Genomic DNA, 70744 nt, shown 5'->3' on the forward strand with positions numbered 1-70744 from the left:
TGCACATGCACAAGCGCCAAAACCCAGAAGTAACCCGTTCCGGTACTTCCAGGTTTGGCGCCGTGCGCAACCCAAAATTGCGCAACCCAAAGTGTCTGTAAGTTGGAGCTTGCCTTAATTCCAAGGAGTGAGTGTTCCACGTGGCTTCCGTTTAACAGCTTTTTCTGTTTTGCAGTTTATATCATTTTAACTGCCCCAAGACAGGTAGCACAAAGTCAGTCCCGTCTCCATCCCATTCCGTGTGTCAAGCCCACAGCAGGACATTAAAATGTGGGTGAAATTGGGGGGGGGGATTCTTCTGGGTGGAATGTTGTCCCCCAGAACTCTCACCTTAGAGCCAGCCTCAACCTCTTTGAAAGGCAGTGACCACTGAACCTGACGTCTGGTGGCACACACATGCTGCGCAGGGCTTTCGCTCTCCTCTCCCAGGGCTGCCCAGCCAACCAACCGCAGAATATTTTACCGCCTCACTTGGAAGCGCCCAGAGTGTAAATAAACTGCAAAGTGCAAAGTAACAAAGACCTCTGAGTCCCGGCCGAGTTCGTTCTTGAGGCTTGGGCTGGTCGAACTCTTCCTTCCTTTTCTGTCTGCTCCAGGAACCTCGGCAGACATCCCCGGGGCTCTGCACCCATTTGGTTCCACTGTCTGCACCGCAGAACTCATGGGTCTGCCACCCAGATGGCCTTCCCTCCCTGCAAACAAAACACTCAGCTGTAACTCCCAGGACTCCGAGGCCAACCTTTGCTGCCTGCCTAGAAAGGGATGGAAATATTCCAAAGTTTGAAACCCCTGCAGAAACCAGAGGACTCCCCCTTGCTTCTCCTCCTACAGCTCCTAACCCATCCCAGTTGTCCTTTCTAGGCTGTCCACCTCCATCAATGTTTCCTAAATGTTACTTCCAGTCAACTTGCCCAGCACCTATCTTTTCAAGATCAGTGGAAAGCACTTTGCAACTCGGCTCCACCCTCATGCAAGTGGCTTTGAGCCTTCAAGGGAGCTAAGCTCTGTTGCAAATTGGTTCATTTTACTCCAACAAAGGTCTGTATAGCTCTGGTTTTCCCAGGAGTGATGTACGGAAGTGAGAGCTGGACCATCAAGAAGGCTGATCGCCGAAGAACTGATGCTTTTGAATTCTGGTGCTAGAGGAGACTTGAGAGTCCCATGGACTGCAAGAAGATCCAACCTCTCCATTCTGAAGGAAATCAACCCTGAGTGCTCACTGGAAGGACAGATCCTGAAGCTGAGGCTCCAAGACTTTGGCCACCTCATGAGAAGAGAAGACTCCCTGGAAAAGACCCTGATGTTGGGAAAGATGGAGGGCCCAAGGAGAAGGGGACGACAGAGGACGAGATGGTGGGACAGTGTTCTTGAAGCTACCAGCATGAGTTTGACCAAACTGCGGGAGGCAGTGGAAGACAGGGGTGCCTGGCGTGTTCTGGTCCAGGGGGTCACGAAGAGTCGGACATGACTAAACGACTAAGCAACAACAACTCCGGCGTGGTGAGTATCAAGCTTCTACTCTGAGGGAGGAGAAGGAAGAAGAAGAAGAAGAAGAAGAAGAAGAGGAGGAGGAGGAGGAGGAGGAGGAGGAGGAGTCCCTCCTCCTCCTCCTCCTCCTCCTTCTTGAATTTGATATCCCGCTTTATCACTACCCTAAGGAGTCTCAAAGCAGCTAACATTCTCCTTTCCCTTCCTCCCCCACAACAAACACTCTTTGAGGTGAATGGGGCTGAGAGACTTCAAAGAAATGTGACTAGCCGAAGGTCACCCAGCAGCTGCATGTGGAGGAGCGGAGAATCGAACCCGGTTCACCAGATTACAAGACCACCGCTCTTAACCATTATACCACACTGTCTTCTCCCGGGTCAACATCTTTGAGAAAGAGCTCCTTGCAGCTAATTCTGGGGAATATTCTCTGAGGGGATGTCTTTGTGCACCTGTAGTGTTTGTACAGACATAGAAAGACCTCAGTGGTTTGGGACCGAAGTATCTCTAAGAGTGTCTCCTCCAATATCAGCCATCTCAGACCCTGTGCTGAGGCCTTGTTGACAGAGCCTTCTCAGGTTGACAGAGCCTTCTCAGTGGTGGTTCTCTGCTTGTGGAATTGCTCTCCCTAGCGAGGTGCACCATCTTGGCTGTGAGTCCTGGAAGACCTGCTCCATCCCTTGCAGGCCTTTTCCCACATGATCCTGGTGGGCAGGGCCCTGACGGACTCCAGCTACAAAAGCTGAGGCTGCTGAACAGACTCTTGGGCAGGGTTACTGTTTACTGGGGTTGGTTGGAGAGGTGTTTTGTTTTTTTTTGCTGTTTTTCACTTTTTATATCTTTATTTTTAGATCTTATGATTTATGCAGAAATTGTTCAATTTGCTTGTGTACTTTTATTTATTGCTTGTGATTACTATTGCAATTATCCAAATCACATTGCATTGTGCCTTGAGCATGGTTTTAATTAAGGGAAGGTGGCATGCATATAAAATTATGGTGATGATATACCTGCTTCCATCATCACATGCCCTCCAACGTTTCTCCAATGAAAATAGGGAATCAATTATTATTATTATTATTATTATTATTATTATTATTATAGATTTTACTTTCTTGGGCTCCATGCTCCATGATCACTGCAGATGGCGACAGCAGTCACAAAATTAAAAGACGCCTGCTTCTTGGGAGAAAAGCAATGCTAAACCTAGATAGCATCTTAAAAAGCAGAGACATCACCTTGGCAACAAAGGTCCGTATAGTTAAAGCTGTGGTTTTCCCAGTAGTGATGTATGGAAGTGAGATCTGGACCATAAAGAAGGCTGAACCCTGATTCGAACCCTGCTCTCCCAGATCCTAGTCCAACACTCTAACCATTATGCCACATGGGTCTCCGCCTCCTCATTCATGTGCGGTCCCTGATGCACCCAGCAGGTGAAACTTGCTTACAACACGAGGCACAGAGGTGGCGTAACAGAGGATGTACCTGTGCCCTGATGCAGTGGGGGGGGGGGTTGGGGGTGGAGCACAATGTTCCAAGACTTCTGGGTTTTAGTCAATGGCAGAAACCAATTACTCAATGCGTGAGTGAGTGAGTGGGCGATGAGTGTAATTGGAGCGTAATTGTTCCCATTGAGCATAATTGGAGTTAGTCATTGGAAGATATTGCGTTCCTGCTCTGTGCCCAAAAATGCTGCTTCCGTACGTCCCATGAATGTAGTTGTTTCCAGCAGAAAAGGTTAATAAGGACAATAAAGCTCCTGGATTTAGTTTTGGATGCACAAATATGCAACAGAAGATTGGCTTTGTTAAGCCATAGTTGTAAAAGCAAGGCAAGGTCCCGCGGGCGACTTAAAAGCTAATGCATTTGTTATGGCGTGTGCTGGCCTGTGTTATAACCTACAAATATTTTGGGTTTTCCCAAAGAAAAGCAGGCCAAATAAATGCGAACATTTATGTGAAGAACTCAGGAGGCCCACATTCATCTACCCCATCAACTTATCACTTCTATATTATCCCTATATAATGCTGATATTTTGACATTTAGCACCTGCAAGTAAAGAACAAACTTACCGCTCTGATCCAGAGCTCGCTGTCTTCTCCAATGAGCACAGAAAGCATTTATAAGGCATTTGCAGGCACTTAATGGATAATAATGATAATAAATCACACCCAATATTGTATTGGTTTTTATGCAAGAATTCCTAGCAGCTAAGATAAAAAAAAGCACTTAAAACCCATTGGACTTGTGGAAAGCCATCCAGAAAAATAGAAGAATAGCAAATAACAAAAGCAGTCAGTGGAAAGCAGGGAGGGTTACTCCCCGTAACAGATGCACCCCACCCCCTGCAAACAACAACAACAACAACAACAGCCCCTCAACCTCCTCAAAGGTGTGCCAAATCTTAGCTAGGTTAAGGGTGGAGTCAGGGAGGATTCTCTGGAGATAGCATTTCACAAATTTGGTACCACCACTGAAAATGCCCTTCCTTACTAGTTCCCTGCCATAATTAGTTGAGACTCCTGCACTGCAGCGGGTTGGACCAGATGACCCTCAGGGTCGTTCCTAACTCTACAATTCTATGATCCTATGATCTTAAAGCTCTGGTTTTCCCAGTCGTGATGTATGGAAGTGAGAGCTGGACCATCAAGAAGGCTGACCGCCGAAGAATGGATGCTTTTGTTGTTGTTTTTTAAAAAAATAATATTTATTAAAGTTTAAAATGTTACAAAAAGAGAAAGAGATAATTCCAAGTTAAACAAAAACTTAACAACACATCACAATAAAGAAAGAAGAGAATAGAGAGGGGGGGAATTATAAAAAACAGAAAAGCAGAAAAATAGAAACAATTAAAAAACACAACAAACCTTCCCAAAACTTAACTTTCATTTACTTGTTTCCTTGACCTCCTCGCACCTCCCTTTTTTGTATTCTAGTTCGGTTAGCTATTTCAGCAAATCCTTTCCATCTTTCCCAATTTTTATCCTATAATTTATCTTAATATAATGTAACTTTACCTTTCCTCCTTTCAACCATTAACAATCTATTTTTACTTAATCCTTTATAATATTTCTGCTAAAGCCACATAACTTCATTCCAGCCTCCTTCTAACATTCCTTAATTTTACAATGTTTCTGTAAATAAACTTTAAATTTCTTCCAATCTTCTTCCACCGACTCTTCTCCCTGGTCTCGGATTCTGCCAGTCATTTCTGCCAGTTCCATATAGTCCATCACCTTCATCTGCCATTCTTCCCGGGTGGGTAGATCTTGTGTCTTCCAGTACTTTGCAATAAGTATTCTTGCTGCTGCTGTAGCATACATAAAGAAAGTTCTATCCTTCTTTGATACCAATTGGCCGACCATGCCCAGGAGAAAGGCCTCTGGTTTCTTCAGAAAAGTATATTTAAATACCTTTTTCATTTCATTGTAGATCATTTCCCAGAAAGTCTTAATCCTTGGGCATGTCCACCAAAGGTGAAATAATGTGCCTTCAGTCTCTTTACATTTCCAACATTTATTATCGGGCAAATGGTAAATTTTTGCAAGCTTGACTGGTGTCATGTACCACCTGTAAATCATTTTCATTATATTCTCTCTTAAGGCATTACATGCCGTAAATTTCATACCTGTGGTCCATAACTGTTCCCAGTCAGCCATCATAATATTATGTCCAACATCTTGTGCCCATTTAATCATAGCTGATTTCACCGTTTCATCCTGAGTGTTCCATTTCAACAGCAAGTTATACATTCTTGACAAGTTCTTACTTTTGGGATCTAACAGCTCTATTTCCAATTATGATTTTTCCACCTGGAAGCCAATTTTTTTGTCCAGATTATATGCCTCCATTATTTGATAATAATGGAGCCAATCCCGCACTCTATTTTTTAGTTTTTCAAAACTCTTTAGTTTTAATCTATCTCCCTCTTGTTCCAGAATTTCCCAATATTTCGGCCATTTGGCCTCCATATTGAGCTTTTTCTGAGCCTTTGCTTCCATTGGTGACAACCACCTTGGGGTTTTATTTTTGAGCAAGTCCTTATATCTTATCCAGACATTAAACAGTGCTTTTCTGACAATATGATTTTTAAACGCTTTATGTGCTTTGACCTTATCATACCACAAATATGCATGCCACCCAAATACATTGTTAAAACCTTCTAGATCCAGCATGTCAGTGTTTTCAAGAAGCAACCATTCTCTCAGCTACCAAAAAGCGGCTGATTCATAATAAAGTTTAAGGTCTGGCAGGGCAAATCCACCTTTTTCTTTAGCATCAGTTAGTATCTTAAATTTTATTTGAGGTTTCTTGCCCTGCCAGACAAAAGAATGGATGCTTTTGAATTCTGGTGCTGGAGGAGACTCTTGAGAGTCCCATGGACTGCAAGAAGATCAAACCTCTCCATTCTGAAGGAAATCAGCCCTGAGTGCTCACTGGAAGGACGGATCCTGAAGCTGAGGCTCCAATACTTTGGCCACCTCATGAGAAGAGAAAACTCCCTGGAAAAGACCCTGGTGTTGGGAAAGATGGAGGGCACAAGGAGAAGGGGAGGACAGAGGACGAGATGGCTGGACAGTGTTCTCAAAGCTATGAACATGAGTTTGACCAAACTGCGGGAGGCAGTGGAAGACAGGAGGGCCTCTCATGCTCTGGTTCAGGGGGTCACGGAGAGGTGGACATGACTGAACAACAACAACAACAACATGATTTTATATTTCAATGAGTTTTAGGACAGGCGGATGGGGCCCAGAGCAGAATCTTTGATGCTGAACATACAGGAAAAGGCGGCAGTCCAATAATATGGGATTAACCTGCTTCTGCATCCAGATGAAGCCTAAGTCAATCTAACTATGTATTTTCATTCCTGATGACCTTTCCCCCTTCTGTGGCCATGTTACTCTTTCCCAGCCTTCCTCAACCTGCTGCTGTCCAGATGATTGTGCTGAGAACAAAAGCCCCTGGACCTATTTGTCTGCAATTTGGCAAGTTTCTTAGCATGGGGCTTCTCCACAGTGCCTGCAATTTCCAGGTAAATTGCCTACAAAACACATGGGGGGATTAAGTTAACCCCCACCTTTTTTTTACCCGCCCTAAAACTATAATCGTCGCCCTTGCCAGACGCTAGCCTTCTGAAATTTGGCAGGATCCGTTCTCTCAGATTCATGCCACTCCCCCTGCCCCCCCCCCCCAAAGTTACAGACGTCCCTTTTCTTCTCTTTTTAAGCAAAATTTAAAGGTACCCAGCGCACAAGTTCCTGGACCTATTTGCTTGAAATTTGGCAGGCTTTATCCACTCTGAAGGGCTGGTGTGCCTGCAAATTTCATCCACTTCTGTCAAAGGGGACAACCGGGTGGAGCTGAGGGGTATTTTCCAATAAGGGGTAGTGGAGTTTGCGTGTGCAGGGATGGGTAGCCAAGGGCTGATTGCTCCCATTGCTTTGGAGAGAACAACTGCAGCCACATGCCTAGGAATTAGACCTGATTTTCCTGATGTCACGGTCCGGTTCATGGGTGATCAAAGTCCCAGCTGGGGACGTCGGGACTGGGGGCAAGATGGCAGGGTGGGAGCAGGAACGGGAGTCCAGAAGCCAGGAGTCAAAGTCAAGAGTCCAAGGGTCAGAGACCCAGGAGTCAAGAAGTCAAGGGTCTAGGGTCAAGAAGCAAGGAGTCAAATGCAGCAAGGCAGGGGATGTGTTGCTGTGGCAAAGAGCCGAAGGGAAAATGCTGAACTTATATCCCTTCCCGGCTCTTGCCACCAGGTGCTGTGAGTTACCAATTGGCCTCACCTGTGCAGCTGCACCTTGCCTCTGCAGAACAAACTCAGGAAGGCCCCAGTCCAGGTCACAGGGCCTGGCTCCTGCACACACACCTGACACCTGACTTCTTGATACTGAACATTCAGTGTATCTCTGCAGAGGTTGCATTGGCCCCTTCTGGAACCAGGATGATGTGGGGACAGTGGCAAAGAAGAAGAAGAGTTTGGATTTGATATCCCACCTTTCACTCCCTTTTTAAGGAGTCTCCAAGCGGCTCACATTCTCCTTTCCCTTCCTCCCCCACAACAAACACTCTGTGAGGTGAGTGGGGCTGAGAGACTTCAAAGAAGTGTGACTGGCCCAAGGTCACCCAGCAGCTGCATGTGGAGGAGCAGGGAAGCGAACCCGGTTCACCAGATTACAAGTCCACTGCTCCTAACCACTACACCACACTGGCTCTCTGCTGCATGCTCCGCTACCAGGGGCAGAAAGCAGGCGGGGGTGGGGCTGGTGCACATCCTGGGGGCATGGTACGCTGTCGGCAAGGGCATGGCACGTCTTCTGGGGGCGGGACGCATCAACTGTGGGGGCGTGGTGTGCGGCGCATGTCGGGGGGGGCCGCCACAATGGCACCCTACCAGAATAGTGGTGGCGGGGGTGGTCCGCTCCCTCCGCACCCCCGTTCCTCCACCAGTGTGTGGGGAAGCTGGCTTAATTAGTAAAGTCCAATGTCCACATCCCAGGTTGGTTACATGAAATTTCAGCATGAGTGCAGCCAGCAATGCAGGCTAAAAACCCTCTCTCCTGGAGTGCTCCTTTTAAAATCTGATTTAATAGAATCATCCCGTCGGAAGGGACCCTGAGGATCATCTAGTCCAACCCCCTGAAAGGCAGGAATATGCATCTGTCCCATATGGAGATTGAACCTGTAGCCTTGGCAGTATCCGCACCAGGCTCTAACCAACTGATTTGATTTGATTTATTGTATTTCATTCAAACAAATCCCAGAGCAGCTTATCCCAGAGCCAGTGTGGTGTAGTGGTTAAGAGTGGTAGTCTCGTAATCTGGGGAACCGGGTTCGAGTCTCTGCTCCTCCACCTGCAGCTGCTGGGTGACCTTGGGCCAGTCACACTTCTCTGAAGTCTCGCAGCCCCACTCACCTCACAGAGTGTTTGTTGTGGGGGAGGAAGGGAAAGGAGAATGTTAGCCGCTTTGAGACTCCTGAAGGGGAGTGAAAGGCGGGATATCAAATCCAAAACCTTCTTGTTCTTCTTCTTCTACAAACAATAAATAACTGTAACACGATAAATTGTAAGAGAACATCACAAACACAGCATGTAGAAAAATTAGCAAAGCGTCAATAAAGCAATTACAGTCTGCAAAACACTATTAACAAAACAGCAGCTAAAAAGCAAGCCAAATATCACCATTACAGTGAAAGTCATATTATATTATTGAAAAATCAATAATTTACAATCCATTAATAATTATTATAATAATAATTTGCAATCCATAAAACAGCACCAACAACATTAACAGAAAAGCAACTTTTTAAAAATGAGCTAAGCATTGCAATGTTCAGCCACACAGCTGGTATGAGGCATTCTGGCATAGTATTAGAGACCGCAAACACCAGCTCACTGGAGGGCATAAATCAGTGGTGCAGATTAGAAGGGATGTGTGTTTTTGGACACTGCGAACAGAAGGCTGGCTCTTGGACCTCACTTTGCAAAACTCAAGCCACTCTGCAAAGCCACAATGAGCCCAAATGCCTGTAAAAATTACCTGTTGCCCCTGAAGAGGAGGCGGTGCGCATTAATCTCAAGAGCAGCATCGCTCTCCCCCAAATCCTCACAAATGAAAGGGACCTCGCAGTGACTTCATCGTGTAAGCAGCACAGTGGGAAAATGGCAGTCTTTGTCTATACCTAAATATCCAAAAGACGGCAGCCGGTTTTGGTTCAAAGCCGCTTGTCATAAGTGGGTGTAATCATGTGTGTTGGTGAGCTGCAAATTAAATCCAGAGCACCGAAACAGCAAACTTGCTCCCTCATCCAGCACAGTTTCATTTCAGGGGTCTCTCCAGAGGCTGGGCTTTACCTCCATCAAGGCTTTTCTCTCTTTTTTGGGGTGGGGAGGTGCATTAAAGACAGAAACGTTCCAGGAGTTCAGCAAAAGTTAAAACAAACCTGCGTAATGTGAAACTCGGGGCTGGAGCAGAGTGGAAAGTCTGCTTCCCCGCCTGCCCGCCTGCCCTGCCCCCACCAGATGGAAGCAAGCCCCCCCACCCCAAGACCATCCTGTATAGCAGCGAGCTTCTGTTGGAGTGAGGCTGGCTACACCAGCCCTCTCCAGGGGCCTGCTATGGCTTTCCAATAAAGCTGTAAATTAGAGACAATATAAATAAAATTCGGGGCGAGGAGGATGAAAATGGCGGGGGTGGGGAGCAGAGGCCAGAAGGAAGTGACCTTCCCTTTGGTTAAGTAGGTGTGAGATGGGTCTTAGCAAGGAGCTGCAGAAGAGGCCCCTGGATTTGGGGAGCTCCTGGGAGCAGGAGGAAGCCCATCTCAAAGCGCTGGCCTCGGCTGCAGCTACAAGGCGCCCCTTCGACGTCAGCCCTGGCAAATCGTATCCAAGGAAGGCAGTCCTTTGCTCCAAGAAAAAGGAGCGAGCCTTCAAGGCAAAGGAGACCTGTTTCTGCTGAAGGGGCAGCCCTGCAGGGCCAGGGCATGCTCAGATTTCCCACTTCATTCATGCCTCCCAAGTTTTCTTTGACTTTGGGAAGGTTTGCAGTGAGAAGCAGAGTTCCCAAAGCAGAGCCTTCAGAAGCCATCGATGGAGAGTTGGAGATGCGCCTCACAAGCAAGCCATTGACCAACCGCATTATTTCTGGTGCTGTGGGCAGAATAAGCCCTCTCTTCTTGAGAACCATCCTCTTCCGCACGGCTTTCCCTCTCCCAAAAAACGCAAGCAGAGGACTATACATGGCTATTAGCCATGATGGCTCGGCTCTGCCTCTCCGGTCAGGGACAGCAATGCTTCCCAATGCCACTTGGTGGAAACTCAGGGCCGGCCAACCCATGAGACAGGCTGACACAGCTGCCTCAGGCGACAGAACCCCATGAGGTGGTGCCCCACCTACACTGATGCCTCCATCACTGGCGGAGAAGCAGCAGTGGTTTCTGGCAAGATCTCGTCAAAATCTCGTGCAATCTCGTGCGCTCCATGATTCTGGAGCCTATTCTGCCTATTCTGCCTCCCTATTCTGCCTCAGATGCCCAAACATCTGGGAAATCCCAGAGAGTGGTATTGCGCTCAAATCCAACTTGTAGGGTTCCCATTATGGCCTCTGGTTGGCCCCTGGTGAGAACAGGATGCTGGACTAGATGGGCCACTGGCCTGATCCTGCAACCTCTTCTGATCTTATATAATAGGTGCTAGAAAGGACTTCCCTACTTGCAGAAGAGGGATGCATGCGGTTTTTGAAGGTGGAGCTCTGCTTGAGATTCCGTAGTGTTACCAGGTTTAGACTTCACTTAAGCCTTTGTCAGAAGTTAGGGCCGGTGAATCGGCCCAATCCAACTCTCCCACTTTAGCAAATTCATTTTCTATTATTATTTCTGAGTCATGAAAATTCATATTTTCCTAATGCACACATTGCTGTATGCAACGTTGCCTTAGGTGCACGTTTTGAGGAAGGAAATTGTCCCTGTTACATTATGCATTTTTATGTAATATTTTCACTAACATGCTAAGTGTTTGCATATTTGCACATGTTGCACTAAGTGTTTGCATATTTACACACATTGCTTGGCTGCAGAACGGCACTGCAAAATTCAGAGATGTGTGAATTTTGAAGGATGAGTTATGTTTCAATTCACATGTTGTTTGGGGAAATGTGGATGAGGTTGGTTCTCTTTTAAATGCAAACTGAATTGGGTTTCTCCAAGGGTTACCCAGCCTCACCTCCTTATTTCTCCCAGATGAGAACTGTTTCCCTCCGGCTCTCCTGGGAACTCCCCATCCTCCCATCTCCCTCTTTCCAGTGCTTGTTCTCTCTCCAGTTTCCTCCCTCCCTCTTGCACCCCTCATTCTCTCCTGTGGCCAGGCTGGCTTTCTGCTTTCCCAACAGAAGCAGGAGAGCTGTAGAACCGGCTGCCCCATGTCTCCAGTATGATGTCTTAGGACAGCTGTGGCCTATCTGAAGAACGATCCACACAAACAGATGTTACGGGCATGTACTCCTGGTCTTTAGAAGCTTCATCAAGGAGCTTGGGGTGCATGGGGGCGGCCTCAGTTGCACTGTCTGTAACAGGGCTTTTCTGTGCATGAAAGATGAGAAGCAGGGTGGGAGGATTAAATCTCTCTCCCCCTACCATCTCCCACAAAACCAGATTATTTGGGACTCATTTTGGGACCCTGAACTGGCTTCTGGGTGGAGCCTTTCAGCCCAGAGAAATGTACAGTGGTACCTCGCAAGACGAAATTAATTCATTCTGCGAGTTTTTTCATCTTGAGAATTTTTCGTCTTGCAAAGCACGGATTTTGGAAAAGCTTCAAAAATCACCAAAGTTTTCAAAAACCTCAAAAAAGGCTACCACACCATGTGCTATGAGTTGCTCCTCAAAGTCAAGTCGCAACTGCACCCCCTGAATGCACCCTGGGTATTAACGGTTTTACAAAAAAGGAAACAAACTCGCAAGACATTTTCGTCTTGCAAAGCAAGCCCATAGGGAAATTCGTCTTGCGAAGCAACTCAAAAAATGAAAAACTCTTTCGTCTTGCAAGTTTTTCGTCTTACGAGGCATTCGTCTTGCGAGGTACCACTGTACATATCAGCAACCAATTCAGCAGTGCTGAAGACAGACTGTTTGTGGATATGCCTTTGGGTTTTCATGGGTCGTTATGGACCAGCCTCTGAAGAGACTCTGTATATGACCCAAGGTGGTCATCCTTGAACATGGAAACTTCAAAAGGGAAGTGGCTGTGTGGTTAAGTTACAAAGGCATCACTTGTGGATTGAACCAGCGCAATGGATTTTCATCCCACCCGTGTGTCTGTGTTTGTGTGTGTGTGTGTGTGTGTTTGTGTGTGTGTGTGTGTGTGTGTGTGTGTGTGTGTGTGTGTGTATGAATATCTACTGCTAATAAGGTAATTATCACTGTCTGGACTTGTCTGCATTTCATTACCTTCCAACATCACTGTTTACAGTTCCCATTCCCTACCTTCCATATATTTCTGCAACCTAGGAAAACACTTGATGCATCTGATGAGGTTGGACTGCAACCCACAGATACATTTGTGAGTCTTTAAGGTGCCACAAGACGACACAAGCACACTTCCTACCCCTCTGGGGATTCATTTCTGCTGTTTGTTCTTGTATCAGCCCATTCACTTCAGTTTTCATGGCTCTATTTAGCAGTATTGAATTTTACTGGCTTTTATTATGTATCAATGTTTTTTTTTTAAAAAAAAGTATAGCCAAATGTGGAAGCAGAGTAAAATCACCATGACTGGTAGCCACTGGCAGGCCTCTCCTCCATAAATCGGTCTAATTGTCTTTTAAAGCCCTCCAAGTTACTACTCATCGTTGCTTCTTGTGGGTGGGAGTTCCACAGTTTAACTCTGCTCTGCATAAAGAAGGCCTTTCCCTCATCTGACCTGAATCTTCCAGAATTCAGCTACATTGGGCACCCACAAGCTTCTAGCGTTGTGAGAGAGGAAGAACAACTGATTCAAGTTTGAAACAAAGGACAATAGTAAGGTCTGGAGATTCAACATTTTTTTATTATTACGGAAGTCTATAAAATAGCCACATTGATATTTTTTCCCCCTTATAAGATCACGAAATACACAACATCCATTTATTCAACACGTCACAGGGGCGGGTTTGCTGGGACGCCCCCAGTGAAATCGACGGGAGGCCCCACTCCAAGCAAAGCAGCAGGGCTCCCGGTTCTTTCAGCCGAGCGTTTGCAAGAGAAATGGAGATTCCAGGTAGACCAATCTCAATATTATATACACATGAAGAAACCACATGACACAAAGCACGTCTTCACACGTCACCGTGAAATACCCCTACCCAACAGGTGCTTATTTCTTTCAATATTAAGAAACGACAGACACAATATGAGCAATGGCAAGGGGGGAGTATCTCCTGCATATCCCTTAGGGAAAGGGCACTCCAACCATTCAGGACCATGGGGGTGGCACAGGAAAAGCCCACCCCCCTGCAACTCCTTCCATATTGGGCCACATGCAAATAAAACCATATTAATTGCTTTCTTTTCCCTTGCAGACAAGTTTTTTCTTTGTTGTTGTTTTACAATAAAGAAGGAGGCAGAGCAGGGGTGAGATATTCCATACTTTACTAAATAACAAATATTTTCTTTCTTACAAAAAAAGAAACAGGCGAACTTTTTTTATACTAAATATCTATTTTGAATTATAACAAAAATAGTACTTATAATAACAATAACAATAACAATAACAATAATAAGTTTATAAACTCAGACCAAAAAACAAAAACACCACGCCACCTTTGTGTATAAAATAATATAGCAAATTGGAACTGTGCCAGCAAATTAAAAAAAGACACACAAGACAAGACACATATTCTGAGACTCAAAAGTGCTTCATCCTGCAAACTGCAGTAACAATTTTAATATCTTTTCTTTTTTTTAGTCAAGTTATATTAGTTAGGAATGGTAAATCAAACAGGAGCTATCCTTGCCTAGATACAACGCACACGTATGCATATATATATAAAGTTTATAAATGTATGCCTCTTATATTTCTCCCCTCCCCCCCCATTATTTGTCCATCTTCTGGTGGGCTGTTCAACTTGCAGTGAGCATGTATTTTCCTCTGCTTCCCATCAGCGCATGTATTTTCATGCTCCACTTTCCTTGCCATGCCTGGGTCGACCACTGCCCCATCGCTGGCCCGCGCACCCTCTGCAAAGGATTGTGGGATTGTGGGATGCGCCCCTCAAAAGGGCAAGCGGCTTCACTGACTGCCCCCCCCAACAATGTTCCTGCTGCCAGCCCAGCAACCAGCCTCACAAGTTGCCCATCCAACACAAACCTCAGCACTTTTATATATCTGTGGATAGCATAGATCTGCTGTGTTGCGGGAGCAAACAGGTTGGGAAATCTTAGGGAGGGGGAAAGGGAAGCCAGAGCTGATCTGGTTAACGGAAACAAAGGGCTAAGGTGGATTTATCTTTAGAATCATAGAACGGTAGAGTTGGAAGGGACCAGAGGGTCATCTGGTCCAACCCCCTGCAATGCAGAAAGAAGAGTTTGGATTTGATATCCCGCCTTTCACTCCCTTTAAGGAGTCTCAAAGCGGCTAACATTCTCCTTTCCCTTCCTCCCCCACAACAAACACTCTGTGAGGTGAGTGGGGCTGCGAGATTTCAGAGAAGTGTGACTGGCCCAAGGTCACCCAGCAGCTGCAGGTGGAGGAGCAGAGACGCGAACCCGGTTCCCCAGATTACAAGTATACTGCTTTTAACCACTACACCACACTGGAATCTCAGCTAAAGCAGGGTTTGCAATCCTATTCCGTGACTTATGCCTCACCAGGAGTGAAAAAGAGGATGGAAGCAGAGCAGACCAGCCTTGTGCCCCCAAAATGCTTTGCCCCAAACTTCTGAAGGGCAGCGACAGCTCAAGTCAGGCCCTGAGCATGCAGTGGTTAATTTTTGGGTGGGGAAAGTGCCAGGGCTCAAGCCCGTCAAGGAAGTTATTTATTTGCCTATTTTTTCATTTATTTCTTACATTTATATACCACTTTTTCCTCCGTGGAGTTCCAGGCAGCCTGCATGGTTTGCCCCCTCCCACCATTTTGTCCCCAAAACAACCCTCTGAGGTGTGTTAGTCCAACCCACTAGATGGCAGCTAATGATTTGGCATTTGAATTGGCTTTGATAAAGGAATAATATTCCTTGCTTGCTTGCTTCCTGCAATCCACAAGTCCCGGGGGCTTTGAGAGTTTCCCTGCAAACTGGGCATGGCCTGAACTCCCTTGACTGGCCACAGCTAACCAGGGAGGACTGCTCAAAAGTATTTCAGCTGCACAGAAAGCGCCGCCAGAATTTACCCTGTTTCTCCACGGTTTGGAACTTTGCTTTCAGACATGACTGGTTCTGAACTCCCGCAACTGATGAGGAGCTTATGGGATCTGAGAGCCTGCAACACGTCAGAGCAACTACTTGGGTCAATAATAATATTATTATTTTTTCAAAAGCAAATACAACAACCTGGTGGTAAACATGGCTATCAATGTGGGCAACCATTGTTCTGAATTCAAAGGATGGCCCCAGAAATGTGGCTAATTGATTGGAAACCCATTTCCTTAAATAGAAATTTCCTTAAATAGATGGGGGGAACGAGGGATGGGGGCTTTCCCCATGGCAGGGTGTGTGAGAGTGTGTGGGTTCTCTCTCTTGCAAAGTAACGACAGTTTGGCTTAAGGGCGCAAGAGCACATTAAACACTCAACTGTGCCTAAGGGAAGTCTATGCAATGATCACCATGGCTTTGGGTTGGATGGTGGATGGCAGGATAGGACCAACAGAGGATTTCAACATGGGCGGCAGAGAATCAGCTCCAGAAAACCGTATTTTGCTCCTGAACCCCATTCTCAACATTTGTCACTGACCCTCGTCTTCATAGTTAGGAGGTGGCCACAGGCTTTGAAATTTGGCTGGTGATCAGAGAGTTTTGGTGCTCCCCAGACACAGAAAAGCTTCTTCTCAGGGGAGTCCACAGGTCAGTTCTTCAATATTACACTTCCACAGCAGTGATTTTAAAACAGGTGTCTTAAAATCAGCTGGAAGAACAGGCCAAGGAGTCTCAAATGCATGGACTCCAAAGTCCCCCCAAGCTCTGCTGAAGATGGGCTCCTAACTTATGCCTAAACCTCTGGATATTTTTTTTTAATCCATGTTCTTCCTCAGCCGTTTTTCTGACAACATCCCCACATGCGTCTTCAGCACACAAGGAGCTGAGCATCAATGTGGTATTGAGGCCCTGCGAGCATGAATACTAATGGTATAGCAGTTCCAACACCAGGCCCTGTTTAAGCTGACATCCTTGTACCTCCTGGAGCCATGGGGTGCAGCAAAGCCACCACTATGGCAACGCAAACAGGTATTCCTCCCACCAACACACAATACTGATTTTAGCCAGACCCCACGGAGGGCGTCCTCTTGGCCGCTCTCTCTAAAGAAAGCAAAAATAAAAAAAGATATTCCCCAAATGCTGTCGCAGGTCACTGACCAGTTTAACACTGATGCTTCAAAGGTCAGGATCCGCCAGAGGTCACTCGCTACCCCGACCCCGGCCAGGTAAGGCTTCTGACAGAAGGGCAGGACACCCAGACCTCAGGGGGCCAGCAAAAAGCAGGGGGTCCTGAACCCCGAGAAAGAGCAGCAGACAGCAGCAGCAGGAGCAGCGAGGAACATCTCCTTGCAACAGAAATGCTTCTGTTTCGGATTATATTTATATATTTATATATATTTATATATATGTGCATATATTAACATTTACGTACTGTTTATAGCCAAGACAATCCCCTTCTGCTTAGTCTTAAAACAAAACAAAACAAAACAAAACAGAATCCATCCAGCTGGTCTCCGCAACCTGTTCCCCGCCTGCCCTCCCCTCGCGCTAAGGCGCCACCGTCGTTTTGGCATATTCGTCAGAGAAGGCTTTGTCCAAGAGGTGTCAGGCGGCAGGTCTCCATCGTCCATGGCAAGCTGGGCTTTTCCCTTTCCATTCCTCCATTCTGGGGGCCCTCAACCTCCCCAACCAAGAGAAAGCAAACCGAGGGTCCGGTTTACACAGTGGCGCCCAGCATGGCTTCTGTCTCTGTCAAGATTTCGTTCTGGTTCGAGTCGAGTCCGAAAAACTTGACCTTGAGCCCGTCCACCGGGTGGACGACAGGCACCAGCGTGATGCGGGGGAAAGTTCTGGTGGCCAGCTCAAAGCGGCTGGTGCTGGCCAGCTCGATGGCCAGAGCCTTGAGGAACAGCTTGGCCAGGTGCTTGCCCAGACAGGTCCTTACGCCTCCGCCAAAAGGAAGGTAGTGGAACCTGCCGTCTTTGTCTTCCGTGCGGCCCTGGGCAAAGCGGTCGGGGTCAAACACGTCCACATCCTTGAAGACGGGAGCCGTGTCGTGAGTGTCCCGGATGCTGTACATGACGCTCCAGCCTTTGGGGATTTGGAAGCCCTGTGGAGAAGGAGGAGGAGGAGGAGGACAATTTAAATTCGGTTTGAATCTGTTTTCAGTTTACTGCAGAATAATAATAATAATAATAATAATAATAATAATAATAATAATAATAATAATACTTTATAGCCCTCCCATCTGGCTGGGTTTCCCCAGCCTCTCTGGGCAGCTCCCAGCAGAATATTAAAAGCACAATAAAACATCAAACATTAAAATCTTCCCTAAACAGGGCTGCCTTCAGATGTCTTCTAAAAGTCAGATAGTTGCTTATTTCCTTGACATCTGATAGGAGGGCGTTCCACGGGGTGGGTGCCACTACCGAGAAGGCCCTCTGCCTGGTTCTTTTGAATGATTTAGCATTTGTTCTTTTTTTTCCCACAAGACTTTTTTTTAGTTTTGCAAAGAAAGGGTACAAATAAACTAAAAGTTTATAATAATAATAATTTATTATTTATACCCTGCCCATCTGGCAGGGCTTCCCCAGCCACTCTGGGCAGCTTCCAAAGAAATATGAAAATACAATGATGAGATAAGAGACTTATTAACAGACTGGTTACAGTTTCACCAATTAAATGTCATATTTAAGATACATCAGGTGCCCCTTATGAAAAACCTCCAAGCAGGATCTGAGCCCATGAGCCCTCTCCCCCCCCCCCCCGGCTGTGGTCTCCAGCAATGGACATTTTAATATTGTATTTTAATCTTGTCTTTAACTTGTATTTTAATCATTTTTTTTTATACCTGGTGTTAGCCGCCCTGAGCCTGGTCTTGGCTGGGGAGGGCGGGATATATATACATATATATATATATATGTATATATATGAATGAGTTTGTTCATATATTTTCCCGGTAGTGATGTATGGAAGTGAGAGCTGGACCATAAAGAAGGCTGATTGCTGAAGAATTGATGCTTTTGAATTCTGGTGCTGGAGGAGACTCTGGAGAGTCCCATGGACTGCAAGAAGATCAAACCTCTCCATTCTTAAGGAAATCAGCCCTGAATGCTCACTGGAAGGACAGATCCTGAAGCTGAGGCTCCAAGACTTTGGCCACCTCATGAGAAGAGAAGACTCCCTGGATAAGACCCTGATGTTGGGAAAGATGGAGGGCACAAGGAGAAGGGGACGACAGAGGACGAGATGGTGGGACAGTGTTCTCAAAGCTACCAGCATGAGTTTGACCAAACTGCGGGAGGCAGTGGAAGACAGAAGTGCCTGGCGTGCTCTGGTCCAGGGGGTCACGAAGAGGCGGACATGACTAAACGACTAAACAACAACAACAACGAAATTATTCAGAAGCATCGCTGCCTCTGACGATGGAGGCAGAGCACAGCCCTCATGGCTGGGAACCAGATCACTTTATAGGGATCCCTTTAAGCTGCTGTGCATTTGGTGAATTTCCATTTCGGTAGGCGTGTCGCCTAGGGAGACCTTTGTGGAAAAGCAACAAGGGAAGCAAATCAATGCAGGCACCGTGTGCAAGGCGCTCTGCTCCATACAGAACTGAACTCCACGCCCCGTGCAGCAGATCTCCTGCCAGGCCCCTTCCTCACGCAGCGAGCCAGAGATGGGTTCTAAGGCAGGTCTCCATACTCACATCCAGCTCAAAGGTCTGCAGCACCGTCCGGTACCCTCCAGAGATGGGGGTGAAGAGCCGCAGGACCTCCTTGATGACGCAGTCCAGGTAGAGGAGGCTGCCGATGGTGTCGAGCTGGAGGGAGCCCTCGCAGAGGCACCCATTGTGAAGGATGCCTTTGCTCCTCAGCTCCTCCCGGAGCTTTTCCAGCACCCTGGGGTGCTTCAGGAGCTGCATGATCAGGGAGGTGCTGGCGCTGGCCGTAGTGGCATAGGCGGCAAAGATCAGCTCGAGGGTGCCGTCCTGAAAGGCAAAGAGAGACGTGTGTTATGGGTGAGAGAGTGAGAGAGAGCCAGCATGGTGTGGTCAGACCCATGGAGTCGTGGGTTCAAATCCCCATTCTGGCATTCTGGCGCCCCTGCATTATAGGAATGCTTTTGCACCAGGGAAGCAGCATGCTTGCCCTCTGGGGGGCTGGAGGGATTTTCATTCCCCTTATCAAAGTTTGCCTTGCCCCTTGGACCACTTTAGCCTGTGAAACTGGCACTCTTGAAGGCCCACATAATACCCGACCCACATTTGGGAAGCACTCAGTCTTGCAGTGTGGCAGCACCTAAACCCTGGAACTCCCTGCCTATTGAGACCAAGCAGGCAATTCATGTACTCTTTCTGCTGCCTGCTTAGACAAGGCTCCCCAGACATGTAAAATGTGGGTGCACATTTTTAGGTGAACGTTTCAATGAGTTGTTTTTACTGATTTTGTTCTCTTTGTAAACTGCTTTAAGGTGCCTTCCTTCCTTCCTTCCTTCCTTCCTTCCTTCCTTTCTTTCTTTCTTTCTTTCTTTCTTTCTTTTTACAGCCAAGCGGTGTATACATTTTTTAAAAAATAAATGAATCCTTTTAACTTCCCTTAAAGTTCCAACAGATTTTACACATTTTGATTGAGTGAGTGATTGACTGAATTTATTACTTGCCCTCCCTCCCAAAGGAACCCGGAGCAGGAAACACATCAGAAACAAAACAATGCGATAAAACCAATCACCAGATTGCCAGAAACAATCACCTAAATAAAAACGATTAAAAGCACGTGAGCCATTGTGGCTGATGCTGTTCAGCAGAGCAGCCATGAGACCACCAGCATCAAAAGCCCCTGAACTGAGCAGGGCTGAGATGAGCTCCACCCCACCCACCCACCCACTCAGGGCCTGTGACCCCCAACCTCCCCAGCCCCCCTGGAGGTGAGAAGCAGCAATGACAGCGACAGACAGCAGGGCATATCAAGAGCTGAACTGATGCGCAAAGCCAGACAAGGCGCAGGGCTTCCTCTCCTAAAGAAACCATTTCTCACGGTGGTAGTATAGGAGAGGGAAGCCCAGCCTGCTGCCTCCAGGTTCTTCAGATGAGAGCATGGCTGGTGTTGACTGGAGGCTGTTGTGACTTAGCATCCAAATGACCTAGAGGTCCCCAGTCTGGAGAAGGTTGGCCAAGTTGCTATGGGAAGGCAGAGGACCCTCGTACCTACAGGACCGCCTCTCCCGGTCTGCCCCATGGCGGACCTTAAGGTCCATAAAGAGCAACACCCTAGTGGCCCTGGGCCCTAAGGAAGTCAGATTAGCCTCAACCAGAGCCAGGGCCTTTTCAACACTGGCCCCAACTTGGTGGAACGCTCTGCCTCATGAGACCAGGGCCCTGCGGGATCTGATTTCTTTCCGCAGGGCCTGTAAGACAGAGTTGTTCTGCCTGGCCTTTGGCTTGGAATCAACTTGATCCCCTCCCCTCTTTTTCCTTTCTCTTTCTGTGATGGAACTCCTATTTGGGGACTTCCCTGGCTTTTTTCTGGCCCACGTAGGACCAGTCTGGATAGTTGACCTTGGTGAAGATTTGACGTTTTCATCCCCAAAAAAGTTTTTGATTTGAGTTCCTACTGAAATGAGGCTGTATTTTAATGTTACATTTTAATCTTGTTTCTATGTTGTATTTCAATCAATTGTTTTTATTTTTGGTGTTAGCCACCCTGAGCCCGGTCTTGGCTGGGGAGGGCGGGGTATAAATAAAAATTATTATTATTATTAGAGCAACATAGGCAGCTGCTTTATGCAGAGTCAGACCATTGCAACGCATCTACCTCAATATTGTCTACACTGACCGGCAGAAGCTCTCCAGGGTTCAAGGCAAGGTTCTCTCCCAACCTACCTAGAGCTACTTTTGAGGACTGAACCTGAATGCAGAGTTGATGCTCTGGCACTGAACTACAGCCCTTCCCCCCAACCATGTTGTTTCATTGCAAGAGAGGTCATGTTTATCCTGTGCAAGAACAAGAGCCCAGGGCTCCTTGCGGCCACCTCGGCTGCCTCTTCCCGGCCTCCCAGTCTCGACCCACCTTCAGTTCCTGCATGGTGAGCTCCTTGCCGTGTTCCTTGCCGCTTTCGATCAGGAGGTCCAGGGCGTCGGAGTAGTCCTTGCCCTGCGTATTCTGCAGCTTTTCCCGGATAGCTTTCTCCAAGCTCTTCTGCAACAGCTCTCGAGCACGGATTCCCTGGAGGAAAAAGGAGGAGGTTGGAACCCAGGCAGAGCTGCTGCCACAGAGCAAAGCCCACCTCCTGCACTCTTCTCACTCTCAACTCCAGCCTCTCCTGGAGCATCACAGAAGTATAGCAACCAGAGCTGTCTTTCCCATTGGTGTTAGTGGTTCGTTGCGCCAGGGCACCGGCCTCTCAGGGGCGCCCTAGTGAGTAGGGGAGCTGTGTGGCTTTGCCAGCAGCCTCCCCTTTCCCTGCATGCCTGCCAGTTGCGCCCCACCAACTATATGGCTGGTGAGCATGGAGCTTCCTTCCCAAGCCTCCTGAGGAAGCGAAGCGCCCTCCCAAGCCTCTGCAACTGCTAGAGATGGCCCTGCTCCTGGTCGTTGTCCTCCTCTTGCTTCCTGGCGAAAGGTGGTGAGCAGCCTTCTCAGGCTGCCTTCTTGGGCGCCCCGACGCCAGACAACATGTCTGCCAGCACATTTTCCTGCTTGATCACCGCCGCCATGCCGTGGATCAGGGTGGTGGGGGAAGCAGAGGACATTTTCCACCACCACCTCTCTTGTTTTGGAGTTGCCAGGGGGGCGCCGGGGGGATCTTTGCACCACAGCCCCGGATATGCTTAAGATGGCCCTGATAGCAACCCCAAAATCATCTGCTCCAGCCCCCTGCAATGCAGGAATCACAGCATCAGCAGGTGAAGCACTCAACACCTGCAGGGAGAGGGAGAGCAAACAGCCCAGCCGACCCTCCAAAATCAGAGCCATTTGGACATGCTCCAAGATGCTCTGAACACTACCTAATAGTGAGGTCAGTATATTCCCATGCTATGTACTCTGCCTGGTGACAGCTCTCCGGGGTCTTGGGCACAGAGACAGCTCCCCTTCCCATCGCCTGCTTAACTGGTCACTTTCATCCCAAGGATCGAACCCAGTGCCTTCTGTAGGCCATGGTGTTCTTCTTCCAAGCCACTTCTCCTGACCAAGACATCTCTTACCTTCCGGTAACCGCTAAAAGGCAGGTCCACAGGCAAGGAGAAGACATTCTCCATGAACTGCTGGTAGACCTCAAAGAGCTGGCTGAGGTCTTCGTCCGGGATCCGGAAGCCCAGCAAGACCCGGATGGCCATGCGGAAGGTGAGCTGCTGGGCTTCGTAGTAGACATTGATGGGATCCGGGTTGCTGCTCCATGCCCTCAAGGTGTCCTGGATCACCAGCTGGATCTTGGGCAGGTAGCTCTCCAGGGCTTCATGGCTGAAGATTTTGGAGAAGACCTGAAATGGAAGGGACAGGTATATCAGGAAAACACCAGGGAAAACTTTCTCATAGTTCGACAGTGGAACAGACATTGTTCCTTGGCTGCCATTGGGCACAGGCAGGAATCACTGGCCCAGTTACACAGCTCCCCTACAAAGGAAGGTTGCAGGGTTTGGGCAAAGGCAAGTAGGAGGCAACGTTGGAGAAGTTCGCAAAATTATGCGCAGCATGGGAAATGTGGATAGAGAAAAAATGCTTTCTCCCTCTCTCCTAACTCTTGGACTCATGGATGGCCAATGAAGTTGACAGATTCAGGAGGGACAAAAGAAAGTCCTTCTTCACTCAGTGCCAAGTTAATCTATGGAACTCTCTCCCACAGGATGCCTTTGAAAAAGAATTAGAGAAATTCATGGAGGAGAGGTCTATGGATGGTCACTAGCCACAATGGCGATGTTCTGCCTTCACAGTTGGCAGCAGCAATAATGCTTCTGAATACCAGAGCCCTGGCACAGCGAAATGTCTTGGTCCAGCCTGGCCACCCCTGGCCGAGGGTTTCATTGGGAAGGAGTGGAGGGAATGGCATTGATGACCCAGATATCTGAACACCAAGAAAGGATGGATAAGATACTTCTTCACATAGCACAAACTATGGAACTTGCATGAAGACATCAGAAGAGCATCTGCTGGGCCAGCTCAAGGCCCATGGAGCCCAGGATCCTGTTCTCAGAGCAGCCAAATAAATGCCAGTGGGAAGCCAGGGAGCAGAACATAAGCCCAAGAGCAGGATTCTCTCCTCGCATGGATCCAGCAAATGATACTCAGAAGCCTTGCTGCCTCCAACTGTGGAGGGCAGAGCACAGCCATCTTGGCTAGGAGCCATCAACAGACATCTCCTTCTAAAGATGGCTTTAAAAGAGGATTTGACAAGCTCATGGAGGCCATCAGTGGTTCCTAGGCATGATAGTTATGCTCTGTCTCCACAGCAATGCTTCTGAAGACCAGTCGCTGGAAGCCACAGGAGGCGAGTATGTTGTGTGTTCCTCTTGTGCGTGGATACTGCTTGTGGGTTTCCGCTTGGGTCATCTGGTTGGCCTTTGTGAGAAGAGGATGCTGGACTCAATAATAATAATAATAATTTTATTTATACCCCGCCCTCCCCAGCCAAGACCGTTTCAGGGCGGCTAACACCAAATATAAAAATAATTGATTGAAATACAACTTAAAAACAAGATTAAAATGCAACATTAAAATGCAGCCTCATTTCAGTAGAAACTCAAATCAAAAACTTTTTTGGGGATGAAAACGTCAAATCTTCACCAAGGCCAACTATCCAGACTGGTCCTACGTGGGCCAGAAAAAAGCCAGGGAAGTCCCCAAATAGGAGTTCCATCATAGAAGGAGAAAGGAAAAAGGAAAGAGGGGGAGGGGATCAAGTTGATTCCAAGCCAAAGGCCAGGCAGAACAACTCTGTCTTACAGGCCCTGCAGAAAGAAATCAGATCCTGCAGGGCCCTGGTCTCATGAGGCAGAGCGTTCCACCAGGCCGGGGCCAGTGTTGAAAAGGTCCTGGCTCTGGTTGAGGCTCATCTGACTTCCTCAGGGCCCGGGACCTCTAGGGTGTTGCTATTTATGGACCTTAAGGGCCATTGGCCTGATCCTGCAGGCTCCTCTGATCTCCTTCAAGGCTCCCATGGCCTCTCTCTTGCAGCCAGCAGCCTCTCCTGATATTTATGTTCTGCCCTGCGTTGCCTCTCTCGCCCTCCCTCCTCCCTGAATCCTGGGCGGAAGGGGAATGTTTGCTTACTTTTTATTAACTGACATGTGCGACGCTGCTGCCGCCACCACCGTGATCTGGGCCCCCCAGCTCCAGTAGCAGCGGGGAGCACGCGCCAAGGTAAAGCTCAGGCGGTCCTGTGCGATGCAGCCGTCTCCAGGAATCTGGCTCGTGTCAAGGAGGACTTGCGAGGTGGGGGGTTGGAGATTTGGGAAGGCAGAGAAAGCAAGGACCTCTCCGCTTGCAGGGCTGGAGAGATCCTTGCTCCAAGAGCCTCGCTTTGCAAGCTGTGCGGGAGAGAGAACTCCCTCCCCGAGCCAGGCACACAGATCTGTTCAGCCACTGGGATCTGCCCAGGAAAAGGAACTGTTTCTTGGACGCAGCTCTGCCCTGCCACGGCACGGGGCGCCTTCTCTTCTGGTTTTGTTTAGTCAAATAACAGCCCCCGTTTTTTAATGGCCTTTGCCTCAGCGCCAACAATGCCTGCTTCATAAGGAGGGCTAAGCCTGACTCGCTACGCATTCCTAGGTGGGATGGGCGCAACACCAGATTTAGGGCAGTCTGGGGACGCCAAGCCCAGGGGGCAGTAAATAATAATATATTTATACAGGTACCTACTGTGAAGATCCTTACACTCGGGTTGCAAACGTGATCCATGCGGGATGCACATTCGCAACCTGCAGCGGCGCATCTGTGCACACACAGGTTGCAATTCAGTGCTTCTGCACATGCGCGGCCGTTGAAACCCAGAAGTAACCCGTTCTGGTAACTTCCAGATTTCGGTGGTCCATAACCCAAAAAAACACAACCTGAAGCATCTGTAACCTGAGGTATGACTATATTGTGAATGTGAACATAAATATTTGGGGGGCGTCAAATTCTGTCCTCACTTAGGGGTCTATAATACCCAAGTCCTGGTGGGAGGCATAAGCTTCCCTGCATTAGAAATGAACAAACAGTGAAATGGAGTCTGTTCTGGGATCTGAGGCCAGAGTTTGACCTTCTCCAAAAGGGACACCCAATGTCCCACCAGCAGGATCAGAGCTCAGGAGCCCTCTCTCCTCCTGCTGAGCTTTCCAGCAACAGCTTTTCAGAAACATCGCTGCCTTTGGCTGTGGAGAGGGGACAGGAACAGATGGTGGCCTAGGTGGGCCTGATCCAGCAGCCTCTTACGGTCTCCCTGTAGGAAAGGAAGCCTGCCAAGAGGGAAGGCAAAGAGGTGCAGGTGGTCAGCCACATTTCTGCTTCCTCTTTTTATTTACTTCCAATATTTATATACCACCTAATGGCAGAAGTCCTCTGGGTAGCTCAGCAGGGAAATGGAACCCCGTGAGAGGTCTGGGCTGCACTGCATACAGAGTCAGACCATTGGGTCCACCTGCTCAGGATCACGGGCTCTGACTGGGATTTCAGGCAGGGAGGGTCTCCCAGACCTATGTGGAGAGGCAGGCAGGGATTGTACCTGCGGTATCCTGCTTTCCAGGCAGATGCTGACTACTGAGCCTGTCCCCTAACAGGGTCCTTCCCCTCTCAGCAGATCGGGGTAAAAATGGCGGCGGTGCCAGAGTCCCCCCTCTCCCTCTGTCTGCCTCCAACCCCCTTGCAGGGCTCTGAAAAACCATCCCACTGTGGAAATCCCAACATGCTCTTTGCGTTCCCCTCTCACCTGTGTAGATTAATACCCCTGCGCCCTCTAGTGAGCAATTGCAGAATAGCTCTTCCTATCCCCCCCCCACTGCACCCCCACCCCAACAGGCCATCCGCTGCCTTCTAGACTGCACAGGTGTCCTGGGAATCGCAGAGGCAGAGACCTGACCAGTGGAGCGGAGATGAAAGAACGGGGAGACATGTCCAAACCGTGCCCTCTGCTTCTGCAAGGCCACCCAGTGACACCTGAAGACAGATATTGGCAGAGGGGGAACGACGCTATTGCTAAGTGGTCGGGGGGGCAGTGTTCAAAAAATGGAGCCTTTATTTAGCAAAAATAATCAAGGATCCGGATTGTATGCACCATGTAGCAATCAAGTCTTTAATCTATCACGCAAAGCGGCCACAAAGGTGATCATTGGCTGGGTCTCTCCACAATCGAAAGGGAGTCTTCTGCAAATGCTAAGAAGAACCTAAGAAGAGATTGCAGGATCAGGCCAGTGGCCCATCTAGGCCAGCATCCTGCACTCCCAGGGGCCAGCCAGATGCCTGCAGAAAACCAGCAAGCAAGATTTGAGCACAAGAGCGACACTCTCCCATCTGGTGGTTTCCAGACCTGGGATTCAGAAGCATCTCTGCCTCCAGTTGCGGAGGCCAAGCAGAGCTAGGAGCCCATCAAGAGTCCTGTTCTCCTCCATAAATTTGTCTAATCCTCTTTTGAAGCCAACAAAGTCAGTGGCCATCACTGTCTCCTGCACAGGCGAGTTCCACAGATTAACTATGCCCTGCACAATAAATGACTTTATCCGCCCTGAGCCTTGCAACCAATAATTAAACACGCATCGACTTGGCAGGGAAGCTGGTCACTTAAATCCACCCAGAGGTTCTCCTCTGCCACCCACCCACCCCACCTTGCCCCCCATGACCTTGTGAGACTGTGCTTCATTCCCTCCCCACATTTCCCTGCTACCTGGGAGACGGCGACAGAGGTGGTCTTGCCCCAGACTCGCTCAGGGGAAGCTAAGTAACATCACACACGTTGTGGTAGGGCTGGGATCCATTTCACATGGAACGCTGCGCTGAACTCTATAACCAAACCAACCCTGGAGCCACTCGGCAGGAATGTCTGAAATCCGGGAGCTTTTGAAGTTGTGGAATCAGTTGTTAATTATTATGTCTCCGAGTGCAGAAATTGAACAGAGACGGTGATATTTTTATACGCCCGCTGGAGACACTCTATCCGAGTTTTCTGGAGTGGCGTTAGGCAAAGGTCTCTTGACATTGGAGGAGTTTCAGTCCCCTTGGACGCTCCTGACAACGTCTTTTACACGTCAGCCAGGGCAGCAGGGACAACTTATGGAGGTGATCCTTTGAGAGGCAGGACGTAATGGTTTCCCCAAGACATTTTACTGCCTAAGCAGCTAGACCACACGATCCCAGGGCAGCACGGAAGGAAAAGATGCTGTGATGTGGCCCTTCCTCATAAACAGCCACCCGCTTTCTGAAATTCTCATCCCAAAGATGCCTCTGGGATCATACTGGGGAGGCGCTTGGGGGTGACAAAATGTTTTCGCTCAGCCCTGCAGCCCAATCCTTGCACTCACACATCCAGCTATGCAAAGGGTGTGGCTTATTGTAATGCATAATTTTAATCATCTGACAGCTAAGATGCTTTTTTTTTATGGGTGTGTGTTCAAAACCCTTTGGAATAGATCCACATGTTTTCAGAATTCATTTCATAAGTGTGGGAAGCATCATAAAATCATGGAATTGTAGAGATGGAAGGAATTCTCGGGGTCATCCAGTCCGCCGCCCGCAATGCAGGAGGAGGAACTCAATGCACTAAACCTATGAAACATATAACATTTATTCAAAGTTGTGGTCATTTGTATTGGCAATTTTTTTGGTGGAGGGTTGTAATTTGAGTGGTGGTCTTTGTGGGGGGGAGGGCAAATCCTGGGTCTTAATTGTTTTCATGTTTTTGCTGTGCTGTGGAGCTCCTGCCACTCCCTTTATCAAAACTTTTTTAAAAACAAAGATTAGAAAAGGATGTTTACAGGGTACCTTGCAAAGTGCATGTTTCCCACAAGGCACCTACCACCTTCCTTTGTCCAGAGACATCTATGGGTCGGCACCAGCATCTCCAAATCTGATGCAAATTTGTGCGATAGGTCTGTGCCCCAAATCCCCCCCCCACTGGAAAGGGAGAAGGCCAACAGTAAAGGGGGGGGCGTGGAAGATAAATTAATGGTGCAATCCTGCTAAGTATGTTTAATCAGACATTGATCCCTTTGAACTCAATTGTATTTTACACCCTGGGAAGTGAGCTTAGATCTGTAACCCAAAAACCCTTTCCTGGTATCATCGGTGTGAAGCCGTCCAGACTGGAACATTCTGGAGGCTGTAACAATGGAGTAGCCCTGCAGGATCAGGCCCAAGGGGTCCACCAAGTCCAGCATCCTGTTGTCACACCAGCCAACCAGATGCAAACAGGATTCAAACTCCACAAATTGGTCCAATCCTCTTTTGATGCCCTAATGTGCTTTTTGCGGGGCAGTGATGTTCAGTGCAAAAGGGGGCAGCCCTTTAAAGAGCAGAGATGCCTTTGCCAGTCTCCTGAGGCCCCTTGCGGCTGCCAACACCAAAAGCCACTTGCTCCACAGAGGAGCTGAATGATCTCGACTCTGAACGTCCAACCGAGCCACCGAGTGGAATGAAAACAGGATATTTCAAGCTTTATGGTTTTCCTTAGGCAGAACATTCTTGCACCGGTGTCTCGGCGGCAGGATGTACAGTGCGCTCCAGGTATGTGCGACACAAGAGTCTTTGCTGGGAACCTCAGAGCCTCCCTCTTGTTTGGCTGTTTTTTTTCTGGGTCGGGGTGGCAGGGGGGGTGGAGAAAGGGGAGACCTCCGGGTGACCTTTGGGTGGAGAGTAAATTTCAGATCGAGACTGGCACCACACAAATCCCCGGCTGCAGTTGCCAGATACAATCTTCCTGCAAATATTCAGCCCCCTTCTATACAATTGCAGCAGAGGGAAGCTTTCTTAAGTGGAAACATCAAACGAAAGTCAACACCAGGCCTGTTTACGTGATCAGCTGCCCTCGGACAACAACTGAACTCGCTTCAACCTCCAAGTTGTTTGCATGCTGAAGAGGTGAATCCAGGTTTCGGGGGAGCCAAGAGGAAATCAGCTGCCCATGGCAAGGCCGAGCACTCTTGACTCGCCTCTCTTTCATCCTGGGATGTGAGATCCAAGGGATGAACAGCAGCAGGGCTGCAAGCACTAGTGGGTAGAGCTTACAGGTCCCAAGGGAGCCCCAAGGGTGCCTGGATATGCTTCCAGCATCCTCAGAGCCCACAATGGACAACACACTGAAATTGAGCCAGGGATGTACTGCTGCAGCACAAAAGACTAATGCGCATCTGAGACTTATTTGCACATGCTTCCTGTCCACAGCTCATGAGATCACAGCAGTGATCTCACTCTTACCAGTATGGTGGTGCCAAGCTGCCTGACTACTGTTTTGCGGACCAGGTTTCCAAAAATATGTTGACAAATTGGAGAATTAAGAGGATGATGAGGCCCCAGTCTCCACAGTGGCCTTCTTGTGTGGGCTGGCTTATTGCTTTCTGTGCACATCTGAGCCACGCGGCACATAGTGCACCACAGTTCAGTTGCACACCAGTGACGCCCTGGTGGAAAAGCCACACAGGAGGACCCACACGGCCTGGGCACCATCTCAGCCCTGAAGGCTCAATTCTAGATTCAACTCCAGGCCATGCTGCACCAATTCTCAAAGTAAAGAGTGCCAGTGCACTGTAGTGGTTCATGTGTTGTACTAGGACGTGGGAGAGACCTGGCTTTAAATTCCCACTCAGCCATGAAGCTCAGTGGGTGACCTTTGGCCAGCCGCAGCCTCTCAGTCTAATCTGCCTCACAGGGCTGTTGTGGGTATGGCGAGAGCCATGCATACACCATCTTGAGTTCCTCAGAGGGAAAAGGTGTCTACATGGCAAAAGATAAAATAAACCCCAGGGCCTTTGATTCAAGGTTGTTTTCTGCTGCTCCAGAGAAGCAGACACGGAGCAATGGCTCCAAACTACAAGAAAGAAGATTCCACCTAAACATTAGGAAGAACTTCCTGACAGTAAGAGCTGTTTGACAGTGGAATTTGCTGCCAAGGAGTGTGGTGGAGTCTCCTTCTTTGGAGGTCTTTAAGCAGAGGCTTGACAACCATATGTCAGGAGTGCTCTGATGGTGTTTCCTGCTTGGCAGGGGGTTGGACTCGATGGCCCTTGTGGTCTCTCCCAACTCTATGATTCTATGATTCTATGATTCTAATTCCCTCCCACTTTGTAGCAGCAGCAGCAGAAATCAGCCCCATCATTTCTACTTTATGAGCGTGGAAGTTTCAGTGCGCAAACCCTGGCCTTTTATTCTCATCATGCTGTTTTAAATGTGTCTTCTACATTTCACCACCTTTAGGAATGTTTTATTTCAAAATGTTTAAGATAAAAAGATCATCACTCTTGCTACATTAAATGTATGTTCTATACTTGACCTTGGCTTAAAAAAAAACCATATTTAAGATAACGTTTTAGTTTCCTGTTATTTTATACTGCTTTGAATGAATATTTTGCATTTGATTCTTCTTCTGCAATTTTTATTATTATTTTGGAACGACTTATTTGATATTTTGATGCGGCTTGGAGATCGCTTTGAGATCTGTTTCCTTAAAAATATGAAGCGGTATGGAAATGGAAGGAATAATAATAACAGCACCCATATTTGTTTTTTCCCATGGAGGGAGCAGGTCCAGGGGCGCACAGCCTGGCATGCCCAAATGTGCTCCTCCGTTAAAACGAGTAAAACAAATCTAACAAGCACAATTCCCGGGAGCTGCTTGGAGAGTTCCCAGGCACTCCAAATTGGGCAACCCTCTGCAGTAAATTTACAGGGAAAGGGGGACTGTGCTAAGCTTTTGGATATGTCCAAAGGAACAGACAGGACGAGTGCTCAAAACTTAAGCCCCCAAACAATGTGCTTCGATCAGAGCGGGCAGATTCAGGCTCCCCCCGGTAGCAGCGAGGAACCCAGACTCTGAAAGCGCTTTCTCAACCTCCTCCTCCTCCTCCTCCTCCTCACACACAGGCGAGCTCCAAAGCCGCATCCACACAGCGCTTGCGCCGAGGCCTCCAGCCCTGGCCGCTGCTCAAGACAGGATACCCGAATTGATGGTTCAGTGGCCTTGCAAATCTTACATGCCGGTATTTTTGGCTGCTGGGGCCGCGATCGCAAGCAGGAGAGCATGTCTCGGGAGTCTGCCAGCTCTAGCGGAACAGAAAACAAAGAGAGGGCTCCCTGGCCTTGCACTTGGCCCAGGAGATGGGGCGGGGAGTGGGGAGAAAGGAGAGAGGAGGAGGAGGAGGGGAAAAACACACTCCAAAAACAGCTTTTTCAGCTGCCGCTTGGCACCCTGCGAGTCAGGCAAGAGAGGTGGAATCGCTGGTTTTTCTTTCTTTCCAAAGCCATGCACAGGAGCGCAGTTTGAGCCCCAGCCTTGAATGGGATGCCCAAAACATGGAATTGTGGAGCTGGGACCCCCCAAAGGTCATCTAGTCCGACCCCCTGGCATGCAGGGTTCACAGCTAAATGGGTGGGGCCAGAGCATTAGATGCTCTTAAGGCCAGCAGAAGACGTTGCACAGAAGAGGGGTGCTACACTTCGGAGAACATTGGCAAACTCCAGGTGCAGGGGAGGGGGAGCAAAGACAGCCTGAGGGCCATATTGCCCTCCTGAAGAACTGTTCAAGGGCCGCATGCTCAAGGTGGATGGTTCAGGATGCAAGGAGCAAAAGCAAGAGGGGCCGAGAGAGAAGTGTTTGTTGTTGCCTTAGCACCCACCCATAGGATACCCACATTCCAGCCAGGCAGACCCTTCTGTGCTCACACCCCTCTCTGTCTTATCATAGAATTGGAGAGTTGGAGGGGACCTCAGGGGTCATCCAGTCCAACCCGCTGCAATGCAGGAATCTCAGCTAAATCACACATGACAGATGGGACATCACAGCTGTGCTTACAAGGAAGGAAAGTCCGCAAGGCATCATTAGGGTTCAAGGGCTGATCCCAGCCAGTCAAAAGGGCTGGAGGAGGCCATGGGGGGGGGCAAGAGTCCAGACAGAGAGATTTGGGCAGGCACATTTGGCCCCTGGAAAAGAGCCGAGACTAGAAAGTCAGTGTGGCATTGCAGTTAAGAGTCTTGGACTACGGCTGTGGTGACCCGAGTTCAAATCGCACAGCTAATTCTCCCTTGGTCTCCTCGCTGGCCCAAGTAGGACCAATTCAGCCAGCTAGCCCTGGGGATTATCTAATGCTTATTTCCCCTAAATTGATTTTTGAATTTTATTATTATTCATGTTTTTACACTGTATTTTATGCTGCTTTTATAATCAAGTATTTTAAACTTGTTGTTAGCAGCCCTGAGCCCAGTTTTTGAAGAAGAGTTTGGATTTGATATCCCGCTTTATCACTACCCTAAGGAGTCTCAAAACAGCTAATATTCTCCTTTCCCTTCCTCCCCCACAACAAACACTCTGTGAGGTGAGTGGGGCTGAGAGACTTCAGAGAAGTGTGACTAGCCCAAGGTCACCCAGCAGCTGCATGGGGAGGAGCGGGGAAGCGAACCCGGTTCACCAGAGTACGAGTCCACCGCTCTTAACCACTACACCACACTGGCTCTCACACTAGCTTTGCACCGGGAAGGGCAGGGCATAAATAAATAAATTATTATTATTATTATTATTATTATTATTATTATTATTATTAATCCCCAGTCAGCCAGCAAGCTGAATGGGTGACTTTGGGCCAGCCATGCTCTCTCAGCCTAGCCTACCTCACAGGGTTGTTGTGTGGAAGAAGGCAGAGGACAGAGAAGGGTGGGGGGAAAGGAAGGGTGTCGCCTGAGGAGATGACAACGCTCTGTGCAAAAAGGAAATGACTAAGGCTGCAGTGCAGGGGGAAGGACTAGATGACGCCCCCAACTCTTCAAAATCCTATAATGCAAATAAAGTGCTGCAATGCATTGCTTTTGCCTAAAAAAACCCTTACTTCCTGGGGGGGGGGGAGGGTTAGGCAAAAGCGATGCATTGCAGCAGAAGGAATACCAAGAATGAATGAAATTTAAAGACTATTTAGCTAAATATGTTAAGATAATTTAATAGGAAAAGCTTGCAAATATTAGATATGCTTAGGATATAAATATGTAAGGATAAGATTCAAGATGTTTAAAGTTAAATTAGAGAGAATGAAAGATGTTAAGTGATCGAGTTAATTTTTTTAAATAATCGATTTTGGAAAACTGTTAAAATGAAATATAATGAAATTCAACCAAGGGGATTTGAGGAAGTCACTTAATAATGTTACCAAGATTTACACAGGATGTATGTATGTTTGTTTGTTTGTTTGTTTGTTTTGAATTTTTGAAAATCAATTTTTAAAAATGGGGAAAAAATAAAAAACCCTTGCTTTGCATACAGCATTCTGGTCAAGAAGCTACGCGGGACAGGAAAGAACGTACACCCTGAGCTCCCCGCCCCTTATTTCAGAGGGACTCCTGCAGGATCGGGGCCATCGCCTGCTTGGCCTTTGGAATGTTCAGGGAGGGGAGAGAGTTTCCTTCAGTCACCAGCCTGATCAGCCCTGGGGCAGGGAAGGAGATGCTTGAGAAGGGCAGGGGGGGGGGGCTGCTGCATAGCAGGGAGCACAGCCTTCAAAGGCCAGGCAGGCAGGCGTAGCAGGAGCACCACTGCACAGCGGAAGGCCCCCAACACCTGGAAACGTCAGGCTCACCTGACCCTGGCAATCTGGAAATGCCATAATTAAAGGGCAGCCCCGGAGAGGCAGAACCCATTCTCTCCTCTCAAGGAAACGGTTCCAGCTGGAGGGTGAGGCCCCTGGCACCAAGGCTGCCTCTGGCCGAAAGGGACCCCTCTGCTGAAATCACACAGAAGCAATCTCCGGAAAGAGGCATTGCAGAAAGAACCTTTTGGCTGAGCCCCCTGACGGGCTGCATCCTTCTGCCATTTATTTCCCCCTTTTCTGCAGCAAAGAACGAAGCTGGACTTGGGGCAGAGAAAAGTGCTTCTGCATAATCTGCGGAACTCCCTCCCACAGGAGGCAGTTAATGAGCACCGACTTTAAAAGACGATTAGGCAAATTCCTGGAAGAAGATAAGGTATAAATGGCTCCTAGCCAGGGTGGCTCTGGTTGGCCCCTGGCCTCATCCAGCTGGACCTGGTGGGCCATTGGCCTCATCCAGCAGGCTCATCCACAAATGACAACACTTTGGAGGTCCCAGGTCACAAGGTGGTTAGATTGATCTCAACTAGGGCCAGGGCTGGACCATAGTGAAGTGAGAGCTGAACCATAAAGAAGGCTGAACACCGAAGAATGGATGCTTTTGAATTCTGGTGCTGGAGGAGATTCTTGAGAGTCCCATGGACTGCAAGAAGATCCAACCTCTCCATTCTGAAGGAAATCAGCCCTGAATGCTCACTGGAAGGCCAGATCCTGAAGCTGAGGCTCCAAGACTTGGGCCACCTCAGGAGAAGAGAAGACTGCCTGGAAAAGACCCTGATGTTGGGGAAGATGGAGGGCACAAGGAGAAGGGGACGACAGAGGACAAGATGGTTGGATGGTGTTCTCAAAGCTACCAGCATGAGTTTGACCAAACTGCGGGAGGCAGTGGAAGACAGGAGGGCCTGGCGTGCTCTGGTCCAGGGGGTCACAAAGAGTCGGACACAACTAAATGACTAAACAACAACAGGGCCAGGGTCTTTTCAGTACTGGCCCCAACTTGGTGGAACTCTCCGCCACAAGTGACCAGGACCCTGCAGGACTTGACATCTTTCTGCAGGGCCTGCAAGACAGAGCTGTTCCGCCTGGCCTTTGGTTTGGACTCAGTCTGACCCTCATGTTTCCCTCCCCTTGTGGTTTTGATCTATGGGCTACTTATAAAATGAGGCTGCATTTTAAATTGCATTTTAACCTGTATTTTAAATTGGCGGTTTTTCCCTATTATGTTTTTACTGTAATTTTACTGGTGTTAGCTGCCCTGAGCCTGGCTCTGGCCAGGGAGGGCGGGGTATAAATAAAACTTCTTCTTCTTCTTCTTCTTCTTCTTATTATTATTATTATTATTATTATTACCTGGAGAAGGTGCCTTCTTCCATGGAAGCCTCACCTGCACGGGGTCTTGGCCACAAAGCCTGAACATTCTGCACATGCCCAGAGGTGCAGGTTACAAAACCCACAGCTGAGCACAACCGCTGAGATAAAAAACTGTCCAAGTAATTTCACAGGAACTATGAGAACCACCCTCCCTCCATGAAGTCGGAGGATGTGGAGGGGGCTCCCCGTTCAACCTGCCCCCATGACGTCCTTCACCTACTGAGATTTGGGAAATGCGTGTTGTTGGTGCAGAGGGGGCGAGAGTGGGGAGGAGCCTCTCTCTGTTCCAGAGGCAAAGCAGAAAAATATTTAGATGTACCTGAAAGCCATTTCCGGTCTGTCTTGCCTTGCGCAGGAGTCCTGAATAGGAAACTGGAGGGGGCTGAAATTGAAGGGCTCTCCCTTCCTGCCACTGGCAGAGGGGCACACCCTGTTTCCAGACCTCCTTCCCTAACAAGACAGCCTCTCTCCGAAGCAGCAAAGGCAGAGGCCATCGGCACTCTTACATCACAGCATTTCGGAGACAGGGGCCCATTCAGGGGAGGGGGGCAAGCTGGGGGTGGGAGACAATTTGCCCCACTGTCACCCATGGCTGTTCCAGCACCTTAGCACAGCTAAGCAGGGTCTGTTGTGGGGTTTCAAGAGATGGGAGCCTGGGGCGAGGAGGAGAGGAGAAAGCAGACCTGAGCAAGGCTGTCCTTAAAAGCCAAATTAAACCCAAAGGGCACTCAAAGACACCCTCCTGTTGTGGCATCTCTCCATCACGACCCACCAACCCAGCCAGATGGGTGGGGTATTATTAAAGGGACCTCTGACCATTAGGTCCAGTCGTGACCAACTCTGGGGTTGTGGCGCTCATCTCGCTTTATTGGCCGAGGGAGCCGGTGTACAGCTTCCGGGTCATGTGGCCAGCATGACTAAGCCGCTTCTGGCAAACCGGAGCAGCGCACGGAAATGCTGTTTACCTTCCCGCCAGAGCGGTACCGCCACCCGCGTCCCAGGGTATTATTACTGTTGTTATTATTATTATTGACACAGTCTCATAAGAATGTAAGACGTGTGTGGTGGCTCAGTGTTCTGTTCTCACAGAGGCCAACCAAACACCCGTGGGAAACCAGCAATCAGAATTCAAACGCAAGAACAACCCGCCTCTGGTTTCCAGCAACTGCGATTCAAAGTCATCGCTGCCTCCAAATGTGGAGGCAAAGCATAGTCATTGCAGCTAGCAGCCACAGATAGCCCTCTCCATCAATTTGTCCAATCCTCTCTCTTTTTTGACAGCCTCCTGAGCGAGGGAGTTCCGCCGTTTAACTATACACCACACCAAGAAAAGCATGGTCGTCTTTGAAAGACTGGCATTTTTGAATCACTCTCTCATGAGCTACTGGGATACATCAAGGAAGAGGCAGTGCCACATAGTGGTTACAGTGTTGTTCTAGGGCCTGGGAGGCCAGAGCTCCAACCCCACCTTGGCCACAAAGTGAACTGGATGACCTTGGGCCAATTGCCAACTCTCTGTCCTACCTTACAGGGATGTTGTGGGGATTAAATAAGGACTAGGACCTGGAAGACCAGGGTTCAAATCCTGCCACTGCCACAAGGCTCAGTGAGTGACGTTGGGCCAGTTGCTGCCTCTGGGGCTTAAATGGGGGGGGGGACCATGAACAAACCCTTAATGCCTTGGAGGAAAATAGCGAGATATAAATGCAATCAATAAACCTCACTGGGCCGGACGACCCCCCCCCCCCAAAAAAAGCCTGTGAACCCCTTGAAACCGGCTTCTGCCAACCTGGTGCCCTTCAGCCGCTTAGTGTGAAACGGGCAGAGGGCATCCTGTTGGAGAAGCCTGCGCGTCTCCAGGTCCCAGGTCCGAGGGTGCCCTTCTAGTTGCGGGGAGCCGTCGAGCGGCGCGGTGGTCCCGCCTGGGGCATGGCCCTTTTAAGGCTGGAGCCGCCGCCGCGCCGCCGCGCCTTCCAGGTTACTACAGTTCAACTTCCCCACGTGCCGCCTGGAAGGGGCGGCCGGAGCCGGGGAGATTCCCGGCCTCGCCGACGGAGGGAGGCAGCCAGCCAGGGGCGGAGCCGCCGCCGCCCGCCGCCCGCCGTTCAGCAGGAGGACACCCGAAAGCCATTAAGCCCGCGGACAGCTCCCCCGACGGCAACCCAGACAGCCTCGCCGCGGGGGTCGGCGGGCCGGGGGCGCCTGCGCCTCGACGGAGCCCCCGGGCCGGAGATCGACGAAGCCCACCCCCCACCCCTGCAGAGCCCCGGTGGCAAAAGCCCCCCGACGGCCAGCAAGAGGTTCCGGGGCTCAGGCAACCCTGCCTGGGAACGCCCGCCCGGCTGACGGTCTCAAAAACACGCGAGCCAGCGTTTCCTGGGGAAAGCGCTCTGCACGCGCTCAGGGGCCCCCGCGCACGACTACCCGCTTCAAACTAGCTTTTCCGGCGGGGCGCGCGGATCACGGGATTTTGTCATAGAACGTGGGGAGGGTCCGCGAGGGTCTCCGAGAAGCGCGGCTGTGGAGCCACCCGACGGGCAGGCGACCTCGCAACCCTTTGCTGCGGAAGAAGCTGGCCGCGGACCTGCGCCTATTGCTTGCTCGCGAGTAAAGCCTCACAGGGTGGCTTAACTGACGGTGGCCGCGCGCAAAGCGACTCGACGGCGACCGGGATAGGAAAGGGCTCTCCGTGCGCGTGGGGAAGGGGGCGCCACGTGTGAATGCGCTGCCCGACACCCCCCTTTGCCCACTCCCGTGTCAAGTCAACGGAGCCAACCGACGTCGGGGTGCGGGGCGTTTGTCCGCAACGCGTGGCTAAGCGGCGGCGGCGGAGTCCCATCGCCCCTTTAAATTCCTCAAAGGCCGCCGCGTCTAATGTTGAGACGGGGGGGGGGGGTTGGAAGAGAAAGAGGAAACCCACGTGGGGCGGGCGAAGGGGAGGGGGCAGAAGCCGCAGCCCGCAAAGCTTTGGGGAGGGGGGCACGTTAGAAGATGACGTCGGATGGAACAGACCCCCCCACTCCCCGAAATGCCCACGCAAAAGGGACCCCACCACCGACAGAGATCGCTACCACAGTTAGTATTGAGTGGGGAGCAACCCACACACACCCCCACATCAACAGATCAGCCTCACCACGCGAGATCCAAATGCCCCCCTTCTCCTCGGATGCAGACACCCCCTGAACTCAGCCTTCCCCAAGGGGGGGCCCTTGAACTGCAACTCCCACCAGCCCTCAGGTGCCCAAGGAGGATCCCGGCCGCACGGAGAGGCGGGCGCACTCTGCACATGTACAGACGCTCCAAAGCTTTGTGTTAAGACAACACTCCCTGCTTCTTCCAAAATCCAGACTGGGGCGACCTCTTTGTTCAGCCAACCCAAATGTCCCCCGAACTCTTCTCAGGCCAAGTGGGAAACGGGGCGACGGGGGGGCTGCGAAATGAATTTTGGGCACCTCCTCCTTGCCAGCCCCCCGTTTTGCCGCCTCCTTCGCTGGCTCTGCTTCCCATCCAGCCGGACAGGAGGAGAATTCGGGACAACTCTAAACCTCACATGCGGTGTTACGATATTTTTGGTCAGCCTAACAAAAGATGCATTTTGGGAAAAAAATTTGTAATTAGCCAACGCAGCTAACTTAACTTACTGGTTGCCTTGGAAAAGGCTCCCTTTACAACTCTTAGCAGGGGGGGCGGGGGGGGGGTTCAGTTTTGCAGCAGAGCTAAGTTTTGAACTTGCTCCAGAAATAAGCCCATCCTTATTTTATCGTGGTCACGGGGCACCTTAGATTGGAAGTGATCTCTCTGGCTGCATCCCAACATTCTAGCTGGAATCTCCGTCTTCTATGGCAGGGATTCTCAAAGAAAATGTTCTCTGAGCCACACTTTCGGAATAAAAATTTGCTCGTGCCACACCATTTTTTGTTATTATTATTGATAAGAAATACATTGCGGGGAGGAGAGAAACAATAGCCAGTGCTTGGTTTTGAAAACTCTGCAAATAAAAATACTTTATTTTGATACTATGCTGCACAATGCTACACTGGAATGTTTCAGTGTTTCTTTGATTGCCCTTGAATCTTCCTGCCACACTTGGAATCCTTTCCTGCCACACCCTTTGAGACCCACTGGGCTAAGGGATAATAATAATAATAATAATAATAATAATAATAATAATAATAATAATCAGTGCTCTTTTTTTAGGAGATATTCAAGGGCACGCAGTACCAGCACCTCTTTTTGTTGTTGTTAAAAAGTGCTGCACTTAACTGTAACAACTTCAAAAAAGCACTGATAACGAAAGTAATTTTATTATTTGTACCCCACCCATCTGGCTGGGTTGCCCCAGCCCCTCTGGGCAGCTTCCAACATCTATAAAAACAAAGCACAACATTGCACATTAAAAGCTTCCCTATGCGGGGCTGCTTTCAGGTGTCTTCTAAAGGTTGTATAGTTCCTCATCTCCTCGATTGGAGGGTGTTCCACAGGGTGGGTGCCACCACCGAGAAGGCCCTACGCCTACATGATTTAGTTGTGATTCCTGCATTGGAGGGAGTTGGATGAACCTCTCGCATACACATTCTCCTTCAAGACAGGCTGCCGCCGCCACCCTTACCTTCCTCTTGTGCCGGTGGATGTCCCCAATGGAGTTGGCGACGGTGTTGGGCCCCAGCAACATCCGCGTGCTGCGGGGCCACTCGGTGCTGACCAGGCTGTGCTCGCCCATCAGGATCTTGCGGACGTTCTCGGCGCCCGTCACCCGGACCAGGGGGCGGCCCAGCAAGTGGGTCTTGAAGACGTTCCCATATTTCTCCCTCCGCGATGACTGGAAGTAGGAGCCCTGAAAGAGGCAACCGGGAAAACCCTCCTAAGTTGGGAGAAACCCGCTTCCAGTTCTGAGGTCCCTCTTGACACCAGAGACATCCAGTTTATCACCACCATCCCCAGATATTTGAAAAGCACTCTGCCTCCCCACTCATCTCAGCTCTATGAGCACACAGTGAGCCTGCCTAAGCCACAGCACCCAGCCCAGACTCACAATATCTGGGATTATAAAGCATCTTTGAACATATGCAGAGTGCCTTTTCTTTGTTGCATTACAACACAGAGAGAATTGGGGAGAAAGGCTCTGGTGCAGAGTGTGGCTTTCTGGCTGGCTCAAATCATGTGCTTTGCCTTCCTTTGGGAGTTTAAGCATGGGGTGGGGGCATTCAACCCACAGCACCCTCCTTCAACCACCTTCCCTGAGTGGGTCCGTAATTTCAAGGAGCATTTATGTGCAGGGTATAATCAAAATTGGGGAGAGGCTCTTCCGTTCACAAAGGTTAATACCCCAGCCTTCTTCCTGAGCAGGGGGCTAAGAAGCAGGAATATAAGAATATTATAGCATTCAGAATTCTGGGCCACCTTGTTTTCCTTTTCCCTCCCCAGCCCTTTTTTCTTTAGTGTCGTGTCTTTTAAAATGGCTAAACTTTGGGGGAAAGGAAAAAGAAGGTGCCGTATACCTAGTCCATCTAGCTCACTATTACCTACACTGACTGGCAACAGCTCTCTGGGATTTCAGACAAGGGTCTCTCTCCGCCCTAGTGCCTGGAGGTGCTGAGGGGTGACACAGACCCTCACCTTAGCTGCACCTGCAAGGTCACCTGGATCTGCCGTGTTTGCATCTCTACCCCACACCAGTGGGTGGGGGTGGAGAGTCTTTTAAAAACTGGCTGGCAATGTAAATGCTAAGGGTTGACATTAGAGGGGAACAGAGAATGTGAGGCTGTGAAAAGGAATCCTCCATTCACAGATTCCCAGACCGGAACATTTCTAAATGAATGACAGGTGGAGCATTGGAAATATTATCAGTGGACGATGCTTGGGAAATGGGGGGAAACGGTGGCCCTGGTCTAGGGAAGAAAGTGTGAACTGCAGCCCTGCTGGAATGTATCCTGGGCAGAGCCCAGATTGCAGAGCAGGGGAGGGGGGCAGGGGTTGGGGCCACAACCCCTGGTGAGGCTCCCCTCCTCCCCTGTAGCTCAGTGAACTGGGGCAGAGGAGATCCAAGTTCAGCTCTTCCTCAGCTCACCTGCCACCGTCCTTGGTCAAGCCCACAAGCATCTTCTAGGTCCTGCATAGCAGAGCTTCTGCAGATGGAAGCCTGAGCAGATGGCTTCAGGAAGTAAGCCAAGTTACGTGTCACAAATGAACACGTACACCCCTTCCAAAGATGTTGGGGCACCAGCAGATGGAATGGGGGAAGGGGGATACTGCAACGTTGTCTCTCATCTACCAGTTCTCTGGAAGCATAGGATGGTAGAATTGGAAGGGACCCCGAGGGTCATCCAGTCCAACCCCTGCAATGCAGGAATCTCGGCTCAAGCATCCAGTACAGGTGGCCACCCAACCTCTGCTTGAAAGTCTCCAAGGAAGGAGAATTGTTAGATTCTCATTTCTTGTAACTTGAGCATGAGGAAAGGCCCACAGGGACGGGGCAGCCCTGAGCCCACCAAGGGCTGCAACTGACAGACCACCATTCCTCATCCATTCTATGGGCACAAGGCTGTCTCAACATTATCCGGATGGTTGCCAGGAACACAAATGATGCAACGGCTTGATAATTAGCGCTAATGAGCTGCGTTTAATTCTGGGGCTCTCGCCTGACCGGGAAGACCTGTCCCAACCAAAGCTATGAGGGATGGTCATCGCAATTGCTCGCTGGCTCCCTGCACATGCTCAGGTGTACATTCCGACCTCGTGAGCCCTGAAAAGAGGACTTGGGGTTCGCCATGAACCTCGACAAAGGCCCTTCAATCACGAGGCAGTTACATGTGAGGTGAAGTGCACCCACTGGACCTTCCCAGCACCCTTAGCAAACTAGAGTGTCCAGGATTCTTTGGGAGGAATCATGCGCTTCAAAGTGTGCAGTGGAGGTGATTTTATGTGGGTCAGATGCAAGGTGCTGATCTCACACACAGCTTGGGAGGGTTCTCACTGTTGTGGCTACTCCAGGGTCTGGCTAATGGCCAGTGGAAACCGGGGATCCTGCCCTCTCCTTTGCCTTGACTTCTTAGGGTTGGAAGGGGAAGGAGGAAGCGCATGGGAGTTTTCGCTCCCCCAAATATTGGTGGGTTCCTTTCATTCAGGCAGCTCCTGGAATGAACGCACAGAGCGCGTCTGAGCTGACTTAATCCCCCCGGCTTTTACGCACACCCCTATCCCAAATTAACAAAGATAAGAGAGCCGGCTCACCCCACTCCACAACCGCCCCTCTCCCCTTTGCTTCCAGCCCCATAAAGCTTCTTCAGTCATGTGCGTTTTTCGGGGCGGGGGCGGGGTGTGGACCGACTGCCTTAACGCACTGCAATTATCCTTGACTAAGTCGTTGGACAGAGTTTAGGGCTTTTAATAACTTTCCCACATGCCGGTCCGGTCCTTAGCAGGGGAGGGGGCGTGACAGCAAGGAAAGGCGACCTGAGCACCCCTCCCCTGCCTTCTCCCCACCCCTCACACATCCTACACACACCTCTGCTACCTCCCCCACCTCCAATACCAGCATCGGGTTTTTTAGGGGGTTTACGTGCCCTATAAAATTTCGGAGAAACTGTGCAAAGCCATCTGCCCCTTTAAATCAAGCTCTGCGGCTCTCCCCCGAGCCGCTGCAGGGTCTCTAAGCGAAGAGGGTGGCGGAGCCTTTGGGGGGCAGGTGGGGGGGGCGCGGGGGGGGGGCGCCCGTGTGTGCGTGTGTGTTTTTAAACAAAAGCACAGTTGTGAAGTTCAGATGTTCAGGTGACCCTGTTTCTTGATCTGCGTAAATATAATTAAAGTACTTTTTGTGGCATTAATAAAGGGTTATTTGTACAACATTTCCATCACTGTACAAAGGCCGCCTTTATGTGGCGAGAGTTTTCGAGCCGGAGTCCAATTTATACAAAATTTTTTGTATTTTTAGCCCTGGACTCTGTTTGGATGGAGCCTTGTGGAAAAGGGAGAACCCTTTCTCGGTCCCCCTGTAAAAATCTGATAAATTTCTTTTAAAAATAAAGCCCTATTGAGTGAGGGCAGTTAACCCTTGCGCTGCTGGCAGGGAGCTCCCCTCTCTAGCCCCTCCATCCACGGAGGTCTCTCCTGCTAAGTCTGCGATGCTGTTACTTCTGAGTTTATCGACGAGGACCCAGAACAGGGTTTTCCTCCAGCTGGCGGAAGGAGGACCCATCGCGGCGGGAGGTGTTCCAGAGCTGCACCCTCCGCGGGAAAAGGCAACCTGCTTGCCCCCTCCCCCCCAACAAGACATGAGCTATGGCCATGTCGCAGCATCTCTGAACAGAGATACTTTCCTAAGGGGCTGCGGTGGTGGAGCTGCCCCTCCCCAAAGTTTAAGGGTTCTAGAACAGGTAATAAAGTTTGTGCATTTCGGAGAGGTGCGAGACAAGGGTGTCCTATTGAAAGGGGGGGGGGTGTCTTTTGCTGGGTCTACCATCTCTCTCTGCTCCCAAACCTTGCATATCCCTCTCGGTTTAACTCGGGAATCTCCACGCGCGCACACACACACAAACACCCCAGTGATCGCGTTCCTCGAGAGGTTGTTCAGCATTTAAGAAGGTTAATCCCGGGTTAATCTCCCGATTATCTCGACCCGGGGGCTTCCCCGCTGCTTTGCTCAGCGAATCTCGAGATCTCCCGGGCGGCTCTCGGGATTCCAGGCAGAGGGAGCTGCCGGAGTCCGAGCGAGGCGCTGCCGCTGACAGCACCACCAGCCCGCCCCCTCCCTGCGGTCCTCCCCGGAGCCGGTCCTTACCTGGCGGCTCGAGGGGGTCCCCAGACAGACCCCGCGCCTTAAAGGGGCCATGCAGCCCGCCACGCCGGCGCCTGCCTTCGGACCTGAGCGGGGCTTCCTACGCTCGTTGGGCTGGGGGGAGAAGTTTTTGAAGAGGGCCCTCCTGGAAACGGGGAGGAGACCGAAGCCAGCCCAGCGCCCGAGCACCACGCTCGGCTGGACGAGGTCACCAGTTCGAGCCCCGGCTGCAAGGGAGGGCGACTGACCGTTAAGCGGATCCGGCCCCTTCCGAGGCTGCAGAACCACGCGGCGCGGCTGGAGGTGGGGGGGGGGAGACCTTTCGCTTTGCAAACCCCTCAAGGATTGGCTGGGACATGGGGAAGCTCGCCTGTCGCGCGCAGGACTTGCTCTCGAGGAAAGGGGCCAGGGATCGGCGCGCGCGGCATTTGCACGTCGCAAGCAGCAACTGTGCAAGCCGCACGTTTTGTAGGACGGCGGGGAGCCTCCAGCAGCCACACGGTGCGTCCTAGCTGCCCAGGACCCCCGGAGCTGGCCGACCGGGGCGCCCGGCGGAACGGTGCTAGGAGGCCTCCGGCGAGCGTGGCTGCGTCTGCGCCTCTCTCCCGCCCCCCGACGCCGGCGGGCTTACCTGCAGGAGCCAGTGGAAGGTCTCTCCGACGAGCGGGAAGCCCATGGAGCCCTTGGGGATGGGCAGCTTGCAGCTCTTGTCGCGCGTGGCGGCCCAGCGGAGCTGCCACAGCTGCTGCGAGACGGCCAGGAGGAGCGTGACCGAGACGAGGCAGGCGACGACGGTGGCCAGCGCCGAGAGCAGGTCGAAGCCTTGGAAAAGCATCTTGCCCGGTGGCGCTGCTTCCTCTGAGGAGAGTGTGGGGGGCGCCCCCCGGGAGGTAGCCGCCGAGCCGCGCACCGGGCCGGCGGGGGAAGGAGAGAGAGAGAGAGAGTCGTCCGAGCGGCGCGCCGGGGAACGAATGCGCCCCGGCTCTGGGCAATTTGTGGCTTTTAGAGAGATTGGGGAGGGGAGGGAGGGGAGGGAAAGATATAAAAGCAGCTCCTCCCCACTTATAAAAGAATGCGAAAAAGGGGGGAGTATCAAAGGCGAGGAGGGGGCAAAAAGCACCTCAAAGAGACTCCGGTCCCCAAAAGCGACTCTTCTCAATTCTCCTGCTGCTGCTGCAAACTCTGACGGGCTTGCGCCAAAAAAACTTCACAGAAACTCTCAAATAACGAGGAAAGGGGTTTCTGTTTGTTTTGTACCAAAAAACGGGGGGGGGGATATAAATAACGACTGCAGGGTGGTTGTTGTTTGTTGTTTGTTTGTTTGTTTGACTCAAACGGGGGTGGGGGGGAGAAGCAGAGCAGCAGGAGGAAGAGGAGGGCGGGAAAAAAACCGGCCCGGAGGAACTGAGCGAAAAGCAGACGCGTCTCCAAAGCCCAAGCGAAGGCGCAGCGAGCTCTCCGGAGCAGGACGGCTGTGTTGCGCCCGGCGGCGGCTGGCTGCGGGTGTCGCTCCGTCCAACTTGAGCGGCTCTCTTGAGCGCCTCTGCCGGGGGCCGGGCTGGGCTAGGCTGGGCCGGGCTCGGGGGGAGGAGGAGGAGGAGGAGGAGAACGGGCGGACGGGGGGAGGGCAACGGCGTCGGCGCTGCTGCTGCCACTTTCCAGCACTGCGCTTCTGCCGGGAGGAGGAGCCGCTTCGCGCCGCGCCAGTTTGCGGGGAACAGCCCCGGCGGGTGTTTATATAGAGGCGGCGCGGGCCGGTACTCTGCCGGCGGGCGGGGGGGGAGCCCCTCCTCCCTCCCCTTCGAGGCGGGGGCGACTGCGACGACGGGAGGGGGCAGGAGGCCGGGCGCTGGAGCGTGCCAGCTCTGGCCGCGGGCCCGCCGGGAGAGACGCGCCGAAGAGCCTTGCTGGACGCCCTCCGCCGCCAGCCGTCGGCGCTCCGTCCCTGCGGAGAGAAGAGCACACCGAGAGTCCGTCAGCCACGGAGTGGGGCCGTCCCTTGGCCAGAAGACGGCAACGGAGCATATGGACCCCCCAACCTGCCGCCCATCCCGTCTGCTGCTGCTGCTGCTGCCGTCGAGAGAGGAGAGCCGGCCGAGCTCCCAAGGGGAGACCACCAACGGACCACCGAGGGTGCGCCGGGTGGCCCCCATCCCTTGAGCGAAGGGAAAGGAAACGGTCTCTAGCGAAGCGCCGCAGACAGAAGGCGAAGGAAGAGGAACCGTTTCTCTCAGGGCCGCCGCCGGACACAGGAGCTCCCTCGAGCCGTTGCTGCATTTCGACCCTGTCGCCCAGAAGCCAAAAGGACGCCCCAAACTTCCATTACGGAAGGCTCCGTACCCTCCACAGCTTCTGCTTTTATTTTCTGGGGTGCGGGGGAGAGGAAAGAGGGCAGTGGCGCGCGAGTCGCGGGGAGGCATTCACCTCTTAACAGTTCTTTGCTTCAACACAGGTCTCTATCTCAGGAGATGCGGGGAAAACCGACCATCCTCTCCCGCAACTCATGGGAAGATCTCCTGCGCAAGCCCTGTTGCAATGGGCAGGAGGGAGAGGGAGAAGAGGCATTGCAGGCACCTCCGGTTCATTGCAAGAGGGGGTTGTTTCTTGGAGGGCTGCCTTGTGCAGGAGAAACTAACGCGCTTTGCAAAAACGCCTGACTGGGCACTTTCTGGATCCGCCTGGCTGGGAAGCACCTGGGAAGTCAGGTAAGGCTCCCTTCAGGGGTAAGGAACACAGGTAGGACACGAGTCTTTCCAGCGTGAGCGGGGGGAGGGGTGGGCAGCGCTGTGCAGCAACCTGGTGGAACCTTAGAAAGTGGCACATTTTTGTGGCATCAGTTTTGGTGGAGCCCGTTCCACCCCCTTAGATTCACGGTTATACAGCAGAACAATTGGCGGTACCATTGCAGCACAATCGGCTTAATTCTATTAACATTAGGTAGTGTAGTGTAATAGATGGACCAACTGTTTTACAGAACCAATTTAAAAAAAACCAAAAAAAAAACCAAAGGAGCACACCTTAAATGCACCTGAAACATGTTTGTTTTAATCTAAGTCTGCTGGTTCAGTAGCTCCCTCACTTAGGTAGCCAGCTGGAGAGGCAGGATCCGGACTGCCTGTTAGAGTCATCCAGATTTAGATCCTAAGCCCACAATTAGGGGTTTCTTGGGTGCTTTTTATGGGGGAGGGGGCTGTCAACTTTTTATTGCATATCACAATAACGTTTTCTTTTTGCTGTTCTTTTAATATTACGTTTTCTGGCACACTGTGCCATCTTTGCTTTTAGGCACCCAGGGAATAAATCACCAAACATGATGATTGCCCCCGCAAAACCGAACCTTGAATGCACAGCTGTGAGAGGCTCACTGGAGACCCTCCCCCCATGGGGATTTGGCACCTGGCAGAGAGGAGTGAGGTGCCCCTGAATCAACAAAGGTCTTCAGATGGGGTCCCACGTCCACACTGATCATGGAGGGACAGTGATAGCCAGGGATGGCTTGTATGAGTGAAAGTCCCTTTGAGAAACGGAACTACCCTGCTACAAACGCCCCTCGCATTTCAGCAGAGACAACCCATGCTGGCAAGATTCACGCTGGTTCATCTTGAGCAAAAGGCATGGAAAGGGACTCTGCAGCATCGCGGCAGAGATGGAATTCTGGAGAGAAAGTCAATGCACAAACAGAGTGGTCTACAGATTGGTGTTTTCCCTCCCTTTAACCCCTAAAATACATCTCACGGCTCCAGCTCCCTGGTAAAAGGTCCTTTCTTGGGGGTTTGTTCAGGCACATCATGCTTAGCCCACCAGAATGCCACTCCCAAGAACGCTGGTCTCTGTTTTTCCCTAGCAGCCAGAAGGAATAGCACAAGTCAGGGCAGGTAACAGAGGCTGGCCCATCGTGCTGCTGAGGCAGCTGCCTCTGTTTCCTAGATGCCAGCCATTTGCCAGTTCCAGGGCCAACATTGCTCATTTACTTGCTGCGGTTATATCCCTCCATGGAGCTCTATGTGGCATTTGTGGTTCTCCCTCCCCTCATTTAATCCCCACAGCAACAGCAACCCTGCAAGGTAGGTTAGGCTGAGAGGCAGTGACTGCCCCCACCCCCAGGTTACACTTCATGGAGGATTTGAACCCTGGTCTCTCCCAGGTCCTGGTCTGACACTCTAACCACTGCACCACACTGCCTAGCTTGAAGCTGCACACAGGGCCTGGGTACAAACATAAAACAATCCATACTGATTTGGTTTTGCTTTTTGGCAGGGGGCTCGCTGACCTTCTCCACCAGCAGGAATAAAGAACGGGGAGTGGACAGAGCAGCGCCCAAGAGGCTCATGAGTCAAAAGAGCCTTTCCCTATTGGGGTCTCCCCAGTGGGGCTTTTTCAGGAAAGCCCCACCTGTTGCTGTGGGGGGTTTCAAAGGGGGAGTGGGGTTCAGTTGCCTTCCTTCTCTTGCTACTGTTGTGGACTTCAAGAAGATGCGTCTTCCGTGGCCCAGCCCAGTTGAGGTCTCCTGATGTTTTGATGGTCAGCTGTGTGTGTGGAGTCCACGGGCTCAGGATGAATTAAGAGCCCAAAGCAGAGGCTTTTCAGACACAGCCAAGGCTCACAGGAAAGACCTTTGCTGATGTGGCTTTGCAATGTAATGTTAGAAAGCACACAAGACCCCAGGCACACAGACCCAGAGCCCTGGCCTGCCTCTCCCCTTCTGCCTTAACAGCCCCGTCATAGCTCAAGAGAGGCTCAAAGGGGACCTCACAGAATCACAGAGCTGTCGAGTTCCAAGGGGACCCAAGGGGCATCTAGTCCAACCCCCTGCAATGCAGGAACTGGATTGGCTCACTTGTAAACGGACTTGGATTTGTGGCAGAAGCATCATGTACACAGTTTAAAACAAATGCAGCCAGTGCATTACCAAAACACACACTTGCAATCTGAAAGCAAGGCAGAAATATCCTCTCTCCTGACCCAGAGACAGGCCCTGATTCAGAGACACAGCACTGCAGTCTTGTGTGTTTAACACCAACCAATCAGATGGTCGGTGAGGCCCACTTCGCATTTTCTCTAGTGCCCCCACCCTCTCAAGAAGAGGGCCATTTGGTCAGGCAGCGTCTGTGGCCTTCTGTGGGTGGTGCCCAAATCTAGCAATCTCAAGCCCAAGATAGGTTTGCCTGTGCATTTCCCAAGGCAGCAGTGGATCTTGCCCACTGCCCATGAGCAGATTTCCATAGCAGGTTCAGGTTCTCAGTTGGGGAGAGGAGGAGCCAAGGATATGGGTGAGAAAGGAGACCCAGGGAGCCACAGTTCATGGGGGCTGATTTGGGATTACAGCAGTTCTGGAGATCTGCTTGACCACTGTGCCCCCAAGTGAGAGAATGACTAAAGAGCTAAGACTGGGCTGGGGGGGGGTGATCTTGCCCCACCCTGCTCCAAGCTGTTTTGCTTTCTCTTAAGTTTTGGGGCTCAATCACAGGAAAGTCAAGAAAGAGTTTCATATACAAGATGCCAAAGAACTGTAGCCCCCAAGCACAACAGCGCTGGGAAGTTCTCCTTGGCCGTCTGCCATGGATATTTAGCTGAGATTCCTGCCTTGCAGGGGGTTGGACTGGATGACCCTGAGAGGCCCCTACCAACTCTGTGATTCCTGCACAAACCCCACTGCAAAGAGTCCGAGCTGTGAAATTGGCAAACTTCTGCTTTTAGCAACTCTCATTGATTTCAGGAGGCCTGTGCTGGAAATGTCAATCCATGAGATTGGCGGGGTCATATGGCTTGGCAGCCCCCACCTCGCTCCTTCAGTCGTCCTCACCGCCTTCTCAAAACAAAGGTAGCTTAAAAGGGTCGACCTGTATTCCCCAAATTCAATTGATGTCCCACAAAGGAGGAGATTGTTTTGTCTCGACAGCAATTTGCCCCCAGCCCCAGCCCCAAAGCAGGGCTCTTCCGCAGCCTCCGGGGTCTGTGCAGGGCAGGTGGAAATGGCCCGGCCCCAATCCAGCCCCCAAGTCCAGCTGCTTTGGCCCTTTGCGATTACAGAACTCCCAGTCCACTCTTTGCCCTGTAACCCCACCTGGTGGACAATTCAGGCTGCGCAACGTTTTGTCATAAGCTCTTCCCTAGAATGTTGTTTTGTTTGCTTCGTATTAAAAATGCCGCGTTTGCTTTCTTTACAAAATTATTATTATTATTATTACTTTACGGACCCAATCAATATCAGTCATCTGCCTACATTCCAGACTCTGGATTCAACAAGAAGGATTTTTACATCTTTGGTTTTTGTGCAAATGCACCTTCTATTTTTCCTGATGGCCACAGGTGGGGGCCTTCCTTGCTGCTTCCCTCATCCCAGTTAATTGTGGCCCTGAGACTGGCTGCAACTGCCACTCAGTGTCTCTGAGACTGCCAGCCCCCCCCCCCCTTTGGCGAAGGGTCTTAAATCTGCAGGTGAACCTGGAGAAGGACGGGGATGGAACATTCGTTTTGCAAAACAACTCCTTGGGATCTCATTGGCCAGTTTGGCCCCTCCTTGGGGAAAAGTCAGTGAAACAGATATGGCGCTTGGCAAATAAGAGCCTAAGGACAGCCTGCAGGATGAGGCCAGTCTACTCCAGTATCCTCTTCTCATTGTGGCAAAACCAGATGCCTGTGAGATCCAAGCACCAGAACCCGCTCCCTTCCTGTGGTTTCCACCAACTGGGATTCAGAAACATTCTGGCTTCCAAATGTGGAGACGTAGCAGAGCCGTCTGGCTAGGAGCCACCGATGGCCCTCTCCTCCTCCATGAATTTGCCCAGCCCTCTTTTAAATCCGTCCTGCCGAAGGGAGTTCCATAGCTTAACACTCTGCGTCGTGTGAATAAAGACTGCCTTTGACCTGTCCTGAACCCACGCGAATCCAGAAAGCAATGAAGCCCAAGGGCTTTTGTCATTCTAGTCTCTGACACCCCTGTGATAATGTTTTGCTTGTTGTCTGCAAATTGACATTGGGGGGGTGGAGAGAGAGAGAGAGAAAGTTACCTTGATGACTGGATCCGGCTGTTCACAGCCCAGTCATTGGGCAAGTCTCTGCATTTGAACCCAGCCAGGCTGATGCCAAGGTGAGGTCACAGCCTTCGTGAACTTGGGACCCTGTGAACTTTGGGTCACCAGAGATTTTCACCAGAGCTTCCTTCTCTCTGGCACCTCGGCTCATTTCCGAAGCTGAGCGATGCATCACTAGCTCATTGAGTCCTGCCCTGCCCTGGGTTCTCCAGTGTGTACATAAGCCTGCATGGCGCTTAATCTCGCTCTCCCGACAACACCCAACTGGCCTGCCTACAATCTGCCCTTCTCGACATGGCTTTCATCCAACCGCCTCTTCTCAACAAGTCGCCTGGCCTTCGGGGAGAGCAGTGGGGAGGATTATATCCCAATGGGAAGGCGCCCTTCACAACCCCCACCAAAGCCATGTCCCTTCCAAGAAGTATTTTCCAGGCCATGCTACGGCTGCAATGCTAAGCCAGCTTTTCCCTCCTTCCTGCTGCCTTCCAGTCCGCAGGAATATGAGAAGAGCCCCCCTGTACCAGGCCCAGGCAGGGACGCGGGTGGCGCTGTGGGTTAAACCACTGAGCCTAGGACTTGCCAATCAGAAGGTCAGTGGTTCGAATCCCCGCGACAGGGTGAGCTCCTGTTGCTCGGTCCCTGCTCCTGCCAACCTAGTAGTTCGAAAGCACGCCAGTGCAAGTAGATAAATAGGTACCACTCCGGCAGGAAGGTAAACCATGGACCTGGGAGAAGGGGATTTCGGTTTCCCAAATGCGGAGGGCGAATTGAAGGCCGAGGGTGAAGTTGAGAAAAAAGGCTAATGGGAAAAGGAGGAGGGCAAGTTCAAGGTAGCTCTGAAAAAGATGGGGGAAGGCAGCTGCAGGGGCTGGACTGGATAACCCACTGGGGTCCCTTTCAACTCTGCAATTATATGATTCTAAGAGGTTCCAGCGACTGGCCTCACAGCAGCCAAGAGAGGCTATATTTCTTAATACAGGGGGAGAATGGCTCGGAAAGACTGGAGAGTTCGACTCTATCATCATCATCATCAGTCTAAAGTCTAAGGGCAGGTTAAGGTAAAAAGGTAAAGGACCCCTGGATGGTTAAGTCCAGTCAAAGGCGACTATGGGGTGCAGCACTTATCTTGCTTTATCAGGCCAAAGGAGCCAGTGTTTGTCCGCAGATAGTTTTCCAGGTCATGTGGCCAGCAGGATTAAACCACTTCTGCCACAACAGAACACTGGGATGGAAACCAGAGCACACGGAAACACCGTTTACCTTCCCGCCACAGCCGTACCTATTTATCTACTTGCACTGGTGTGCTTTCGAACTGCTAGGTTGGGAAGAACTGAGACAGAGCAATGGGAGCTCACCCCGTCGCGGGGATTCGAACCGCCGACCTTCCAATCAGCAAGCCCAACAGTTTAAAGCAATTTTCAGTCACAAAAATGACAATGCCAATCTACAGCTAATCTAAATGTTAGCAGCGCACAGAAATGTTGTTTACCTTTCCGCCGGAGCAGTTCCTATTTATCTACTTGCACTTGGACGTGCTTTTGAACTGCTAGGTGGGCAGGATGTGGTTTAACCCACAGTGCCACCTGCGTCCCTGCTTGACCACCTTCTTAAAAATCCCTAAATTTATGTTAATGCCCAGGTTTTTACTATCCTGCTCTCTCCCCTGATTTCCCTTCTCAGCTGCCACGGTGTAGACACAGTTCTCCCCCACCCCCCATGCTGCTCCCCCCCCCCCCAGTTTCTTCAGCTGGCTAAGAAGGGGTGATCCAGCTGGAAATGGTGCTGTAAATGTGATGTTGCTGCACTGCTATCTCGCCAGATAGGGCTGTGGTGGATCGAGCCCAGTGAGGGCAAGTGAAGGCAACTAAGGGCGATGGCTTCTAATGTCCTCGCTTGGCCCTCCCTCCAAAAGCAGAAACACCTGCAGCCCAAGTGAAATGCGGGGAGCTCTCTGCATTCAGGTGCCGAAAGAGGGGCAAACTCCCCCTGGGGGGAAACATGCTCCCTGCTTAGAAGCGTGGCGTTGCAGACTGGGAAGGGACATCCAGGTGTCATCTAGTCCAACCCAAGCAATAAGGGGATGACAGCTAAAATTAGCCCTGACTCAAGCCTGTATTAACCAATGTCAGCTGTGCACTCCATTATCCACACTTTGAACGTTTCATTGAAACAGATGTGAGCTACACAAGAGACAACCTGGCAAATTAAGCAAACAGGTTCGTGCATGGGTAGGCAGACTAAGGCCCGGGGGGCAGATCCAGCCCAATCGCCTTCTAAATCCAGCCCGCGGACAGTCCAGGAATCAGCATGTTTTTACATGAGTAGAATGTGTGGTTTTATTTAAAATGCATCTCTGGGTTATTTGTGGGGCAAAGGAATTTGTTCATTTTTTTCTTCAAAATATAGTCTGCCCCCCTGCCCACAAGGTCTGAGGGACAGTGGACCCTGCTGAAAAAGTCTGCTGACCCCTGGGTTAGTGCAAAAGCGGACAGATTTTGCCAAAGCAAAACCCCCTTGCTCGATGAGCCCCCATTCATTTCAATGGATAAATGTCTCCCATTCATTGGGGGGGGGGGGAGAGTATTAATAGAATACCAGCCTCACTGACTGTGTCCAAACCAGGGCGGCACTTGGGAGACCAGGATTCGATTCCTTGCGTAGTCATGAAGTTTGCTGGGTGACCTGGGGGGGGGGCAGGCACTGCCTAACCGACCCCGCTGGGTTGTTGTGGGGATTAAAGGGGGAGGGGGAGAACCATGCACACCCCCTTGAGCTGCTTGGAGGAAAAACTGGGAAATATAAATGCAATAAACAAACAAAACAAGACTCTGCTACCATCAAAACACATGCTCCTGGCTTACATCATTTGAAGAGCAAATTGAAACTTGCTTTCATATTCACAACAGTTCCTAGCAACAGTTCCCCATCTCTGTTCAGAAACATTCAGCAGAGAAGGGCAATCGGTTTATGATTTATTCACATTGCCAAAGAACCCCAGTGACCAAGATGGGGTGCCCTGCAGGAGAACATCTCAGGAATCCCAGGGAAGGTCCATTTTGTGCAAACATGCCTAAGAACCTCAGAAGAGACCCACAGCTGGATCCGGCCCATGGCCCATCTGGGACAGCTTCCCATTCTCAAAGTGGCCAGCCAGATGTGCAGCATATGTCAGGCTGGCCCAACAGACGCCTCTTCTGGGAAGCCCCTGAGCACAACCTGATCACTAGCACATCGTCCCACTTGGCACTCCCATAAGCTGTGGTTCAAAGGAGCAGCTAGCATGCTCTCCAACATTTCTCCAATGAAAATAGGGACAGCCTATTCCATTATTATTATTATTATTATTATTATTATTATTAATTACCCCACCCATCTGGCTGGGTGGGCCAGGCACTCTGGGCGGATTCCAGCATATATAAAAACATAATAAAACATTGAACATTAAACTTTGCTATGCAGGACTGCCTTCAGAAGTCTTCTAAAGGTTGTATAGTTACTGATCTCCTTGGCTCGGGGGTCGCATAACTCCACACCCTCCAATATTTATCTGATGAAAATAGGGACGTCCTAAGGAAAAGCGGGACACTCCGGAATACAATCAGAACCAGGACAGCTTGTGTAAATGCGGGACTGTTCCTGGAAAACAGGGACACTTGGAGGGTCTGAACTAGCAATAATTTGCTTTTAGTATTGATATTGAAAAATAGGGGTGGGTACAACTCTGTGTTTTTCTTCCCTCAACTAATTTTGCCACTGGAGAGCAGCTGGGAACTTGATGGGAACAACCTGGGACCCTTCAGGTGTCTTGGCCTTCCATCAACCCCAGCCAGCAAGGCCACGATCCCCTCAACCCCAGGAGCATGCAGCCAGGCTGCCTGGCGCTGATGGGAATTGTAGTCTGGAAAGCACTGAGTCACGGGGTGAAGGGGGAGGCTGATCCGGAAAGCTCTCTCCTGCGGAAGGCGCAGAGAAGGGATGGCAATTTTGCCTGAGGCTAGGTGCCTCTGAGCTTTCCAGAAGGATGACAAGTAAGCAAGTGCAATTAACTGCTTTGAGATCTTCTTTTTGGATTTTCACAGCTGTGGATTCATCATCATTCTGGCAGGGCAGCTGGTCATATTAAGGTAGGTAAAGGTATAGGATCCCTGGATGGTTAAGTCCAGTCAAAGGTGACTATGGGGTTGCGGCGCTCATCTCGCTTTCAGGCCAAGGCAGCCAGCGTTTGTACACAGACAGCTTTCTGGGTCTTGTGGCTAGCATGACTAAACCGCTTCTGGCACACAGAGGACCGTGATGAGTGCCAGAGCGCACGGAAACACTGTTTACCTTCCCACCACAGCACTACCTATTTATCTACTTGCACTGGCGTGCTTTCGAACTGCTAGGTAGGCAGGAGCTGGGACAGAGTGACGGGAGCTCACCCTGTCGCAGGGATTCGAACCGCCGACCTTCTGATTGGCAAGCCCAAGAGGCTCAGTGGTTTAGACCACAGAGCCACCCATGTTCCTAGATGGTCATATTAAGGTCCTGTACAGCCGAACAACTCAACAGTGGTTTATGGATTGTCAGAAAATGTTGCATGCTAGTCACTTTGGGATGATCAATGCACAATATAAAATTATTGTTTTAACAGGGAAATCTTTTTTTAAAAAATAATAATAAATAAATCTACTGCAATTGCAATCAAGCAAAGTGTTAGCCAGAATCCTCTAAAATAAATCTTCCTTTATAACTGCCCCAGACACCAGCAGGCCACCTTTAGCCCGATCCAGAGATGAGAAGAGTCTGCTGCTGTGGCACACCTCAAGTGTTGTTTATGGGATGCAGTGGGTGCCTTGTGGGCTAAATGGCTTGCTGTGTTCCTCATTCATCTGTGATGAGGTTGCTGAATATGATTCCCCTCCCATAATCTCATGGAGCAGATTAACACAAACACCACAAGCAACAGCAGCAGCACCCCAATTTATTACAGCAGAACCACCTGGTTCTGAAACGCATTGGCTGATTTTAAGGATCCATCCATCCACATCTAGTCACCATCAATTCATCAATGAGTATTACACAGGTCCTTAATAACGGATACTTAGAAAGGTGGTGCGAGTTTTATTTTGTTGTTTTATTGTTGTTTTAACTTTCTGAAAGTCTTAAATTATTATTAATTCTTCTTACTGATAATTTTATAGTTTTATCCTTTTTTGTAAGCCACTTTGAGGTTTGTTTGGGTTTTTTAAAAAAACACAATCAAGTGGCTTTTATGGAATAGATATGATATGAAATAAGCCTCCTTAGAGCTGGGCATTCCGTGTGCTCGGCTTTAGCTATAGTTTTCTTTTTAAGAAGGGTTTTCTCCTCCGTTCTGCAGTCTGACCTATTAAATGGCCCATCCAGGACAAATCCGAGCGCACCAGTCTGGATCTAGTCATTGCACAAAAATGAGGCGTCTCCTCATGACTCCTTGTGCCAGAATGTGCCGTCTTCTGACCCGTGTCCAAATGCACATTCCACGGAAAGAGATGCAGTACAGCCGACCCTTACAGGGACAGAGGTGTGATAGGTTTCATACGGATAAAACAAAGGTTAGTAACCAACAGCGACTACTTGCGTGCTCTCATCAGAGGATGGAGTTATAATTGGGTTTAATTGGGTTTAAATAAGGCATTACATATGTCAAGTTATAAATTATGTGCTATACCACCATAATTGCAACTGAATATCCAATAGGAATTTTAAAGGTTTTTTTAAACTAATTTTTAAAGCCCAGGGGACCTTTTTTAAAAAAACAAAACAAAACCTATTTTCAATTGCCACTATTGCATTTTGAAAACTTTAGATTATACTCTCTAGAGGCTGCTATCATCAGAATGTCGGGATCTGACTGAAACATGTCGCTGGTGTTCTGGTGTCTTAAGACGGCAACTCTACCCCACTTCCTTGCAAATTTCTTTACGTCAGGAATAACAAAATAAATCCAAAGTCCTCGGTCAAAAGAAAAAGGCTTTGGGGGGGGGGGTCAGAGGGTGAGAAAAAGAAAAGATTTGGAAGCGAAACTGCTGATTCCAGATCGAAAAGTCCTAGACAAGGCTGGCATCTCCCAGCGGGAGAATGATTTCGAAGAGATGGAAACTTCCAACTTACCCAAACCCGGCTTGAAGACAGTTGCAAGCCGCCTTGTCCGACAGATTTCTCCAAGTCCTCTTCTACATGCTCAGCCTCCAGCAGAGATACCTCAAGGAGGACCTTTTATAGGATAAATGGAGGTTCGATGTCAAGTCCAAAGAGAATTCAGAGGCCTTCAAGAGGCATGACAATGGACGGCAAGCCCTGCCTGCGCTTGCCCCCACCGGCTGTGGCTCCCAATGAATTTACACATTGCAGATTACAGACATTACTTTTTCCACTGCTTCTCCCCCCCCCCCAACACACCACTTTTTTTTTTTAGATGTTCAATTGAGCATCTCAAATATCTCACCCCCTTCTCTCCTTCCCACATCCATAACAGTTTTTGAAAAGAATCGGAAACCGGTGTGTTTTTGCAAAGAGTTTATCAAATTACCTTTGGTGACAAAGAGCTAGAGTGCATTTTCTTGAAGGCTCGACAATTGGGGATCCATCAAGGAAAGGGAAAGAATGGCAGAAAACCAGGGGCTTTTGTCAAGCCCAGAGAGAGCAAACTCTCCCCCCCCCCACCTGCCCTGTGCGCCGAAAAGCTCTTTTAGGAGCGCTCAGTTTGTTTTTGCTTTGGAGAAGGCCTGTTTTTATTTACCTCTCTCTCTGCCTTTTGAAGTTTGAGCAGCAGATGAGGCCAGGTTGGATATGGGGACGTCAAGAGGGTGCGGGAGGGTTTGGTGGGGTTTTTTTTTTAATTAAAAAGAGAAAGAGAGCAAAATCTGACAATCTCGCTCAGAACAAGATGTCAGTGTCTAAAGAAGCTCTTTAGAAACGAGAGGCTTTTGGGGATAATGACCCCGATCTTTCCAAGATTGCATGGGAACAGGTGAGCCTCTTCCTTTTCCTTTTCCCCTCTTTGTTTCAGAGGGATACTAAAGAGAGAAAGGAGCCAGATCATCCTGATATTCTCCTTTGTGCCGGCATTGTGGTTTTGCTTGAGAAAATTGCTTCTTGGTCAGCGTCCAGACTTTATTAGAGGCAACGGCTGGGGAACACAAAGAACCTCCGCCTCCTCCTGCTTTGCCTTCGTCCCCCGCCTAAAAAGTAGGCCTCATCCCCTTTCCTTTTTAAAGGCTTAAACGCAACTTCAGGGGTGCTTGGGAGAGGTGGCAGAGGGCAGAGGCTCCTTCCGGGACCGGGGAGCCAGTTCCACGGCAGCACTGACTGCGCACCGTTGTTCTGGTCGCCTCAGCTCAAAACGGAGATGGCAGAGCTGGAAAAGGGCAGCCCAAAGGATCGACTCCCTCTATGAAGAAAGGTTGTGACAGTTGGGGCTTGTTAGTTTAGAGGAAAGATGACATGAGAGCAGTTTATAAAATTATGCCTGGCGTGGAGGAAGTTGACGGAGAAAATCTTTTCTCCCTCTCTCATGACACCGGAACTCATTGAATGAAGCTGAACGTTGGAAGGCTCAAGGCAGATAAAATAAAGTCCTTCTTCACACAGCGCAGAGTTAAACTGGGGAACTCCCTCCCACAGGATACAGCAATGGCATAGCTGTCAACTTACAGATTTGAAAATAAGGGACCAGCAGCCTCACCTGTTCCAGGCACTCCAGTCTTCCTGTCCTCCTGCAGTCTGGTCAAACTCATGCTGGTAGCTTCGAGAACACTGTCCAACCAACTTTGTAACCAGAGGTTCAACTGAATAGAATCTGAATCACATACACCACAAGGCCTATGCAGCCTCAACTTAAGATGGCTCCCTGGCCTGGCTTTGCACTGCAAAGTTTGCAGCAGCACGTGCAACAAAATGGCGTCCAGCATTCAAAAAACTCCTCAGCTTGCATTAACTAGCCACACACAAGGCATGCAAGCTCCACCCACCCCAGTCGTTCTTAGACTTCTTATTGGGTGAGCAACACAGCCAAGCAACACAGTTGGAGCCTCCCTCCTCCCTGGATGGCAGGGAGGGAGGGAGAGGAGCTGCTTCCTTTGAAATTTAAGGGACATCATTTAAGGGACATTTAAGGGACATTAAGGGACATTGACATCCATCAATAAGGGACAGCAGAGGGACATGGTGCTGGAATAAGGGACAGTCCCTACAAATAAGGGACACTTGACAGCTATGAGCAATGGCCACCAGGTTGGATGGCTGTAAAAGAGGATTAGGCAAATTCATGGCAGAGGAGAGGGCTGTGGCTACTAGGCAAGATGGCTCTGCCTCCAGAGTTGCAAGCAGCCATGCTTCTGCATCCCAGTTGCTGGAAACCACAGGAGGGGAGAGGGCTGCCCTTGGGGGGCATCTCATTGGCCCCTGAGAGACCAGGATGTGGACTGGACGGGCCATGGGCCTGATCCAGCAGGCTCTTCTTGTGTTCTTACACGGGGGCATCTTAACATGCAAAGGAAGGCTGTCCAGTGTCGAGAGCCAGTGTGGTGTAGTGGTTAAGAGCAGTGGACTCGTAATCTGGTGAACCAGGTTCGATTCCCTGCTCCTCCCCATGCAGCTGCTGGGTGACCTTGGGCCAGTCACACTTCCCTGAAGTCTCTCAGCCCCACCCACCTCACAGAGTGTTTGTTGTGGGGGAAGAAGGGAAAGGAGAATGTGAGCCGCTTTGAGACTCCTTCGGGTAGTGATAAAGCGGGACATCAAATCCAAACTCTTCTTCTTCTTCCATGGCTGACTGCCATTGTGACCACGCCTCCTCTGTCCCCACAGAGGTTCACTAGCACTGGGTGAGACCTCCTGGCTGCCCCATAGCGATTGCTCACACGGCTTATGTAGAAACCCAACCCAAACTGGACCCAGCAGCCCATTGACCTGACCACCCTCTTAATCAGCAGGTGCTAGACAGGTACCTGTGGGGTCGTTCCCAAGGTCTTTGGCCAGCAATGGTCACCCGAGGCCGTCTGCCTCACCCACTGTGGCTCAGGGGCCACGATTCCTATGAATTAGCTCATCCTGGTCTTCTCCACTCCTGCACAATGTTAACGGGATGTTGATCAGTAATATTAAAACATACACAGCAAACATGAATTTCCATGCCCATTTAAGCAGCAGCAGCAGCAGCAATAGATATCCAGTCCCATGTTCTTCACTCTTCTTCAAAATCCCGTGCAAAGAGGCGATGAAAACTCCCAACGCCTCAGAGCAGAGGTCATGCCCAAAGTGTTGTGGGGTCAGCACCAAGGGTCCCGCTGCCACAGATCTCACAGAGCGTGTTCGCCACTAACAGGGCACCCCCCTCCCCAGGTCTTGGCCCTTGGGTAGATCAATAGGGGACCTCCCTCCACCATCTCCTGGGACTTTTAAAAATGTGGCCAGGCCGTCTATCTCCTATTTATGACCCTCCCTCTCCAAAGCACTGCTCACAAAGGCATAAATAATTCTGCTAATTATTACTGCGTGTAAGGAATGCGTTTTTGTTGGGAAACCAATTGTTTGCATGACTCGGGTCAAATATTAAAGCTTTGCTCCCTGTGAATAAGCCAGCCAATCTCCCCTGGCCTGGGGAAGGTATGCGTGTGCATATCGAGGGAATTCTCTTATTGTAGAAAGTGGAATGCCAGGGGTGGGTAAGGGGTTTGCAAGAGTGAGAAAGTCTTTCCCGGAACAGAGAGGAGCAAAGAGGCTCAGGGGCACAGAGGCTGCCGAGACGAGACAGGAGGAGAACTGGAGAGACAGAGGAGGCAGGTAAGTTGACAGAGCATAAGGAAATGGACTCGGTGGTATGAAGAGCGCCCCATTGCTGGGGGCTTGTGCAGGAGAGGGTGCTGCTACCACATCTCAAACGATGGAATCCCACATCCTTGTCAAAGCTGCCACCCTAATGCACAACGCCCCATTTGCAGAAGGAGCACAATTTAGGATGGGGCCACCAGAATAGGAGCCTCCTCCATTTGCAGAGTGGGGGTGTGGGCTGTTCCCCATAGCCCAGCCTGAACTGACTAAGGTTGTTTCGTGGCACCTGGCACTGGGGCAAGTGAGGGGCACAAAACATCGCTTGCTCCAGGGCCGGTGACAGACAGGCCAACCTGGGCTAAGGGAACGTTGCTTAAACTCAGCACCGATTTCTGGCATTTCCCGGAAGAAATCGATTCAGCAGAAAACAGCATTTTGCTCAGGTTTTTCCTCACAGGCTGTGAAGAGCAGAAGTGCATTGCAATGACCTTTTTGGTTAACTGAGAACCTTCTGTAGGGACCAAAGTGGAAAATGCACTGAGAGCAACCTGGTTTTCTCACTGGGATGGCGGAGGATAAAACAGCAAGAACCATGTGCTGTTATTAATAATATGTTGTTCTTTTGTCTGACTTCAGAATATGTGTGTTGTTTTCAGCTTTTCAGCTTTGCTGTGGCATTTCTGGCTTCACATTTATTTCTTCGTTAAAAGAAAGAAAAACCCTTTTAAGCACCACCACCCCCCACCCCCCCCATAAAACATAAAGGCAATTGTACAATTTCCTTCATGCAAAAATAGGGTCCTCTTTCTTGTCCTTTCTGATTAGGCCCATGTGGATGTTCGTAGCATCAAAGCAAAACTCCTTTCTGTTTGACTCCCTTTTACCTAAACACTGAGCTGCTTAGGTCATTTAATCATCCCGTTTTCCTCTTATACAAATACAATTACATGCAATTGTTAACTATTTACATATAAGCAAATTCATACTAAAGTTGCCGGGAAATATCTCCAGCTTCTTCAGATCCAATGTATCTTTTAATTGCACTTCTGAAGTTTCATTGTTTTGGTTCTTCATCACTTATTTTTTTTAGAGAGCTCTTTAACAATTAAAACTTTCTGGTTTTTATTATTATTTTTAAACAAAGTAAAATAAATATGTGAAAGTGATGCGCTTTTGACCAAAAAAAGTTTCTCTGTGGGGAGAGGGGAATGTTCTTATTACCAATTTCGTTGGTACCCCCCCCCCTCAATTAATACGAAGTCATTGGGATACCTCAAATAACAGGATCCCACACAGAGGAGACCCAGACCCTTGCACATTTCAGAAGGCTGTTTGGAATTTTCTGTTCCCCCTTCTCCTCTCCCTCTTTTAAGGATTTTTGCATCACTGCAAGAATACAGCCTCCATTATTCTGCACAAGAGGCGGTCTTTGATGAAATTAAAAAGCCATAACGAGAAACATCTTATGCAGCTAATGAGGGAAAATAACTCAGCTGAATTTCCCTGTGCGTTCCAAATGCCAGCGTAACCCGAGACCAGAACAGCCAGTGAGTTAGGGGAAAACATATCCTCATTACATATATATTTTAGATAGATGGAGGTTCACTAATGCTGCTCTTGGGGGGGGGGGGGAGAAAGAAATCCAGATTGATTAACATTTCTTTTGCTTTCGCAGACGTTGGGTGACTGAGCACTCTGAGGAGTTTTAAAATTTGCTCCTTGAATAGCTCCAAGTTCTGCTAAGTGGAAATGAATATTGCAGGGCAATTCAGTTAACAGATCCTGAGGTCAAGGAGGGGGCCGGACTCTTTAGACTGCCCACCTGAAAGGGGAAAAAGCCAGACCCATAGAGCTTCCTTTGTTAATTCATTTGACACTTGAACCATATCCTGGAGGGAAAAGCACCTTGTCTGATTACAAAACAATGAAGGCAACTCAGGCATTGATCAGTCTCTGCTCCCGCCCACAGACTTCTCTGGTGGGAAACTGAGGCAAGTTTGAAATATCTGGGCCAAATCCTGCTAAGTCTGTAAGACAAGCATAGAAACTTTTCACAGTGGCCATACCAACAGATTAAACTCAAATCCCATTTTTAAAATTTGGTTTCTTTTTTTCTTTTTGAGTTCACACACCACCTTAAAAAAAACAAATTTTTTTTGGAAGAAGCTGCGTTAGACCAAAAGATCTGTGGTCTTCCATCGGCGCAGTTGCAAATGATGAAGGCTCGATATGCAAAATGTCCCTTTTCCTGTATACTGTACAGTCCAGTCCCCCAGTCTCCCGATGCATTTCAAGTACGTGAGTGGAACTTGCTGTTGACTGTCAAAAAGAAAGGAAAGCCTGAACAGAGAGAGAGAGCTCTGCAGCCATATTTTTAAAATCCCTTGCTCAAAACAGTTGCAGCCTCTTCTTAATCGACACGCAGATATTCCTTCTCGTTTAATTCATTCATCATCCTTTGTCTGCAAAGAATCATGGAAGATTCTCCACCCGGGACGGAGTTGAGCAGGATGCAACCCCAGAACATGCAGCAACGCCAGGTCGCATCCAGAAGGGGACTTGGCCTCAAGGAATCATTCGCTGTGGAGAGATGAAAGGCGGCAGCTCCTCTGATTGATATTTCTCCGGCATACAGCTCACACCAGCACCCGGCCAGAGGGTCTGCCTGCACAAAATGATCTGTCAAGGGTCTCTGCAGTCCACTTGCCTTAAAAAAATAAAAATAAAATCTGTTTTTTCTAGACAAAAGGAAGATGGCAAGAGGAAGTCAGTGCAGACAGAGAGAGTCTTGAAATGGAATTATTCAGCATTTCAGATGGTGAATCTGTGCTTCTTGAATGTGGCAGGTAGAGACTGCAAATAGTTGCCCAATTATTTACCAACACCATCAATTCCTTTATCTCATACATCCAAAATACTATGGCTAGAGGTTTTCCCCCCACTAAATGTGTACAGGTTATCAGACTTTGACCTCTCCTGTGCAACCATTGATCTCTCTCTCTTGCTTTCTTTTCCCTCCACCCTCTGATTTCCACAATTAATGCAGTTCAACCCACAGCACAGAGATTATTTCCACGGCTGCTGAGACTAAAAGGAGTCAGGCGAGGAACAAAAATAAACCCTACAAATAGAAACAGAAGCAGCATCAGAAAGAAAGAAAGAAAGAAAGAAAGAAAGAAAGAAAGAAAGAAAGAAAGGTCACCATATTTGCACACACGCAATGATTTCCTGACTACCTCTCCTAAAAAAAACTTTTAAAACCCCAAAAGTCCTAATGGTCTTTTAAAAAGAAATAACCGACTATTTAAAACTTTTGCAAATTATTCAAACCCTTAAACACTTTAAAACACTTAGTGAACTATTCCTATCAATGAAGTTATTGGAATCTGAAGAAGTGTGCATGCACACGAAAGCTTATACCCGGAACAAACTTAGTTGGTCTCTAAAGTGCTACTGGACAATTTTTTAATAATGGAGTGCAATCAATTTGATGGAGACAAATAAATGGACCCATTGTAAGTGTTTAAATGGAAATTACACAATTTGGAAGGGATGTTTTGTGATGAGTTTTGGACTCATGCAGTTCACATATCCCAATTCCATCATTCATCATTCAGAATTGAGTCTTCTCTTGGCTGCAAATCTGCAACAAGTCAGCCCTGCAAATTTTCTCCATCGGCACTCCTAACGATGGGGTGAGGCAATAAAAAACTTAAGGTAAACATGCACATCCAAAGCTTTATATTATTTCAAAATTATGCATGGCTAAAATAAGTCCCCAGAGCACACTCACTCTCACATGTCAGGATTTTTTTTAATTGTTGAAGTTCTATTTTTATGAACACCTCCAAACAATTACTTTTGAGACATTCCAGTGTTGTAATCAACTGCCATTCAAATACGTTTCCCTGTCAGCAACCAAACATTCCACGGCAAGTAGCTGTTACTTAAAACTTTTATTTCAAAAAACAGCTGCAATGAGAAGGTCCAGCCTTTCTTGAACCAGCAGTTTTGCTGGTAAGTGGTCGTTTTGTAAAACAAAACAAAACAAAACAAAAAACAAAACAAAACAAAACAAAACAAAACAAAACAAAACAAAACAAAACAAAACAAAACACTCCTTTAAACCAAAAAGCTAATTTCATTCTGGCACCTAAATTAACAAATGAACAACAAACTTTGTATTTCAAATATTGGTGAGACCCTTTAAAATTCCTGCAGGGAAGACTTCTAAAAATATCCACATTGATCTAAAAATTTCCAGATTTTGTGAACATCAAAGTCAACATTTTATGTCAAAGAAGGCAATCATTTTATGTTTTCCTTTCCTTCATTCTGAAGGCTTTTATTATATAAAGGATAGAGACTGTATTATTCTACACCGTGCACGCAACAATATTTTTATGGGTTTTTTTGTTGGCATTTTCAGCATTGGGGCAATTGTTTTCACTGATTGTTAGCTGCAGAAAGCTTTTAGGATGGGTGGGGTTACAAATCCTTTTTAAAAGAAAAGTCAAATGTGACCAAACATTATCAGGAAAAGTAGCAAGGAATTCATCAGTTGCTCCATTGCAACAGCAGCAGAGACACACACACACACACACACACACACACACACACACACACACATATATAAAACAAGAAAATCATGAATTGCCCTGAAGTTCAAGCGGGAAGTTCAAGAGAGGAGCAGCAATGTGTGCAAATTGCTGGCTTTAATCATTTGTGAGTTTACAGATATTTTAATGTTTAGGGTTTTTTTATTTTAAAAAATATACTGGGATATTGGGAGTGGGGGGGGAGCTGCTGCTCACTCCAAGACCTCTGAATGCCTTAATTCAAAATTTGCTGCCTTCCTGTTGGAGTTACTGCCTTGGGGGGCTGAATTGATTGCCTTTGATTAAATGCTTCCTATCCGATGAGATCCCTTTTGCAAGCCATAAATGCTTTAGGGGTGGGTAAGGGCAGCAGACCCCCCCCCAGAGAATCTTCCATTGCTTTTGATTTAACTTTAAACGGGGGTGGGGGGCAGGGAGAGTGTTCAATGCTGCCCCATCTAGAGAATTTAAACCTTTTTGATATTGTGGCGGTTGATTCCATTTATTAAAAAAATATTCTCTGGGCAACACACAACGGTAATGTCATCACAAGATTAGGAGGGCAACACAATGATTCAGCAATTCAAATTCAAAGCAAAACGTGTTCAATTTGTAGAAACTAAAATAAAGGATGTTAAATAATGATAAAATAGTCTTAAAGATGTTAAAAGGCCTTAATTTAAAAAAAAAAAATTGCCTGGTGCCAAGGAGACAGTAAAGCAGGAGCCCAGGGAGCAGAGTGGAAACTGGGAAGCAGGGTCACTTCATCGCCTCAGCTGAGATTTCCATTCCAAATCCTGTGTCACTCTAAGAATTGCCAAAGTTTGTTTTCCTCTTCCCTCCACATCTTTTTTCCTTTCCTGCCTTATCTTTTTGACTACAAGCATGTGGGCAGAGGCCGTCTTGTTGTTAATTGATCTTAAGGAAGCCGCTCTGGGAATCAGTTCGGCTGAAAAGTGGGGAGGCGGCAGAGCGGAGTGTTCTTTAAATAAATCAAAATAAATCAAAAATTTGCTGCTTTTTAGGGCATGGCCAGTTATATTCCACCCAAAAGGAGGAGGAAGATGGCATATTTTCGCAAAGACATTTGCATGCATGGGCTGATCTATACGTATAGGTGCAAAATTAAACAGGGCAGCTGTAAATTAAATGAAAACCCAAATATATCTCACAACAGCTTGGAAGTGGATGCTGCGTGTTCCTGCTCAACACACCTGTGGACCAGGTGAGAACCGCGGATCCCGTTCCAAAATGTCTCCCTTTCCTGGGGTCATTTTACTCTCAACCAGGAGGACACACACAGTCACCCTTCTGGAAATTTTGGCAGAGAGGTGGTGGGGCTTCACGCTGCCCCCCCCCCCAAGGAGTACAGGTGTCTGGCCGTCTGGCCCTTCGTGGCTCACCTGTGGAGCTCTTGGTGCTTCTGCCCTACAGCATCTCTCCTTCCAACACCCCCCCCTCAAGTCTGAATCCCGGCCAGTGCTCTTCTGTTGGGGGGGGCGGGAGCCTTGGGCAATCCCAGGCAGGTGGGTGAGAGGGGGGGCCTGGAAGCTGTTGCAAAGGAATGCATTGCACCCATGGGGGTCCCTGGGGGGGGTGTTGTGCTTGCGCCGGTTTGGGGGTTCTTTCGCAGTCCTCGTTTTCCACCTCCCTTGGCTAGAAGCTCCTCATTAAACGCTGCCCCCGCTTCCTGACCCCCCCCTTCCACCACACAAATGCACAAAGGCCCATCACCCACCCAAGGGAATCAATCTGGATTTGATTTCTTGGCTCTTGCTGCTTTTATTTTTATTTAAATCGCTTCCATGGGCACCCTCGCTTTTCTAGGACAGGGTGAGATTCCTTCAGTGCCTTTGTTCTCCATCATTCCAACCCCCTGATTTATTGAACTATTGTCTCCCTTTAATTTTCCTTTCAGCTCTTTTGCAACACGGAGTGGTTTTGCTAATTGGTTCCAATTCACCCCGGCTCCGCAAAGGGTCAGAGAGCGACCTAATTTGATCCAGGGCGTAGGCCCAGAACTCGTCTGCGTTGCCACCTCTTGACCTGGAATGTGCGAACTGACAGGAAAGTGTTGCCTTGGGTCACGTGCAGAGTGCGTTTCCTTATTTGAGTGGGGTGCTCAAATAAGGAAAGGTCCCTCACTGCAAGTCACTTTCCAGATAATGAATTTAGGGACTGCAGAGAATGCAGCAGGTAGACTGGTGACAGGGAGCGGCCGCCGAGACCATATAACACTGGTCTTGAAAGACCTACACTGGCTCCCAGTACGTTTCCGAGCACAATTCAAAGTGTTGGTGCTGACCTTGAAAGCCCTAAACAGCCTTGGTCCAGTATATCTGAAGGAGCGTCTCCTCCCCCATCGTTCTGCCCGGATGCTGAGGTCCAGCGTCAAGGGCCTTCTGGCGGTTCCCTCCCTGCGAGAAGCCAAGTTACAGGGAACCAGGCAGAGGGCCTTCTCGGTCAGATGTCAAAGAGAAGAACAACTACCAGACTTTTAGAAGACATCTGAAGGCAGCCCTGTTTAGGGAAGCTTTTAATGTTTGATGCATTACTTTATTTTAATATTGTGTTGGAAGCCGCCCAGAGTGGCTGGGGAAGCCCAGCCAGATGGGCGGGGTATAAATAAATTATTATTATTATTATTATTATTATTATTATTATTATTATTATTATTACCGTTCCTCACCAGGCTTGTTTTTCCAGACCCTTGGCCATCTTGGTTGCCCTCCTCTGCTCTCTACTGTTTCGTTGGTGGTGCTGCTTGAGCCTGGGTTGGGAGAGGGGCCTCCCTTGATGGCTTTTTGATACACAGGCGGCAAGGAGGCAGGCAGGAGCCCCTTTGGGAGACGGATGGTGCTCAAACAGCCCCTTCTCCATTACAGCCAAGTCTTAACAGGAGCCCCAGCATTCATCTGCATTTGCAAAGGCCTCTTGGGAGTGATGGATGGCGAAAGGCAGGCTGGCAGTCCATCTCCACAACAAGCCGGGCTCTCTTACATCTCCCCCTCCTGGCGGCATCCTCCTCCGTGGGCATTGTGCTCCCGGCCTTTCACCCCTCAGCCCATCAATAAGAACGGGGAGGATCTGAGGAAGGAGAGCGACACGGACCATCCATCTTCATTAGGGCCTTTTCGGCTGCTCCTGCGTCCGACTTTGGCTGGGAATGGGGAGGACAAGGAGGGCGGGCTGGGCGGCTCTTTCGGCTCTGCCAACCGGGCTGTCAAAATGCACCGGAAGAGTTAGTCACCTGCTTTGCATGATGATGATGATGATGATGATGATGATAAATTATTTATAAGGGACGCGGGTGGCGCTGTGGGTTAAACCACAGAGCCTAGGACTTGCCGATCAGGAGGTCGGCGGTTCGAATCCCTGCGACGGGATGAGCTCCCATTGCTTGGTCCCTGCTCCTGCCAAGCTAGCAGTTCGAAAGCACGTCAAAGTGCAAGTAGATAAATAGGTACCGCTCCGGCGGGAAGGTAAACGGCGTTTCCGTGCACTGCTCTGGTTCGCCAGAAGCGGCTTAGTCCTGCTAGCCACATGACCTGGAAGCTGTATGCCGGCTTCCTCGGCCAATAAAGCGAGATGAGCGCCGCAACCCCAGAGTCAGCCACGACTGGACCTAATGGTCAGGGGTCCCTTTACCTTTACCTTTTAAGGTGCTACTGGAAGAAATTGTTTATTTTGTTTCCCCAGTCAGAGGCAGTGGTGCTTCTGAAGGCCATCTGCTGGAAACCTCAGGAGGGGAGTGGAGAGGACTCTTGTGCCCAGATCCTGCTTGCTGCTTCCCCACAGATTCCTATAGGCTTCCCACTGAGGCACCTGGTCAGTCACTGAGAGAACAGGGTACTGGATGGGCTATTGGCCTGACCCTGTTTCATTCTTATATATCCTGACATGTGTTTCAAAAAGTTTGCAAGGTGGCAAGGAGGTCCCATGGAGCATGCATTGCTTAAGAACGTAAGAAGAACCTGCTGGATCAGGCCAAAGGGGGCCCCTCTTGTCCAGCAGCCTGTTCTCACACTAGCCAGCCAGAAATTTGTGGGAAACCACCAGCAAGCAGGATCTGAGCACAAGAGCAACACTCTCCTCTCCGGCAGTTCTCAGTAACTGCCATTCAGGACAGAGACATCTCTTCCAGGGCTTGCAAGGAGAAGGAACCACTTTGCAGGAATGAGTAGCCTTGGGAGATTTCCCAGCAACAAACGCCCCCCCCCCCAAGCTAATAAGTGTTTCCCGGCACCCAAGAGATCAATCCTTTGCTACTTTCCTTCCTTGTTTGCCAGAAAGCCTTATCTGCGAGAGCCCAGCCTTTGATCTTAAACATGACTTTAAGAAATCAAAGCATGGAGGGCGGGAAAACCAGAAGTTAAGAGCCAGGATGGATTGAGCTAAGGTGCAAAGGTCCATGGATGTCACTCAGGGCTTTTTCTAAGTGGGTCACTAGTCAATCCAGGCATCTGAATGAGCAGGGTTGCCCTGTAGCAGGCCTGGGGAACTCTGGGCAAAAGTTCCCTCCACCTGCCTTGTTCTATTTGCAAGCCCCCACAATCAGCTGCTCAGGGTAACTTCCCAAGGGCGATGCTTAAAGGTAAAGGTAAAGGGACCCCTGACCATTAGGTCCAGTCGCGGCTGGCTCTGGGGTTGCGGTGCTCATCTCGCTTTATTGGCCGAAGGAGCCGGCGTACAGCTTCCAGGTCATGTGGCCAGCATGACTAAGCCGCTTCTGGCAAACCAGAGCAGTGCACGGAAATGCCATTTACTTTCCCGCCGGAGCGGTACCTATTTATCTACTTGCACTTTGACGTGCTTTTGAACTGCTAGGTTGGCAGGAGCAGGGACCGAGCAACGGGAGCTCATCCCGTCGCTGGGATTCGAACCACCGACCTTCTGAGCAGCAAGTCCTAGGCTCTGTGGTTTAAACCACAGCACCACCCACGTCCCCAGGGGTAAAGGTGAAGGGACCCCTGACCATTAAGTCCAGTCATGGCCGTCTCTGGGGCTGTGGCGCGCATCTCGCTTTACTGGCCGAGGGAGCCAGCGTACAGCTTCCGGGT

The 70744-nt window shown here is 49.6% G+C and overlaps 2 protein-coding genes and 1 long non-coding RNA gene across 3 annotated transcripts; 1 reads left to right on the forward strand and 2 right to left on the reverse strand.

The window, feature by feature from the left end:
• Nucleotides 1-13010: 13010 nt before the first annotated feature.
• Nucleotides 13011-45107, reverse strand: CYP26B1 (cytochrome P450 family 26 subfamily B member 1). Its single transcript, XM_081876991.1, has 6 exons — nucleotides 44889-45107; nucleotides 40094-40318; nucleotides 22573-22848; nucleotides 21437-21592; nucleotides 19078-19359; nucleotides 13011-17481 (listed from the first exon to the last, which is right to left on the reverse strand). Exons 1-6 carry the CDS (start codon nucleotides 45090-45092, stop codon nucleotides 17089-17091), a joined length of 1536 nt encoding a protein of 511 aa, XP_081733117.1. The 5' UTR covers nucleotides 45093-45107; the 3' UTR covers nucleotides 13011-17088.
• Nucleotides 45108-45268: 161 nt separating this feature from the next.
• Nucleotides 45269-46822, reverse strand: LOC309350220 (uncharacterized protein; the record flags this gene model as incomplete). The annotated part of the gene is made up of 2 exons (XM_081877035.1): nucleotides 45269-46589; nucleotides 46708-46822. The coding sequence occupies 2 exons, from the start codon at nucleotides 46820-46822 to the stop codon at nucleotides 45379-45381; spliced, it is 1326 nt and encodes a 441-aa protein (XP_081733161.1). The 3' UTR covers nucleotides 45269-45378.
• Nucleotides 46823-46849: 27 nt separating this feature from the next.
• On the forward strand, nucleotides 46850-48001 carry LOC309350454. The gene is made up of 2 exons (XR_014160390.1): nucleotides 46850-46962; nucleotides 47543-48001. It is a non-coding gene; the product is annotated as an uncharacterized lncRNA (long non-coding RNA).
• The last annotated feature ends 22743 nt before the right edge of the window (nucleotides 48002-70744 follow it).

This window comes from Podarcis erhardii (genome assembly GCF_964252035.2).
Source record: "Podarcis erhardii genome assembly, chromosome: 9".
Lineage (NCBI taxonomy): Eukaryota > Metazoa > Chordata > Lepidosauria > Squamata > Lacertidae > Podarcis > Podarcis erhardii.

Coding starts and splice junctions, on each gene's coding strand:
- CYP26B1 (XM_081876991.1), bottom strand. CDS start 45,092: ATGCTTTTCCAAGGCTTCGACCTGCTCTCGGCGCTGGCCACCGTCGTC. Junction 22,849..40,093: donor TCCACCGGCACAAGAGGAAG/GTAAGGGTGGCG, acceptor CTTCCATTTCAG/GTCTTCTCCAAAATCTTCAG. Junction 19,360..21,436: donor TCACCATGCAGGAACTGAAG/GTGGGTCGAGAC, acceptor TTTGCCTTTCAG/GACGGCACCCTCGAGCTGAT.